Source organism: Dasypus novemcinctus, chromosome 24 (genome assembly GCF_030445035.2).
Source record: "Dasypus novemcinctus isolate mDasNov1 chromosome 24, mDasNov1.1.hap2, whole genome shotgun sequence".
Classification (NCBI taxonomy): domain Eukaryota; kingdom Metazoa; phylum Chordata; class Mammalia; order Cingulata; family Dasypodidae; genus Dasypus; species Dasypus novemcinctus.
The window spans coordinates 34,815,797-34,887,885 of record NC_080696.1 but is presented as its reverse complement, the minus strand read 5'-3'; the positions used below and the strand labels follow the sequence as shown (position 1 = coordinate 34,887,885).

The following is a 72,089-nucleotide window of genomic DNA, read 5'->3' as shown; positions in this document are numbered from 1 at the left end:
CCCTCCTATTTGACGCATGTCAGGTTATAGACTCTGGGACATCATGGAACACAGATTGTGGAGGGCTCGGCTGGGAGCGGACGATACTCATAGCAATAAGTACATGTGTGCTCCAGAGATGAGAAGTGCAGCCCAAGGGGGGAGCTTTTGGTGCAAATACATAGGTGCATACTACTGCCCTTACTGGTCTTGTGTCACCTGGGCCACCTGGAAAACAAACATAGCTAAACAGACAGCTATCCTCACCAAGGGTATGGCCCCGGCTAACTGTCCACGTGGTCAATGTAACCCTTTAAATCTCACCATCCTTAAACCTGAATCCTGGCAGACTCAGGGAGTCCGAATGGGCCTCCGCATTGAAGGTAAAGGAATAGACCCAGGAGCCTACATCTGGGTTGGGTATCAAGAATACCCACTCACAAGTAAAGCCCATTCTGTGTTCCACTCCTTTTATGAAGAAATGGAAAAGCCCTTTTCCATCCCACAAGCAGCAACAAACCTCTTTATAAGCCTAGCTGAAGTGGTGGGCGCAGCCTTAAATGTCTCCTCATGTTATGTATGTGGCGGTACTAATATGGGAGACCAATGGCCATGGGAGACCAGGGAATACAATTACAGCCAACCATATAATGCAACTGGCCTCCCGGCTGTCCCCCGAGATAGTATGTGGCCCTTAAAAACTTCTGTCATAGGAAAATATTGTGCTTCAAGGGCCTGCCTAAGCTCCTCTATAGCTGTTGGAAATCTAACATGTACAGGGGGAAAATTCCAAAATTATACCACAAATACAACAAAACCTTGGGGAACATGGAACGAATCAGACCTCGTTCTCATAAATCGTACTTTCCCCAATTTAATCACAGTGTGGAACTCCACTGCAAAGGGCCCCTTTACTGCCCCAAATGGTTTGTACTGGATTTGTGGGAAAGTTGCATTCTGAGAACTGCCACGAAACTGGTGTGAAACTTGTATGCTTGGTACAATAAAACCCTCCTTCTTCCTCATTCCCCTAACAGAAGGGAAAGAGCTAAGCCAGCCAGTGTATCAAAACATAAGAGAAAAAAGGGCTGTCATTACCTGGGGAGGTGAAGAATGGCCCCCTGAGCATATAATCCAATACTATGGGCCAGCAACTTGGGCAGAGGATGGCATGTGGGGTTACCGAACCCCTATCTATATGCTAAACTGAATCATCCGCCTACAAGCGGTGGTAGAAATAATAACTAATGAAACTGCCCATGCACTGAACTTACTAGCCCAAGAGCAAACTAAATTCAGGAATGCTATCTATCAAAACCGTCTTGCCCTAGACTATCTCTTGGCAGCTGAAGGGGGAGTTTGTGGAAAATTCAACCTTTCTAACTGCTGCCTTGAATTAGATAACACTGGAAAGGTTATTGATGAAATTACAAGCAATATAGTAAAAATTGCTCATGTCCCAGTGCAAACCTAGAATGGCTGGAATATAAATAACCCCTTTGGAAGCTGGCAGTCAATAGTAAACAATTTCAAGCTCCTATTGGGAATAGTTGCCCTCTTCATAGGAGCATGCACCATCCTTCCATGCCTCCTACCTTTCATCATAAGCAGAATGCGCACCCTAATAAATGGTGTAGTAAAAAGGCAAACAGCTGCCCATCTCATGGCTCTATATACATACCAGCCAGTCCAGAGGGACTCAGACTATAGTGATGCCGAAGCTTAATAACTTAAGCTCGGCCTCAAAGGGGGGAATATGATACAGCCTGTGCATTAAATCAAAATTATTTCCAAGAGTACCTAGTCTCCAAGATGGCCAGATAAGTAATATAGGCCCTACAGTGTTTGAATGTTCAGAAGGGATGTGAGACTGAGTGTGTATTCAGGGCTGCCTCCAGACGATGTGGAAGATATGCTAATCCAAACTGGCTTGGATGTGGAGAATATGTAACTCACCTGGAGGAAATAACCTATCTGATACTAAGATCAAACACTGAAGAACCTAACCAAAGGTCTGTTTACCATCACTGTTAGTCTTCCTAATTCTATATCCTCTGTATAAAAGGGTCTGGAAAAGGCTGTTCAGGGCTCGGTTTTTATTAGGACAAGAGTCCGCCGAGCCCGGCCGGTCGAAATAAACCAACTTCCTTCTCGGTATTCTCGTGTCCTGGCCTTCGAAACCGTGCATACCCGAATTTCTCCACTACAACACCATTTAAAACATAACAGCACTCTTCTCAAACCAAAAGTTAGAGGTAATTTGTTGCTGTGGAGAACACAGAGGTTGAAGTTCTGAAGATCTGAGTCCTATATCTGGACCCTTTTCTATGTGTTGAGAGTGGTCCTTCACTGAATCATACATGCTCCCTGAATCTTTGTTTTCTCACTGTAAAAGGGGAAAAATCACAGTCTTTACTTTTTCTTCCTTTCAGGATAAAGTGTAAGTTAGTGACAGAAGGAATGTGACAGTGCTGTTGCCAGATTTTCTCTAGGTTCTTGGCTATGTTACAAAAAAGAATTTAAATACATGCCAGTTTAGTTAGGCCAGCAGTGTTTTAAGAAAATGAGAGAAGAGAAATGGGAGAAAATAGCAGATGGTGGGTCCCAGGTATACTTGTGGATTGGTCCAGGCAGAGGGATGAAGAAGGGCAAAAGGAGGGAAAAGGACTGATTTACAGATTACAAATCCCCATTGCAGATTACAAATCCCCGGCTGTATTTGAGTACTGGTCCAGGCAGAGTGAGAAAATGCAAAAACAAAGGGAAAAAGGGACCATACAATTTCTATGCTTGCTTTTTAAACCATTAATTACCTCACCTCTTGTTAGTGTTAGGGGGAGGAGTCCCAGCTATTTGCTGTTTTAATTGGCTACCCCACTTGTCAATTCCCAGGGGGACCAATCGCAAGGCCTCTTGAGAAATTCCTGGGCTTTTCCTTGATCCTGGACAGAATCCTATTCTATATGGAGGATTCTCATGGGTTCTTCTGGAGGGGGAGGTCTTTCCTTCGGAGTATATTGGATGGGATTCCATTGCCACATTGTGTCCCAGCCATGGTTTTCTACCAGGTCCAGATTCATCTTTTCATCCCCTAAACTAGCCTGCTCCAGTGCCTTGTAAAAAGAAAATGCTATGTGTTATTACACACACTACCCCCGATTCCCAAAACCTCCCTCAACAAGTTTAGTGCCTCCAACTGAGCTTTCTTCCTTTGTTTTCTTTTTAAATTTGAATTCTTCCAAAGCTACTATAAACCCCAGCCTTTCTTTAAACTCATTAACAATTTCCAGCTTGATCAGTGAGATCCTTTAGCAAAACCTTCTCAGTTATTCTCTTTTCCATTAGAATTAGACAACACTCTCTCTTGCTAATACTATTATAATTTAAGCTAGAAAAAGAAATTCAAACAAAGGAAAGGAAGAAGAGGATATCAAGAGAACCCACTCACTGAGGAAGGAGCTGTTGGTCATTTCCTCATCTGTATTTAGCATAGGCTTATCAAATCCCAGACTGGAAGGAACACTTTAACTGACTCAATTTGAATAGAAAAGTGTCTTTTATCCAGGGATATAAACAGAGATCAGTGGGCTGTGACTATTACAAATTAAGCTAGTTCAGGAAGCACACTCATTCTGGGGGGTTCACATCAATAGAAATCATAGCCTAGACATGGTAATCTACTTTTCTTGGCTCTCAATTTTATCCAATTAGGTAGTCATCTTTATGAGAAGGTTGTAAAATATTTTCCAGGCTCTACATAAGCAAAATGACTTAAACCAGTGATTTTCAAAGTGTGGGGCCAGAATCAGCAGCAAAAGCGTCTTCTAAGAACTTGTAAGAAATGCATATTCTTAGGCCCCACCCCAGAACTACTGAATCAGTTTCTGGGGTGGGGCTCTGGCATCCAGGTTATATTCCCTCAGGGGATTCTGAAGCATGCTCTTATCTGAGAACCACTGGTAAAACAATAAGGGTATATATTATCTCACATTAAAGGAAGTCCAGAGGTAAGGTGGTCCCAGGTTTGTTCCCCTGTCTCTTTTTATCTGAGTCATCTCTTCCTCTTTTGTTGGCTCTGTCCACAGGCTAGTTCTTCCCCCACTCTCCCATACCCCTTCCTATCATAAGATGGATGCCAGCAGAAATTGAGACACAGAGCTCCCTTTTCCATGGCCAATGGGAGAGAGATTCTGTTTCCCAATCACGGAATAAAAGTCTCTCCTTCCATCTGGATTGGTCAATTTAGGACATGTGCCTACCTGGCCCAATAACATACCCCATGGATGCATTGACTGATTGAGGTCTACATTCATGAGCTAATCAGTGACTAGAGGAAGTGGGACCTCATGATTTGCCTTGATTCATCAGAAGCCAGGCTTGAACCTAGGGATGTGGTCAATATTCCATGGAAGATCTGGAAACAGAAGAATTATGGACCCAATGGGGATTCCAAGAGGAGGGAGGGAAGGCAGAGTTGATACTTGTCCTGGTTTGAGTTTTTTGTGGACCCCAGAAAATTATGTTCTTAAACTAACCCATGCTTGTACATGTACATGTAAGCTTATTTTATGTGGGACCTTTTGGCTAGATTCAGTTAAGGGAGCTTTTGATTTAATCACCTTTGATTAGTTCACTTCAGATAAAGTCTTTGATTATATTACTTTAGTTAAGGGTCTTTGATTAGATTGTGGGTCCCAGGGTGGGTCATAAACTTTATACTGGAGTTATATAAATGGAGGAGAACACAAAGAGCTGTTATTTCACCCTGAAAAGTGAGGGATCTATTATAGCTGCAGAAAGACAGAGAAACCCCTAGAAGCTGAGAGAGAGGCTAGAGGCTGGAATCAACAGAGCAGCCTAGGAGAGACGAGCCATTGTGCCAGATCGCCGTCAGCTGAGCTTGGGGAGAAAGTGAGCCTGGAGGAGAAAGCAGAGAGACGCTGGCAGACCGGCTATTTTTCCTTGTGGCAGAAGTCCAGGATCTCCCAGTAGCCGACTTTTCATGAGAAAACACTTCTGATGATGCCTTGATTTGGACACTTCTGTTAGCAGAGTGTTCTGGTCCTTGGTTTCTAGGTTCATGGCTCCATCACAAGAAAGAATTCACTGATGTGCCAGTTTTATGAGGACAGTAAAAGGGCTTATTGAGAAATGAGAAAAAGAACAAGTACACACCCGAGACGTGGGTATGGGCATGCTACAGGGTGAGATGTGCAATGCAGGACCCCAGGGTAAATCTTTTTAAGGCTTTTTCTCTCTCCCACCCCATATTAAGGAAGGATATCAGTTATTTATTTGCTCTCCTGGTTGGTTGCCTTTCTACCTTCACCTGTTAGCTTTTAGGGAAACAGTACAGAAGTCTTTCTGTTTTGAGCTATCTGAGATTTCTTTTGAGCCCAGCGAGAGATTGTGGTAAACCTGCTAGGTTTGGTATAAACTACCAACCTCAGTTCCCACAGTAGTGGTTATGGCCAGGACAACTAGGAGAGGTATGAGGAGAGGTACTTCCCTAGACATAAACTCACAAAGACAATACAGGCAAACACATGGCAAGCAAAAATAAAGGCAGTACTTAAGAGAGCCATTCTTATATCTTGTAGGCACATTCATTTCCTTAGAAGATGAATTAAGTGTGCTAAGACTTTTTAACATGTCCAATATCCCTCTGCATATGATCTAGAGTAGAAGAAGTATTATGTTCATCAAGTTTTTAGGTACAGTACTTAATACTAATCAATGCACAAGTTTCTATTTGAGCTGCAGTTAATAGATCTAAGCTCCAGGTTTGCCATATCATACATGTTGTTTCTCCATGGGAACAGACTGTAATGCCAATTATGTTTGTTTAAGTTCTACTCACATTACTCTGGTAATTATTGTTCTCCTTGGTATATCCTTCACATAGTCAGCATGCTGCAGCACCATTGGTCCTAGAGAGGACAGGAGGGTAAGTGCCAGTGTTTCGCTGGCCTGGTGCACAGCACCCTTTGACACTATGAAACAGAGCCAGTTTGGAGCAATATCCATTGTAAATCTAGCAATATTGAGCCATTGCAGGCTGGCAGGAGTCCTGCGTTGTACTTTCCATCTACTTCAGGAGCATGACCAGAGATGTGGTAGATACTTTTATTGTTTTAGGGGTCATAATGACTAATCTAGCCAATAACTCAAATGGAGAGCCACCATGTAGGGTATTGGGGGTCTGATTTGAATGTACAAGAGAGTTTGACAATACTGATATCTATCTCTTAATGTTTATGTACTTTCCAAATACTTTCAATGCAATTTATAACATATTAAATGAACTTAACTAATTTTAGTACTTTTTACTTCTATACCTTTACCATGATTGAGTTAATTAACAGGTATTTTACTTTAGCAATACACAAAAACTACTTTCTCCATTATTTTATGAAAACCTAAGATTCCCAATGGAATCAAGATTATCTTACCCCTACCGAACTTTAATATGTAGATTGAGGTGGCCTCTGACCGGTTTCTCTGTTAGGAAGTTACTTTCTGCTATTAATATCACTTTAGGTTTTTATTTAATAATGCCTTTCTGGAATTAGCCATTTAAATACTTCAGTTTAGACAACGCTTTTGCAAAATTCCTACAACCAACCATAACTACATAGATTACTTTCTTTTACCTTTAAATAAGCTTATTAAATTACATTTAGTAAGCAATGAAATTTACCTCCCTTGTTTTTGCCTTATATCCCTTATTCTTTTCTGTGAAGACTAGTCATTTCTCTTTAGGACAGATCTATATTTTCTTTTTTAACTTAATTTCATTAAACACAAACTAACAATTTTCATCATCTTAAATATTTAATACATGTAATATTAATTTTTAGTACCCTACAAACCTAGGGATATTACACCCAAGTAAATTAATTGGAACAATTAGTTTATGCAAGAAATGTTCTTTTTCCTTCCTCCACAGGAGGCTAAAATCAGTTTTAGAAAATATTCTACAATAGTGAATAACCTTAAAAGCATACTAACTGCCAGGTTCTGGAATATATTATAATAGTTTAATTTGTTTTAGTTATAATTTAGTAAAATCTTTCCATAGCTTTCAAGAACTTTTTCTTTACATATTGAAATTTGGTATTTAGATTACTCATTACCCTTATTTTAAGGCTATTAAAAAGGTTTAAATTGGGGAATTATAGGACAAACTATAATTAGTAATTTCCCAGCCTTTTAGACAGAGTTTTAAGCTAAACTTATGTTTCACTTTCCTGTCATACCTAGTCCTTCCCCCATAGCTCTTGCAAAGGGAAAGAGTCTCTTGAGGGGGTGGGGGAAGGTCAAGCATCTTAGGAAAAACTTTCATCTCTCAATAGTTTCTATATTCAGATTTCTATATGACCTTTCCATCCTGCTTAGCTTCTTTAATTTGGGCTCCAAGAATATTTATTTACATATATATAAGCACTTATTTAATTTTTAACAATTTGAATAGAGTTATTTTAAGAATTCTCATTTACTAATTTGATATTACCATCCCAATACATGAAAATATATGCTGAAAAAAGAGACACACACAAATAGATACAAAAACACACAACTCACTAGTGTTATTTATAATTTTCTTTCTCTTACAAAATAAGTTTAACTGTAAAATAACATTTAAAAGGTCTCTTTGAAGGGTATTTCTGATTATTTTAACCTGCACTATGACTTATGCAGTTTTGCACAGAAATTTTTTTCTTATTAGTCATTGGTTAAAAATTGTTCCCAGTGCTTTAAAATACAATCTCCAACATTTTTCTTCACTTCAGAGCTCTGCTTATTTCCCGTTTCGACTTCGATAGTTGTCAGATGAGCAATACCAATTCCATTATATACTCACTGAGGTCTTTGAAGTCTCAGGGAAAACTGGTTTCTCTCATGACCTGCTGCTTTCAGGATCCTTGATGCTTGGGTTGGAAGGTCTACCACTCCCCAGTCCTCAGAGAAAACAGGACTCCAGTGGCTGCTGGACTGGAAAGTGGACATCCAACCCTGAGTGTCGAGGATTCCACCAGGGAGTGATCTCGTCAAAAGTTGTGGGGTTCCTCTGGGCTCTTGCTCAGAGTAGGTAAATTGGAGTCCACACCTGGATAGTCATGAGTCAAAGCAGGGTTATTAACACCAGTGGAAGGACCAGTGACAGGGGTCTCTAAAATTTGCCTTCCCCCAGTCTTGGTGAGCAGAAGTTTCCATGGATTCAATGAGGGAAGAATAGAGTATACCATAACAATGATGAGGCCAGTCCTGAAACAACTATAAGCAAAGGCAAGCTCAATTTAGAATTATCACAATAGCAAGCATACATAAGTGTGAGGGCTAGTTTTGAAATAACCATAAACAAAGGTAAGTTCAGTTCAGAATTACCATTACTATAGCAAGCACACTCAAGGGTGAGGCTAGACTTAAAGCAACCATAAACAAAATTTAATTTAGAATTACCATCATAATATTAGGTCTAGGCTAAATACAGTCAATTTCCACAATTTCAGATATTATCCTTTTGCTTTTTTATAATATAAAGGCATCTATATAATGATCTTAATTACTTAGTTATAGTTTCTGGTAAGTTTTTACCTCAGAACAAATTGGGCACTTCAGTTTATTAACTAAGCAACTAAAACTATGCTGTTACATTTTTCTGCTTTTCCAGCAGTTCAATTAATTCCATTTGTGATTTCTTTTATACATCAAAATTCAGTTGCAAGATATTATTTGAATTTAAAGACTCATTTTTATGTTACCGTCCAGTGCACCATTATCTAATTTGTGACAGGTGAACTCCGAATCTGATTTATGAGCTCCTAGGTGTGAGCACACTGATGAAATTAAAGAAAGCACAGATTACAAGAATTTTATACACTTACTTAGCTTAGGGGAAAACATGACTTTAGAATCACCTTAACACAAAGTACCTAGCATCTGCCCATGGCAGAAAACTCGAATGGAACCTCCAGCTTTGCTTCTCCGGGGGAAACTCTGGGCATCTGCTAGACACAGAGCTAAGGGATCCGGACAAAACTGTGACTGAGACATGAACCTAGGCTGCTCTGGGACCCATCCCCATTAGCTACCTCCGCCAAGGGGCAAAGTCTCTGGGCTTTTTCAATGGAAGGATTGGAGTGTTGCAAGGGGATTGGCAGGGAACTAGGATGCCATTCTTCAGGAACATTTTAATCATAGACTGGAGGTCTTTGACAGCTTCCTCCTTGAGAGAATACTGCTTAATTAATGGCTTATGAGGAGGTTTCCTATTCTAGGGAAAAGGTTTAGTAAATGGCCTAGATCTTGATTCCCCATTCGCTATCCTTATTAGGCACAACCAAAGCTAGAATAGTCTGGAGTGGCAGGTCAGGACCAAGTAAGTAGCTCCCATGTTAATTAAGAAATTAATGATTGGCGGCAGACTTGGCCCAGTGGTTAGGGCGTCCGTCTACCACATGGGAGGTCCACAGTTCAAACCCTGGGCCTCCTTGACCCTTGTGGAGCTGGTCCATGAGGAGAGCTGATGCGCGCAAGGAGTGCTGTGCCATGCAGGGGTGACCCCATGCTGAGGAGCCCCACACGCAAGGAGTGTGCCCCATAAGGAGAGCCGCCCAGCGCAAAAGAAAGTGCAGCCTGCCCAGGAATAGTGCCGCACACACGGAGAGCTGACGCAACAAAAAGAAAGACAGATCCCTGTGCCGCTGACAACAACAGAAGCGGACAAAGAAGACACAGCAAATAGACACAGAGAACAGACGACCAGTGTGGGGGTTGGGGGGAGGGGAGAGAAATAAATAAAATAAATAAATCTTTAAAAAAAAAGAAAAAAAGAAATTAATGATCTTACTGCCATGTCAAGGGTTACCAGAGGCTCCTTGTGGTTGATGGTTCGCAGTGTCATCCAGAGAGCCACACCTGTTGTCCATCCTGCCCTGGCACAAGGCCCTGTTTGGTCCCAGTGGTGAAGCAGCTTGGAGCTGGGGCTGGCCCCTCTGCACTTGAAGCAAGTTCCTGCTGACATGGAGCCTGGATTCAGGTGGCCCCAAGTGACATGGTGCCTTTAATGGTAGCAGCTAAAAGTTAAGCCTCTTCCCGGGTCCTTTGCCTGCCCTTCCTCACCTGTTTCTCCTTGGCAGGTCAGTCTCAATTGCTGAAAATTGCCAAGGCAGTTTCTAAAAGGAAGTTCATGGAAGTCTGGGGACCCAGGGAAACTTTTTGAAGCTTCCTATGACTATCCAAGGCAGACTGGCTAATAAAGTGAGTTCCTAGGAGGATCTGCCCTTCTCTAGAGTCAGGATTTACCAAAGGGTAAATTTTATTGCCTCTACCATCTTTCCTTGAAATAAGGCTGGGTTTTTGTCTTGCCTCCGAATAATTTCCTTGAGCTTATTATAATTGACTTGTTTGATGGCACACTTCCCTCATCTCTTTAAGCATACGTATGGCTTTATGATCTCTGGCCCTCAGTCCTGCTCAGATCTGCTCTTACACAGGAGATTTAAGGAATTCAGGGTCCCATAAGGAGACCACTCTTGACTGTCCTCTAGTTTGTATTGTGGCCATGTGATGTTGCAGAAAAAGATTAGCCTCTTCCTTTTTACACCATCAGTAGGCAGGCTGTCCCAGTTCCTGAGGGGACTCCCCAGTGGGGAGTCTTCTGAATGCTGGAGAAACTGCCCATTATCCTAGAGGAGGATAAATGTATTCCTCAATCTTAGTGGTGTCCTGCTCCTAGACCTGAAGCTACTAAGACCTGAAACTACAGTCTGAATCTATTAAGCTGAACTTCCTCCCTAGGAAAGGTGCTGGCTAGGGACCCTTCTTTTGGCCCACTTTTGCAGAGGTCTTAGGAAGTGGCCATGAGAAAGAACTCATTTTATGGCTACTGCCAGCCAGGGACAGAGGTTTAGAGTTAAACCAGAGGTTAAGAGATCAGAGACTGATTGTTCAGTGGTTTGCAGGCAAACAGCCTTGGAGACCTTAGAGTTAATGATAATGTATTAACAGGAATCACAGGGCCTCCAGGGGACTGAGAAAAGAGCAAACCACCAGGCATGGTCAAGGGTGGGAGTCTTAGGGACCTTGCTAATAAAACAAAAGAGGGCACAGATAGGTTCTGATTAAAAGCCTAGATTCATCAGTCTTCATCCAGTGTTGTAGAGCATTATTTGCCTCTTTGTCTCCTGGCTGGCTCACTAAATATGTTAGCGGGTAATTCTGGGTTCTGGGTTTCTAGGTTCTTGGCTTCATCACAGGAAAGAATTCAGAGATGTACCAGTTTTATGAGGTCAGTATAAGGGCTTATTGAGAAATGTGAAAAAGAAAAAGTACACACCCAAGACATGGGAGCAGGTGTGCTACAGGATAAGGCACAACGCAGGGCCGTGGGGTAGGTCTTTTTAAGACCTTTCCTCCTTTCCCCTCCCCATATTAAGGAAGGTTCTCAGGTATTTGATGTCCTGACAGTTGCCTTTCTACTTTCACATGATAGCTTTCAGGGAAACAATACAGAGGTCTTTCTGTTTGGAGTTATCCGGGGCTTCATTTGAGCCCTGGAATTTCAAATGGGACCTTGTGACCAGGGTCTTGGTAGCCTTTTCAGCTGTAATGGTTATGACTTTGTTCTCAAGTCGCTGCTTTCCCTCAGGGAGTTTTCATGCGGGGTCTCGTGGTTATGTTCTGAACTAGCGGGTCCAAGCTGTTACAGCTTTATTCTGACCAGCCCCCTTCTCTCGTTTCCTAAACTAACCTGCCTCACTTTCATAGCCTCAGAATTGTAAACTTTTAACCTAATAAATCCCTATCATTAAAACCAACCCATTTCTGATATTTTTTTCTCAGCAACTTTAGCAACTAAAACAATACCGTGTGGCAACCACCAGATCTTAATTTTATACATTGATTACATATATTTTGGATTCATTGGGTTAAATAAAATATACAATTAAAATTTAAAACATGTGTAGTCACTGAAAATAATTTTTTTCTGGCTGCACAATCTCTCGTTGTACTTAAAAACTCAGTTGAAGCCCCCAAAAAGAATAGAGATTGGAAAGAAGTAAAGGTGAGAAGTGGATAATATGGGAAGGACTTTGTACCAGAAAGCCAAGGAGAGACCTTAGTTCTACTCATATAAGCTCCTGGAGCCCTCTCTTGCTCCCTCCAAGGTGCTGAATAAGAGTGAAAAGCTGGCTATAACCGAAATCATTTTACTTCCTGAGGTTCTCCTTTGGATCTGAATGCAGTTCTTAGGAATACGATGGTGCCTGGTATCTCCATCTTAAGAGAAAGCCCATAATGTGAGCCCCATCTCAGGCTCTCAAAGTTGGCATTGGAGGAGGTCAGAGGACACTAAACAGAAGGAAAAAAGAAGAAATTGATACAATGCACAGAAAACATTTTTTTTTTTTGCCTTGAAATATTCATTAGAGCATTGTGTGCACACTGATTGGCTTCTGTGAGGGTTCTCTAGTATGAAAGGAGATAGGAATATTGGGGTAAGTAGGTGGGAGGTTTTATGACCCTGTTAAATCACTTAACCATCTCACACTGGGGAGAAGAATAAACATGGGGGTAGGAAAAGCAAATAAAAGGATGTTCTGCAGGTCCTAGAATAAACAAATAATTTCATTAGGTAGTTTATTTGTAGCCATTAATATCTTGCTGTATAATCAAATAGCAAAGCATTTTTTTTTTAGCAAAGCATTTTTTATTTATCCTGACAACATGGACTCCAAACTGATATTGTTCTTTCAGTATAAATGTTGTCATCCCTAGTCTTCATGAGATTTCCTAGACCAATAAATAAATAAATATATAAAAAGGAAAGACAAAATGAGAAGGCAGCTCCTAGGGTGGGAGTGGCTTTGATCTCCAGTACTTTCTGTCAGATGCCAACCATGATCATTATCATTTCCTAGAAGCTTAACAGTCTTTGTCACCAAGCTCATCATTTCCTCACTGTGAAATTACAAGCACCAGGAATCAGTACCCAACTCTCAAAGGCCACATCATGGATGCTAAGATTCCCCAGGTAGCTCTTTGTTGGGCAAGGAGAGGAGAGAGCATGGTGGAATATGGGCTGTGAGCTCAGGGCTGGCTCTCTGTTTCAGAAGATGCAATTGGTTGATTCAGCAAATTGGGTCTCTGATAGCATAAAGTGGGCTCATTTGTGGAACTGTGTCAAGAAGCACTGAAAGCCTACCATCTGGAAATCCCTACAGAGGATAATATTAAAGAGCTCAAAAAGTCCACCCTAGCCATATAAACTCATAGCCATATAAACTCATTTCTCCTTTCTATTTCCCTGTCTGGAGGCTGTCAGAAGGATTTCCCTTATGCACAACTGAGCAGAGTCTAAGAGACAGATAAAGTAGATACAATCCCCAGGTATTGGTTCCTTTGAGGGCTAAAGGGACCCATGGGTTCTACGGTCATGGCAGATAGGGTTCACTGCCATGTCAGATGGCCCTTCTATGGAGCTGGTGTTTCTGCGTGATGAAACTGGACCCAGAGGGGATCTCTTTTCATAAGACTATCATGCTACTTTACTGGAATTGTAGTTGGTATTGGGGTTTAAGATATATTTAGGGGATTGAATCTTTTTATTGACAATATAATAGCCAGGCCCTGAGCCTCAACAGACTCCAGCTCCTACAATCTGAATTATTGGACTCACCTCACTCAGCTAAGATGGAGTTGAAGAAGGACAACCACCACACCATGGAGCCTAGAGTGCCTACAACTGAAAGCAGGAGGATTGCATCCAGTAACCATGTGGAATCTGAGCCTCCTCTTGACATAGAGGTGCAACGGACACAACCAATCCAAGGACCTCAGAGAAAAGGTGGCAATGGAGTGGGAAAAGTGGACATGGTGGCTGATGGGTGTGGGGAATGGCAGGAAGAGATGAGATGTGGAGGCGCCTTTGGGACTTGGAGTTGCCCTGGATGGTGCTTCAGTGGCAATCACCGGACATTGTAAATCCTCCCAGGGCTCACTGGACGGAATGGGGGAGAGTGTGGGCCATGATGTGGACCAATGACCATGAGGTGCAGAGATACCCAGAGATGTACTTACCAAATGCAATGGATGTGTCATGATGATGGGAGTGAGTGTTGCTGGGGGGGGGGGAGGGGTGCGGTGGGGGTGGTGGGGTCGAATGGGACCTCATATTTTTTTAATGTAATATTTTTACAAAATCAATAATAAAAAAAAAAGAAAAAAAAATGTCCACCCTAGGAAATGCATTTAACCCAAGACCCTGAAGGCCCCTGGGAAATTCCAGTGTGTCCTGGAGGGACAACCCACCCTCAGTGATCACACATTTGACACCTTATTCAAATCAGTTTATAACTCTGTCAACTGAAAAATAATCAACTGGGCTGCTAGACAACAAAGTTGTTTATTTGGGATCTTTGAATTGTAATTTGGGGAGTGCAGACTCAGGGAGCAACCCAAATTGTTTCTGTTTTGGCATTTCCAGGCAAGGGTTTTTAAAGAAAAAGAAGAAAATTAATTAAGTTGTTTGTAGTTGGTGGATATTTTGGCTATTCCAATTGTCCTTCAAGTTAGATAGTTTACTGAGTTCCTTACCTTGTGGTTTGTTTACAGTATCAGATGTACTTAGGATTTTGAAAAACATTGTTCCTTGAGACTGCATACTTAGATAGCTTGTGATATGTGGCTGAGAAGTGCTGAGTAAGAATGACATCCCTAATGAATCCCCCTTCCTGACTCCATTTTAAATCTCTTAGTAACTCTATTTTGTTTTGTTCTTTGTACAACTCTCAGCACAGTAATGGGTCTGAGGACTGTATGAGTGCTTTGGATCAGGCTTAGGGCCAGGGAGCTCTGCAGGCCAGGTGTCGGGGTAGGGCAAGGAGACTCTGTGCCTGCCCCAGGCTCCTGCCTAGAGTCTGCTTGTCTCTTCCCTGCCCTACACTTCCTGTGATGAAGACCTTCTATGCAAGCACTGCCTCTAGTGGACCAAGTCTACCTGGTGTCTGGGGACAGGAGGGGGAATGACAGAGAGGAAAGAGAGGAGTAGACTGGCCAAGAGAAGAAACCAGGTGGTTGCTTAGGAAACACATTGCTAAAGAGGATGCTCCTGAGCAGGGAGTGGGAGGATGGGGGTTTACTCATCATGGGGATCACCGAGGGGCATCTTCAGGCCAAGGAGACAAGATGACCAGTGCTGAGCCCAAGGTTGAAGGACTTTGGTGGGTACAGCATGAGTGGGCAGGAGAGGAGGCTGGAGAGGGAAGCTGGACTCAGGTCATGTGGGACCTTGGAAGTCATGGAGAAGAGTTTGGATTTTATCATAAATCCAATTGGATAGATGCATGGGAGAGTTTTAAGCAGTAGAATGGCATGATTTAATTTATGTTTGTGAAAGATCATTGTGGCTACTGGGGAAGGGGCAGGGAACCATAAGAGGGAAGATCTGGAGAGGGAAGAAAGAAGGACTATTTGGGGGTGATTAGAAGAGTCTGGGGGATGGGGAAGAGGACAGTGGCAGTCTCAAATGGAGAGGTGGGCTGGCATCCCTTATCCTGAACTGGATCTGTCTTTCTGGTTGACCAAGGACCTTCCCTGACACCAAGAACTTGCTCCTTCAAAGCTCTGAGGCTGCAACTCCTGCTTCTCACTTCCCTCTCCCAGCTCGCCAGCCTCCCCAAGTTCAACACATGAAAAATGGCTCAGCACGTCATCAAGACTCATGAGAACTTCCATTTATCAAATACCAACAATGCACTAGATACACTGCTGGAGACTTCACATTCATTTTGTCATGTAAACCTCACTACGACTCTACAAGTGATGAGCCATCATTGTCCTTTCACAGAGGGAAAACGGGCTAGTGCTGCTTGTTTCCCTGTCCTTTGTTAAATAAGCTAGAATATGGCAGGGTGGAGGATGGATTGGTCTAGTCCCAAAATCTTTTTTCTTCCTACAGGTTGGTTTGAGTCTGATAGGGCTGGCTTCTGGTTGAGGCTGGGGTGGTGTAACTCCTCTCCCACTCTAACTCTATTGGAGCATGCATATTCAGTAAAAATAACTATCTGGCACCAATTTGGAAAGTACTTTTTTCCCTGACATTTAAAAAAATTGCTTATCCAGATCTTAAGTAAAGATCAACAATCTCCTATAGTTAAGGAGGCCCTTATCCTTGAGGGGGTATGTTTTGGTCAACTTCCTCTTCATTTTTGTTCTTGGATGGTGGAGCCTCACAGGACAGAGTCATAGACACCAATGCCATAAAAATTTATATAAGCTGAGAATTTAATGTCTAGCACAAGTATGCACTCTGGTAGAAACATATCACCAAGGATGTCATTGAGAATGAGCAGGGGACCCCATGACACCTTGGTGGTTTTCCTGAGACTTCCCATTGAATTGAAAAGTCATTTTTCATTGAAAATCCCACCAGCATGATATGCTTTCGATGCCCCAAATGGCTAGAGGTGGCTCTCAGGGGAGTATTGGTAGTGGGATCATTATCCCAGTCCAGCGGGTGCCATTTTGAACAGGTGTGGACAGACCTCACATCCTCCTGAGATGTTAAATGAATGGCAGTTCTCTTGGCACAGGGCAAATGAGCATGACCCCAGGTCCACTGTGGGGTTAATGCACTGGGCCACATGTCGGTCAAGGGCTCTGTTTTCTCTGCTACCTCTACTGCCACTGTTCCACTGACAGCTCTTCGTTTTCTTTTTAGGCATCTGAATGCATTTTTCTTCAAATGACACTTTCAAATTCATGTCAATGAGACATAAGCTTAGTTTATAATTTATCTCCTCTATACTTGTCTCAGTTTGTCAGAACTGCTATGACAGATACCACACACTTCAACAGCAGGGATTTATTGTCCTGTGGTTTTAGAGGCTAGAAGCCCAAAACCAAAATGTCACAGGCCATGCTTTCTCCCAGAGTCTATAGCATTCTGTTGCTGGCTTGCTGCAATCCTTGGAATTTCTTGGCTTGTGACTTTGCCTCCATCATATGGTGATCTGTCTCCACAATCTTCTGTGGCTTTCTCTATGCCTGAATTTTCTCTGCTTTCTAAGGACTCCAGTCTTATGGATTAAGGCCCACCCTGATTCAATTTGGCCTCATCTAAATAGGCTCTTGGAAGGTCCTATTCACAAATGAGCCCACCCTTTAACTAATAATAACATCTTCAAAGGCCCTCTTTACTAATGGATTCATACCCAAAGGACTGGGGGTTAGAATGTGAGTGTGTCTTTATGGGGAACATGATTCCATCCCCAACAACTTTACTCTGAGAAAAATGCCACCCATGAAAATGCAGACTGACTAATAAAAATCACCCAAAATTAATGAGCACTGATTGTATACCAGGCAGTAGCATGTTGAACAGTTTTCATGCCTTTTCTCATTTAGTCCTTTCAAATACCATATGTGGTAGATATTATTGTTAGCCCTAATGATCTATCTGATGAATTGAGCATCTATGATGTACTCTTCTGGGATCCCCTGTTAAGTAGGACAGGTAGGACACCTACCCATAAACTGCCAACATCACCTAAAGTAAGGAATTTAATGCAGGGCTGCTGAGGGGCCACAGACTACCCCAGTTTCCACCTTGGCTTCCCTGCAGAATTCCCTGTGGAGCTTCACAAACTACACAGGCCTGGGGCCCATTCCTAGAAATTCTGCTCCAGTGGGGCTAGTGTATGGTTTGGATATTGTTTTTTTTTCTGAAGTAGGAAATACTTGTCCAAACTCTTAAGCAGGGAAAGGAACTTTTGTTTGTTTGTTTATTTTTGTTCATAATAAAAGTAAACTGGTAAACAAAGTTGTGTAACAATTTCCAACCAATGTCCTATAACTTCAGCTTGAGGCAGCCAGGGAGGAAAGAAAGAAATCCATTCACAGCCATTGAGTCCCTTTTTCACCCCACTCCCCACCTGTTCCTTCTTCATATTGGAAGATTCAGAATTCTTGGGCTGCTGAAGGGGCTTTTCCAAAGCCAGTAGATCCCAGAGGTATTCTTTACTCTGGAAAAGGATTCTCCATTGAGCATCTGAGGTCAATTCAGATTATAAAATGAGGAACTAAACAAGTGTCAGGTTCACATAGTGTGAGGAAGAGGGACTGGTTACAGACTTTTTTGGGGGTTGAAACTAACATCGAGTAGTCCCAGCAGAGAATGTGGTTTGGTTTCAGTGATAGGAAAACTGATGGTTCTCTAAGCTGGAGGTTCTTCAACGTGAGGTGCATCATCTCAGGACTTGCAAGAACACAGATTTCTTTGCCCTAGCATGGGTTTCTGATTCAGAGAGTTTGGGGTGGTGCTGAAAGCTTGAACTTCTCACAAGTTCCCAGGCAATGCTGGCACTTCAGGGTACACACTCTGTGAGAACCACTGCTCTGAGGCAGGAAATGAGGCCTTGGTCACTGGGTTTTCAGAAAGGGAAGCCTCCACACGACAGGAGCGAGCCAGTGATAATGGTTTCTTGCCTCATTTCTACTGTCAGTGCTGGCATGTGGGAGCTTTTCTTGTGTTCCAGAATCATGATGTCCTAGGCTGCCAATGATAAAGGGGGTCTTGGGAACATATATCCTAGTGGCTCTCCTCCTCACTGTGCATTAGAATTGCCTGGCAGAAATTTTGAAAAATGCTGACACCTGAGCAACTGCCCTGTTCAATTAAATTGGAATCTTTGGTGATGGGGCCCACAGGTGAGTAGGTTTTAGAAGTCCCACAGAAGGTTCTCATGAGTTGATTGGGTTGAGAACCTTGATTTTGTTCAGTAGTTCTCAAAGTGAGATCCTGGGACAGCATTGCCTGGAACTTGTTGGAAATGCAAATTCTCAGACTCCAGCCTAGACCTCCTGAATCAGGAAATCTGAGGGTGAGCTCCAGCCCTGTGGGTTTAACTGGCCTTCCATGGGACACTGAACCACTGCTCTATACATGCCTATATGATAATGGACTTTGATCACATCCTACTTTTGCCATGGTGGGTTGTATCATTGGACGGAGACCCATGTAATGAGAGTGAGGGCATGCCCACATCTGGGGGAGGACTGGTGTTCTCAAATAGAGGGAATTGTATCTCTCGAGAGAAATGGTGGCTCCTGATGTATTGGGGCAGTTGAGCATGTCAAACTCTTGGCATTGTTGCAAGTATCTCTGAACATGGCCCTTCAAGCAATGAAGACTGACTGTCACTGTGGGCCCTAGGGGAGGGGGAAAGAGGTATTGAATAGATAGAATCAGTGTAACTGGGTGGGCATTAGAAGTGGTCCACAAGATTACGCAAGGATGGATATAAGACATGTTAAATTACACCAAAAATGTATAGGGGCAGATAGGCTAAAATGTAAACCATTATGTAAAACATAAGATAACTAAAAATTTAGAAAACTATATAGTCTAAAATATAAACCACAATGTAAACCTAAATGTTACCTTGGTTGAAAGCTATTGTCTCAATATCTGTACATCAGTTTCAGTAAATATAGTATGAATATATAAAGAGATTATTGCTATGGAAGGGAAAAGGTTTCATGTTGGATATGTGGGAGTACTGTATATTGTATATATGAATTACTGTGATCTAAAACTTTTGTGAAGATAAGCTTAATAAATAGAAAAAAAGAAAAAGAAAAAGAAAGGACGTAGACACTGAGGAAAAGACAGAAGAAGTTGCCTTGCCAATTTGCACACAGGGCAACACATATTGCAGTGATGGAAGGCAAAACATCAAAAACAAAGCTTTTGCATTTTTAATTTTTGATACCCCAATTTATTTTTTCCTTAATTTTTCTAAATATGTATTCTATAACTAACCTTTCAACTCATCACTATATTCCATTTTACTATTAATGGAACCTGGCAATATATTGGGCTTAATTTTTGAAGAAGTTTTGGATCACAGAGAGGTTCAACAATGGCAGGGGAGGAAAACTGGTGTGGGATATTATTGACAGGAGACTCATGGTTGGCAGGGAGTTCTCCAGGGCATATATGCAGGGTACATAAAAATGTTTGGATATTTTCATAGTTTGTACAATTAAAAACAACAACTGAGGGAGTGCCGAGTTCCTAGCCCAGGGAGCTCTATCACAGTCCCTAAAGGAACCACAACAATCCCCCAAGTGCAATGACAAAAACAAAAAAGAATGAAGGTCCAACAATGAGCCCTTGATACTAATGACAATGCATGTAAACCTATGCACCTAAAATAAGAACAAGGCCTAGAGCTACAGGGTGCCTAAGAGTTACCTCCTGAGAGTCTCTGTGTTGCTCAAATGTGGCCAGTCTCGAAGCCAAACTCAACATATCAATGTGGTGCCTTCCCTCCAGCGTGGGACATGACTCTTGGGTATGAGGCTCCCTGGCGCCAAGGGATTACTACCAAGTACAAGCTGATGATGTAACTAGAAAATGACCTTGAATAAAAGAGTCAAGTCGGACCAGCAGAATATCTCAGTCTACATATAATAACAGGAGTTAAAAATGCTTTGTGACCTGAATCAAAAGGGGAAATGGAAAGGACAAATGAGTTTATATGGCTATGAGTCTCCAAAAAGAGCTGGGATGTTATCAGAGGGGTTGATTATCCACACCTCAGCAGAGTCCTGGAGACAGATAAAGTAGATGCAACCCCGGGTATTGGTTCTTCTGAGGGTTACAGAGACCCACAGGTTCTATGGTCATGGCAGATGGAGTTCAGTGCCATGTTACTTCGCCCTATTTGGAGTTTGTGTTTCTGTGTGATGGAGCTGGACTCAGATGTGATCTTTGTCCACAAACCTCTCCTGTTACTTTTACAGGATCTATAGTTGGCGCTGGGGTTTAGTGTATACCCAGGGGATCTGAATCTCTGGACTCACCATGTGATAGCCAGGCCCTGAGCCTCAACAGACTTGCAACTCCTACACTCTGGTTTATTGAACTTACCCCACATATCTAACATGGAGGTGAAGAAGGTCAACCACCACACCAGGGAGCCAAGAGTGGCTACAACTGAAAGCAGGAGAATTGAATCCAGCATCCATGTGGAATGTAATCCCCCTCTTGATATAGATATGGAGTGGACACAACCATTCTAAGGTCCACAGGATGGAGGAATAGAGTATGGATTAGAGTGGATTTACTGATATTCTACTCATGAACTATTGTGATTAGTAATCGAAGAAAATGTGGCATTGGTGTGGAGAAAGTGGCCATGGTGGCTGCTGGGGGTAGGGAGTGTGAGGAAGAGATATGATGTGGGGGCATTTTTAAGGGTTGGAGCTGTCCTGAGTGGTGCTGCAGGGACAGTGATCAGACACTGTGTGTTCTCCCATGGCCCACTGTGTGGACTTGGGAGAGTGTGGGCTATGTGTAGACCATTGACCATGAGGTGCAGCAGTGCTCAGAGATGTATTCACCAAGTGCAATGAATGTCTCATGATGATGGAGGAGGTTGTGTTATGGGGGGAGGAGTGGGTTGAGAAGGGTGGGGATATAAGGGGAATTCATATTTTTTTAATGTAACATTATAAAAATAAACAAAGACAATAAATAAATAAATAAATAATATCTTTTTTAAAAATTAAAAAACAAAAACATGAGAAAACTTCAGAGGACATGAAGACTTTGTAAAAAGAAATTCAAACAAATCTGCTAAATCAATCCAAGGAAATGAAGGAAAATATGACTAGAAATAACTAAATATGGACGCAGAGCTAAAGGACATTAAGAAGACAATATGGGGAAACAGACTTTGGCCCAGTGGTTAGGGCGTCCGTCTACCATATGGGAGGTCCGCGGTTCAAACCCCGGGCCTCCTTGACCCGTGTGGAGCTGGCCCATGCGCAGTGCTGATGCGCGCAAGGAGAGCCGTGCCACGCAAGGGTGTCCCCCGCGTGGGGGAGCCCCACGCGCAAGGAGTGCGCCCCGTAAGGAGAGCCGCCCAGCGTGTAAAGAAAGTGCAGCCTGCCCAGGAATGGCGCCACCCACACTTCCCGTGCCGCTGACAACAACAGAAGCGGACAAAGAAACAAGACGCAACAAATAGACACCAAGAACAGACAACCAGGGGAGGGGGGGAAATTAAATAAATAAATTTAAAAAAATCTTTAAAAAAAAAAAAAAAAGAAGAGAATATGGGGAAGTGGATGTGGCTCAAGCAATTAGGCTCCTGTCTACCATATAAGAATTCCAGGTTTGATGCCCAGGGTATCCTGGTGAAGGCAAGCTGGCCTATGTGGCAAGGTGGCCCATGCAGAGTGCTGGCCAGTATGGAGTGCTTCCTTGCCCAGGGGTACTGCACAGGAGTGCTGGCACACACGGAGAGCTGAGACAAGATGATGCAACAAAAAGAGACACAGAGGAGAGATAATAAGAGATGCTAGAGACCAGGGAGCCAAGTTGATACAAGAAAATGATTGCTTCACACTCACTCTGCAAGATCTCACAATCATTTCCTGGAGCCACCTAATAAGAATATAAGCAGACACAGAAGAACACACAGAGAATGGGCACAGAGAGCAGACAACAGAATGAGGGGGTGAAATAAATAAATATTTTTTTAAAAAAGAAGACATATGTGAGCAAACAGAAGAATCAGAAAGCTAAAAAAGAAACAACAGTATTTAAGCTAATGAAAAGAACAATAATAGAGATTAAAAATACACACATAAAAATATGTTAGTGATACACAACAGCAGATTCGAACAGTTAGAAGAATCAGCAAACTAGAAGATAGGACAATCAAAATAGTATAGACAGAAGAACAGAGAGAAAACAAAATAGAAAATATTGAGTAAGGTCTGGACTCATGTGGCAGCATGAAGCATATGAAAATACACATCATGGATATCCCAGAAGGAGAAAAAAGGGGCAGAAAGAATATGTGAGGAAATAATGGCCGAAAATTTCCAACTTCCAAAAGACATAACTATACATGTCCAAGAAGCACAATGTAGTTCAAATAGAATAAAACCTAAGAGATCTACTCCAAGACACTTAGTAATCAGAATGTCAAATGCCAAAGATAGAGAATTCTCAAAGCAGCAAAAGAAAAGGGATTCATCAAATGCAAGGGATCCTAAGTAAGAGAAAGTAACAATTTCTCATCTGAAACCATAGCAGCAATAAAGCAGTGATATGACATATTTGAGGCGTTGAATGAGAAACCTAATAGACAATAATTCTTTGTACAACAAAACCCTCCTTCAAAAAAGAGGGAGAGTTTAAGATAAGAGATAAATGAACCTGAGAGAGTTCATCACCCAAAGATCTGTCCTACCCTATAATAATTGTTAAAGGGAGTTCTTCAGGTTGAAAGGAAAAGACAGGAAACAGTGGCTTAGGGTAGCACGAAGTGAAGATCTTCAGTAAAGGTAACTAAATGGGCAAGTGCAAAACCCAATAGTACTGCATTCTCAATATATAACCTCACTCTTTAACTCCTCTAAGAGGATAAAACTGAGGAAGAAGTAATCATATTTCCTGAGAACAGACAAAATATAAAGTGGTAATGTGGGACATAAGCAACACTAAAAAAGGAAATAGAAGAATATGAGAGCAGATATGCCATTGAAACTAAAATGGTATCTTTTCAAACTAGTAGCTTACAGATGTAGGTTGTGTAATACAAATCCCGGGGTTGGTACAAAGAAAGAATTTTTTAAATATTCAGAAATTGAAATGAGAAAGGGCTCAAATAGATATACCACAAAAGATGAACAATACACAAAAGGAGGCTGTAAGAAATGAAAAGACATACAAAAGATTTAAAAAATATAAAAAATAAAGGACAAAATGGTTGGAGTAAGCCCTGCCTTTAAATTAATAACACTTAATGTTAATGAATTAAACTCCCAATCAAAGGCACAGGTTGGTTAACATCACTGGCTATTCAGGGAATGCAAATCAAAGCCACAATGAGATATCCTTTCACACCTACTAGAATGGCAACTATTAACAAAAGAGAAAACTACAATTATTGGAGAGGGTATGGAATGCTTATTCATTGTTGCTGGAATGGAGAATGGTATAGCCACTGTGGAAGTTGTTGGTGGTTCCTAAGGAAGTTAGATATAGATTTACCATGTGATCCAGCAATATTGCTAGTAGGTATTTACCTTGAAGAACTGAGAGCGGTGACACAGACATCTGCACATTGATGTTCATAGCGGCTGTATTAGTCAGGATCTCTAGGGAAACAGAATCATCAAGAGATATCTGTCAATTGTATGCAGTTCTATAAGAGGATCTCATGCAGCCATGGGGATGAGCAAGTCCAGGTTCCACAGGCAGTCTGCAACCAGGGACTGCAATGAAAGTCCAAAGAAGGTTCTTGATGAGTTCTGGAGGATGAGTTCTGAGACGAGTTCTGGCTGTCCAAAGACAAGCTGGGAAATTCTCTTCCAATGCTGGAATCTCTTCCCCCTTTAAGGCATTCAACTGATTGGGTTAAGCATCCCTCAGTGCTGATGGCGATCTCCCTGATTGATATAATTGTAACCAGCTATCTATTATTTACCACGCAAGCAAGTCAATGGTGACTAAAGTCCATAAATGCCTTTGCATTACAGTTAGCCCAGTGCTTCATTGACCAAATAACCAGGCACAATTATCTGGCCAAGTTGACACAATAGCCTGACCATCACGGGTGCCTCCCTCCCACATGGGAGGTCCTGGGTTGGGTTTCTGGTGTCTCCTAAAAAGAAGATGAGCCAATAATGAACAGACACAGAGAGCAGACATGGAGCACAAACAACGAGGGGTGGGAAGCAGGAATAAATAAAAAAATATTAAAAAAAAAAAGACAAACTTTTGAGGGAGGCTGAAGAATTTATCAGGGGAGAAGAAACTCATTTGCTTAGGGAAACATGCTCCTGGGCCTTGTGCTTTTAAAGGCAAATGGAGAGGGCTGTGGTGGTTTAAAAATAGGGCCACAATTTCTTTGATGTTCTTTTTGAAATGTAGAGCCCAATTCTCCTCCTTTTGGGAGTGAGGAGACTAATGACTCAGTTTTAAAGCACAGAAAATGACAAAAATTGATGGTGTGTGTCTTCTGAGACTAGGACATAGAAGCTACTGAAGCTGCCCTCTTTCTCTCTCTTGGATCTCCTTCACTGGGGGAGGTGAGCTACCGTACCATGAGGATGAGTGGCAAGGAGCTGAGGCCTCCAGCCATTTGGAAATGGATGCTCAAGCCCTGGCCAAGACTTTGACCAACATCTTGGCTACAGCCTCCTGAGAAACCCTTAGCCAGAACCACTCCGTTAAGTGTTCCCTGTATTCCTGAGTCACAGAAACAAGATTAAGTCACTACATTTTGGGCCAATTTGATATGTGGGGATAGATAGCTAATACAAGGAGGAAATTAAGAGAGCTACATTTAGCTTCACCATAAATGAAATGGTGCCCTTCCTGGGGAGAGAGTTTTCACCTGAACCAAGCTCTCGTTTGCTAAACACCATCCATTTCACAGCATGTGAGGTTGAGTCCCAACGAGGAAGATGTCCTGCAGTGAGTCTGCTCTGGTTTTTGTTTTTTTAAAAATTTTCAGTGACAATGTATTCAAATAATGTTCAACAGCATCAATTTTTACAGTGAAAAATCATAATGCTTGTAAATTCCTTACTTCTGGAAGAACATATCCAAATGCAAATATCTTTTTTTAAAAAGATTTATTATTTCTTTTATTTATTTCTCATCCCTCCCCCCTCCCCCCATTGTCTGCTCTCTGTGTCCATTCTCTGTGTGTTCTTCTGTGTCCTCTTGCATTCTTGTCAGCGGCACCGGGAATCTGTGTCTCTTTTTTTGTGTCATTTTGCTGAGTCAGCTCTCCGAATGTGCAGCACCACTCCTGAGTAGGCTGTGCTTTTTTTGCACAGGGCAGCTCTCCATATAGGATGTGTTCCTTGCCAGTGGGGCTCCCCTACATGTGGGACACTGCCATGTGGCATGACACTCCTTGAGTGCATCAGCACTGCGCATGGGCCAGCTCACCACATGGGTAAGGAGGCCCTAGGTTTGAACCTTGGACCAGTCGTATAGTAGGTAGATGCTCTATCACTTGAGCAAAATCGCTTCCTGCAAATACCTTTTAATCCTCGCTACACAAAAGATGGTTCAATTTTTTAAATTTGGATTTTCCTTTTGACCAAATATTGTATTACCAAGTGCCAGCTCAAAAAGCAATCCTCAAATATATTTCAAAACTATATCCATCTGGAGTTCAATGCCAACATTCCTCTGTCATTTTCTGATACCAAAAAAGAGAGTAGAGAGTTTTGTGTAAGAAATTATTTCTAAAGTTTTACAAAGGTAGCTAATTCAGAAGAATAGGGGTAAATATATTCCATATGGTAGTCTTTTCAGCTAGGTCACAGTCTTATACTAAGTATATCAGACCTACACTATAATCATAGTCGATTTTTTAAAATCAAATGTGGAGGACAGGGCATAACACTAAAAACAATTTCTGGCTTAACTAAGGTAAATCCAGTAACCGAGGAAGATTAAAAAACAAAATTACCACTAGCATAAACACTTTAAAAATTTTAAGTTGAGTAAAAAAATGGAGATGTGTAATTAGTTGACTTCAATTTAAATACTGCCTCAGTATAAAATATATCCACTTTCTAAAGCAAGTAAAAATGTAAAAGTGTCAATGTTTTTGGTAATAATGATTTTCTGAATCTAGACATAAAAATGAGTCATTTGTTCCTTTCTGTATGAAATTTAGGTTTTTATATGTGATCCTATCATACTATCTTGGACTCTATTTCATAGACATTAGATATAATTAGAACATCCAAATTTATGCTAATTTCACTTGGAATTATTTTTCCATGACATAAAACAAACTATATCGTTGTTACTCATAATAAATATTATGAACATATGCAAAATTAGATGAGTCAGTTTATTCTACAATTTCTCTATAACAAGTATTCAATTTTGGAGAAAAATACAACCATCACCTTTATTGTTAATATTTATATTTGGTTCTGTAAGCAAAGTTGGCAAAAATTCTAAGAATTTTAATATAGTATAAAAATTTCAAGAATGTGATTCTTATCACTTCTGAAAAGTATACATTTTTGAAAGTCTAAAAGCCAGTAAATGTAGAAGTGGAAGGGAAAGAGAAAAACAGTGACAGCAGATTATTTCAATCTTCTCCTTCCCAGATATCTATAACATCACATGTGCCACTGTTTTTGGTATAGCTTATGAAACTCAAAAATTCTGATTTTTCTTCACTGGTTTGAAATAAGTCCAGTAGATTGTATGAGTGAACTGCAAATTTCTGTTTTCTTCTTGTGGAGTGAGAAACTCAGTTCTCTTCTTGTCTGATTCCACATTTGGTTCTAGATTTTCTGTTTCATTTCTTTCTAATAATATTTTCGCTTTCCAATGGATTTTACCAGAAGGTAAACTCTCCATAACCTTGATGTCACATTCATTTGGTTCCACAGGAGGACTATGGGATGGGGTGTTTGCCAGAACATGTTAGGTGCTCTTGTGAACTGTTTATTGCTTTCAGACCAGAATTATGGCCAAATGTTGAATTCAGGTCCTTGTCCCTCAGACCCATGGCTGGAAAAAGCATAGCACCTGAATTCTGTTTCAGTTGAGATGCACTATTAATCTTACTGAAATTGGAAAATTATACAGATGCCTATAGCCCACATGGATAGTGATCCACCCTTAGTTCTCCTATGTCACTGTCATTTATAGTGAAATTACGTTCAGAAACATAAAGACTGCATCCTTGTTTCTTTTTCTATAAAGGTAGATGAGTAAGATTCTGTTTTATGTTGTTTTCAGCTGGATTTAACACAGAATATTTGTTGATTTTTTCCTCATTAAGTCCTCTCTTGAAGGGTGGGAGATGGGTTCTGAAATATATGTAAGTTTTTGTCCAGGTTCCTGGGTCTATTTATACAGGAAATTCTGCTTGATCTTCTGCACAACTTTATTTTCCCTTAAGGCCTTCTGAGAGATATGTTGCAGTTCCAGGTGTTCTCTTGTAGTAACAGGAGAAAGGGATCCAACGCCGTATTTCATTCTTTTCTTTTTAGGCATATCCCTTTCACATTCCACAAAATCAAAAACTTAGATAGAATATCATCAACAACTCCATACTGGTGACTCTGCGCAAAGTTTTAGTGTTGCTCACTTAGAAGGTGAGTTTTAAATCTTCCTATTTCTACAAACAACATTCACAAGATCCTTTTCTTTCCTTTTCTTTCAAATGGAGCTGAACTGGGGTTCCATCATTTTTATCACCATCTGCTTAGACTCTTAGTTTAACCTGAGTTTGCTTTTGGGTAATAGATGGTTTATACACATAAACGAACTGAAGGGCTTTGGTTCGTATCTTCTACCTTTACTAAAAGCTTTTTCAATCCTCCCTGTTCTTGTTTTCTGTGTAATAGATCTTCTCCCCACATCTCTTACAGAAGTGCTTGATTTCCTGAAGACACCGCTCCTTTCTCTTTTGTTCAGTGTTGTATCTAATGTCATCAATATGAAGAAATTTTACTCCCCAGTTTAAGACATTTGATAATATACTATTTGAAAGTATAAAATCATGGTCCTTGATAGCTTTTTCAATTATGAATTTTCCTCTGCTTAAAGACAGTGAGTCTGGAGACTTAAATGAACATCCATCATGGCTGGGATGAAGTGAAGTGATTTCTGCAGCACACACACATTCTGGCTTTGGTATAGGAGAAATTCTACCCAAGGTTTGTGCAAATTTAGCTTCCTTTTTATTTAAAATAAGTTAATTCATATCTTTGCTTAGAAATTCTTCAACTTGCCCTCCAAGATCCTTCCTGTCCTTTTGCAGTTTTTCAGATAACTAAAGTAATTTTCCCCGAAGTGGCTTATATTTGGATTTTTCTGGTTTGTTGTCACCAGTTTTTAGAGATTTCAAAGACGATCTGTTTTTTTTGTTTGTTTGTCTGTTTTGTTTGTTTTTTTTTTTTTGACTTGGATTCAACCTGGAAATGTCCTTTGCTATGAATCCTCATAGCCCCAGAGTTCATGGTAGCCGCCCAGCACCTAAGTATTGAGTTTGGATAGAGCGTTGCCCTGGGCAGTGGCAAAAGTACAGCTCTCAGGGAACTGCTGACAGGCCAGCTGCCTCGCCCATTTCTCATGTCCCCGCAGCCTGCTGTGGTTTTATTTTGACAAAAGTCTCTGGGGAAAAGGCTGTTCATCCTTTTTGAATTGATCTAATCAGGTCAAATAAAGACAGCCTTGAGAGTGGGGTGTTCGGGAGAACTACCAGGAAGGTCAAATAATGATGCTTCTCTATGTTTGAGCCTTCGATGTCACTTCAGCCTTGTTCTGCCCCTCTGGTAGATTCCAGGCATCTGGTTTCCACTGTGATTGTGGGCTGCTCATTTTCAAGGGTACCATGGAGCTGGAGAGAGGGGAATGGGATTAGGGTAAATTAAGATGCCATGAGGCTGGCTGGCTCTTCGTACTGAGATTCAGTTATTTTTCTTGAATAAACACTCCTAGAATGGTGCGAGCCTTTGGTTAATTTCCAGGGTTCTGAAAAGGTAGCTTCTGACATTTTTTGTTTTTGTTTTTGTTTCGTTTTGTTTTGTTTTGGTGTGTGAGTTCCTGTTTCCTTGTTGCTTTTAGGGAAAAGAGAATTTGCAGAGGTCTTTACTCTGCTACTTTCACTGAGAGCTTCTCACAGTGGTTTTTGAAATGTGAAACAGCTGTCACTCTTAAAAGTCCTACATAAGTTTTGATTAATCTGGCCACCTGAAAGAATGTTTTGTATCCAGGGGAATCTTATATTAGTTAAGTAGGGGAGGGGGAAGACACGCCTATGAGAAGTACAGGCAAACGGTGGGAATATGGTGCCCAGAGCTGGGCTGTGGATGGGTGCCCTGCAGGAAGAGAGTCAGGCAGCGTGGACAGCAGGCAGCACGTCCTGTGATGCTGGTCCGGGTGTGTGCGTGCCTCTGCTTCTCCACCTGGATCCTGGGGGCCTTAGCTGAGGGGGGCTTTTAGTCCTGACCTAATTCCTGTCCAGAAAGGTCATGACCCGAGCAAAATCAGGTTCTGATTGCTGGTTTCTTGCCTGGAAGGTCCTTCTGCACTTGAGGCCACTGTTTAGGGAGATGTTCACATAATCATTGAGCTGCTTCCTGGAATTCAATGACTCATCTTAGGCTCAATGGTCTTTTCCTTCTGCCAGGGTGGAGGATGCTTCCTCCATTAAATTGTTCACAAGAAGATGCATGGTAGTTTCCCACAATAAACCTTATTGCTGTTCTGAACCGGGGGACTGTCCTCCTTCCACAATGCCTTGTTAGTTGGGACAATACTAGGTGGAGATAGTGGAAGTTCTGGAAGCGGTGACAGATGTTCAGCAGGGTAGGGAATGGGTGCACCATCCCTGTTTTGTTCCACTTTGGGATTAGACATCTTATCTACATTTATAATCTCAACTTCCTCCCTTCCTTTCTTTTTTCTCCTTAAAATTAGGCTTCTTCCTCCAAAAAAGTGACTCTTACCGAGTGCATTAACAATCTCTTTATTTAAAACTCCATTTCTCTAGGCCTATCTTTCTCAAGCCTTTCAGAACTGACCACTTGGAACCAGTCTGTCCTTCCTCTGATACTTTTTCCATGGCATAGTTATCATCCCCTTGCTTAGGGAACAAGTCAGCAAAGGCTGGATTCAAGGAAGCTAAAGAGCAGTGGTAGGTAACATGTATTCATTATCTTACTGGATGTCTCCCTTGGAGTCTCTCGGGCACTTCCACACAAAGTGGCCACAGCTAAAGCTATCATCTTCCTGTTAGAATCCATTCTTCCTTCCACATTCCCAATTACCCTGGGGCTCCCCAATCTAGGATGTGGATGGGAGCCACCCTCACCTACATGTCCTGGTTCTGCCTCCTGACCACCCCTCAAATCTGCTCTTTCTCTCCTTGTATGGTAACTGGCATCTTCATCTTTGCCTAGATCATGGCATCTACCCCCAATGCCCATGTCTACCCTTCTAAGGGCAAAACAGCAATCGTTCTGTAATCCACATACATAGGAAGAGTTTGTCCTGCTTAAGACCTTTAAGATCTTCAATGTAATCTTATGGCCACAACCTCCCAGGCCAAGGCTCTTCTCAGTCTATTAGGCCCAAAGTAATGATGACACATGGCAAGGCTCCCAGTACAGAGAAAAGCGAGTTTATTTGATGAGGAACATGGAATGGAGCACATGCTTGGTTGGCAAGGAGGGGGAGCAAGTCTCACGAAGAAAAGGCCTCATTGGTCTCAGGACACATGTCACCTTCTGTGGGCAGTGGGAAGTGGGGCAGGAAGTCGGAGGAGCAGCTGAAAATGGTCCTGTTAGGAGAGGACCTCAGTCAGAACGGACAATCAAGGTAACTGACACATTTTGATTTTGGCCTCCAGACAGAGGGAAGAAGACTGTGACCCTGGTGCTAGGGGTCTTGTCTCAGCCACAGGGTAGGCCATGTGTGTGTCTATGTATCCATGTGAAATGGAGTGTAGTGAGTCTGCATGTGTGTGAACACGTGTGAGTGTGCAGGTGTGACAGTGTGTGCATCCGCTTGTCTGTCTGAGTGACCAAGTGTTGGTCTGGGCATTTAAGTATGTGCCTCGGTTTGTATCCATGGCCACGTGTGTTTGCATTGTGGCTGTGTTGCTGTGCCACCTATCTCTCTCTACATGGCTGTCACTGTGCCATGTCCCCTACTGCCTTCTCCCCACAACTCCTGGGGACCTTGGGGCAGGGCAGAATCATCGGGTCCATTCAGCAGAACTCACCAGCTTGGTTGAGGTTGGGACCCTTGATGGAAGGCTTAGACCTTGATGACAATTTGCGTTCCACTGAGCAGCATGTCTGGGGGAAAAAACCAAACAGATCAGAGTGGTTGTTTTAGTGCAAAGCAAAGCTAGAGTACTCCACATTCCTGCTAGGCCAGGGGCCATGGAGTATACATTCTGTAGATCCAAGTGAGCACAGCCACCTCCTACCAAGCAGCTCAGCTGTTCTCAGTGCTGGGGCCATTTTGGGGGAGAGGTTCTATACCTCAAAATGATCTGGATAGTTCAGGGTGAAAAACTAAAATAGGGCAGAGTTGAGGCCAGAGGGATGTGGCTGTCCTTTGGTTTGCAGGGACAAAGTTCCCTGGCAGAAGTGATTGTTCCTGCAGAAGGGTAGGTAGGGAGGGTTTGGGAGCTGGTACTTACTGACAATATCATGCACAAGGGTGACATCCAGGTTGCTGAGAATGCCATTTACCAGAGGGCACACCTGACCCAGAGACAAAGTAGAGAGCCTTGTTAAGCACAGGCACCTGTCGGGAGACCTGAGGGCAACAGCATCCAAAAGAGGATTCTTTGGGGGAGATATTCTGACTTTTCTGTGACTAGAAGTGTTTCATTCTAAGTATTTCCACAGATCACATCTCCAGATTAGGCACAGAAGAAACTAAAGCTTCGAGGGAGTTGCAAAGTGCCCCAAATCACACAACATACCCAGTGGTCACTCTGTGTTACAACATGTGTTTCTAATTAGGGTGAACTTCTCTGGGAGGGGTGAATTATTTTTCACGGTTATAGGGGCCACCTAAGCATAAGCTTGATGACTGCTTGTCTGTGGCCATATAGGCTGGACAAGGAGCTTCTTGGGGCAGGTGTCAATTTCAGCTGCCGTGTGAACAAGTGCAGGACTTGGTCCAGAGCAGGAACCAATGAATGAATTTTGAAGGATGGAAAGAAGAAACATGGACCAATTGGTCAATGAACAGATTGATGGATGGAATTTACTGATCAAACTACAGGGCTCAGATTAGCTCTCCTCAGGGTCCCTTTCAACCTGAGAAGCCCTTAGATTCAAGGATTGGGAGACTTCTATTTGTTTCCACTTACCTTGCCCTGTATCAGTACAGGAAGGGCTTCAGTCAAGATCCCAGTGAGTGTGTCAATAAAATTTTGTACGACGGGAACAAGTCTGAAAGAGAAAAGCCATAGTATGATGTGGCACCTGCAGAGGCCCAAGGTTGAGATGGAGAAGTCCTCAGAGGGGCCAATCTGTCCACTTCAATCTCAGCCCTAAGTAACAGGAACTGGACCTTTTCCATCACACCCACATGCAGGTGAACACGAAGAGGACCCTTGAAGGGGCAGTTATGCCCTACGCAGCTATTCACTCAGTAGATACGTGTTGACCAAATGCATAGTTCCATAGCACAAGTAAGTGTTCAATATAAGGCTTTGTAGAATCCATACATGAATGAAAATTGCTTAGTACATGGTTATCATGAAGATTCAGCAAGATAACACATGTGAAGTATATGCTTTGTGTGATCAGTAAATGTTAGCCATGATGGGAATGACTCTTGCATATTCTGCATGATTCAGTCTCCCTGTGTGACAGGCACTATCATAACATGAAGCTGACAGGCAACTGTCATAACATGAAGCAAGCTAGTTAGTTTTCCATACTCATTTTAGCCCTTACTGAGACAAATCACATTTACATCTATGACCTTGGTAGATTCTATCGATAATTTACTACCATACTATAGAAAATTAAGTCGAGACCCAGAGTTGGGGTCAGCATTAAAGATCACTCAGGAAGTCCTCTATATTTCCCCACTCCCCTCTGAGAATCGAGGTTGGCATCCAGATCTCTTATTGACCAATGCAGTATAAATTTGGTTGGCTTGACCAAGAAGGAATAAATGACTATTACCCATCGATCTGCCCACCCATTCACACCTTTATCTATATGCCCACCCTGCCTTCCATCCATATAAACATCTAATCATTCAGCCAGCCAACCAGTCAGCCAGCCAGCCCTTCCTCCATCCCCCCACCCATCCATCTTAACCATTCTTCCACCATCTCATTCACCCATCCTCCCATTATTCATCTTTCCATCCATCCATCCATCATTCCACCCTGTTAACTCTGGTCAGGAGAAGCCATTCATTCCAGCCTCACCCATCAAGCAAGGAGATTTTCAGACTGCCAGGGAAGTGAGTGCAGCCACCAAGGACCAAGTGGCTCCCCTGCTCATCTTGCACAACTAAGAGTTCTGCAGTGGCATTCAGCTTTGCAGGCACCTCCAATAGACTTCCCAACAGGGACCTGCAAAGGAGATGGTTCTATTGGTATCTGGCCCCACCACACTCCAAGGAAGAAGGATATTTTCTCCTCAACAGAAATGCCAGCCTCAGCTCACTCCATTTTGCCCACAGCTGTCATTATCTTATTTCCCAGTAGGGGACACCAATGGGCAAAGAGGTCAAGTGAATCTCCCAAGTAATTCAACATAACAGAAAATTAGGAAGCTCAGGTCTGTAGGTTCCAACTCCCTCTTTTTGGCTACCCATGGCAGTAAGGTTCTCCCATGGTAAGTCATCCTCCCATTCCCCTTGGGGGACCACTCATGGGTACACAGTGAGGATAATGCTCAGAGGAATGTTGACATAGAGACGGTGACCATCAGGACTCTGAACAAGGCCAAGTTCAGGCAGCTGGGCATCAGTGACCTTCAAACTGTCCAGGGAGAAACATGAGGTTTTTTAGCCCTCAACCCCACTAGGGACAGAAACCACCTTTAACCCAGCATCTCCAAGGAGGAAAGTCTGAAGCAAAAGGTTCTGAATCACATGTCAGTCTTTCGCAACCTCAGTACTTGGGCAGATCTTGATTCAGACATGGCCCTCTCCTCCTTATAAATCCATGAAGTATTTCAGGGACCTTATCTGGCTTATATTTGTGTTTTGCACACCTAACTTATGAAGAAATCTTAAAAGGAAAGGGGCTCCTCCATGTTTGTTGAATTTGTAGATTGATGGGAGGGTGTGTAGTAAGTGGTGAGATGGAAGGAAATATGGGTAAGTGGATGAGTGGACATGTATGGGCAACAGGAGTAAAAACTTTAGTAGGTGTCACTCATCCTGCCATGACCTTCAGTGGTAGTTAACAATGTTTATTATGGGATTCAGGGGAGGGATGTTAGGGAGAATAAAGAAAAGATGGAATTGCATCTCTTCTCTGAGCCAGTCACTGTTTAGGTGATTTTCATTTCCCAGTCCTCCCAACAGTATGTATCAAGCATTCTCATTATGGATTCTTGCTTAGAGAGCTCTGGGCATCTGACATTAACCATCACATGCCCATTCCATGGACATCACGTTGTTCTTAGTCATATGCCAAGATAATCGTGAAGGGCAACTTACACGTCATTGCTGACATTAAGGTGACCTCTATTTGAAGAGATTCCACCGGTGGGGAGAACAACATTACTGTGGCAGAGTGGAAAGAACCTTAGCTTTGGACTTAGGTAGATTAGAACTCGGTTTCTGGTCTGTATCACTCTAGTTGTGTGAGCACTGGCACCTTTCTGGACCTCGGTTTTTCCATCCGTGAACTGGGGATTAAACTCTAAGGTTGTCATGAGGGTTAGTACATCCTGGGGACCCAGGATGTACTTCAGAACTGGGGACAATTACAAGAGGGTTGGTGGGCCCCACCAGATCGTGAGAAGCACTTCAAGACCAAGTCCAGGCCCTGTGTTCAGGCTGCTCCCTTTTCTCTCCAGGGTCCCCGTCTCCAACTGGTATTCCCTGTTGGGTTCCAAGGCCCTATTTCAGGGCAACTCACTCAATGAGGCCATTCGGAATGGAGGTCACGTCCCTAAGCAGGCCCCCAAGCAGGCCAGTCGAAGTGCCTCCTTGAGCTTTCAGGATGTCCAGGAGTGGAAGGCTTTTGAGAATGCCCAACAGATTCCCAGAGAGTAAGCCATTGCTGAGAGCTGGAAATGGAAATAAGGGTCCCCGGGGACAGAGCTGATGATTCCAGATCCTCCATCTCTAGCCCTCAGTCATCTCTGTCCTCCCACCACTTGACTGTTACCTGTGCCCTCCTGCCTGCCCCTGTGACACTGGAAAGAGATCAGACTCTGACTTACTGCTTGTCAAGCCTCCAGCAAGATCTGAGGGGACGTTGGGCAAAGCCAGGGTTGCATCCATGGATGGAGCCTGGCCCTGGGGCATATTTTCTTGGGACAGATCCCCCATGGTTGGATCCTGGACCGGGAACGGAAGCCCCGGGAGCAAAGCCAAGCCTGCCATGCCATCAAGCATGGCTGTGGTCTGGGCCAGCAGCCCACAGAAGACAACCAGGCCTCCAACTTTAAACATCTTCTCATTCAATATCTGTGGTGAGAACGATGGGTCTCATATGGTACAGTTATGAGAAAGGAATCTATAGACCCCCTGCCCCTGCCCACCTGGGATGGGGTGGTCTCTCATTTGTCTGCTCCCTAGAACACCAGGCAATGAATAGTAACAGCCGCTGAGATCAAGCATTTCTCTGCCAGGCTAAGTGCTTTCCTCTCGGTAATTGACTTAATCTTTGTCACAACTCTCACAGCTGTAACCACCATCTCATCCAGGCCTGCTTCAGGGAAAACCTGGGGCCATCGAAAGCCTTCATTGCATACGGGAACCAGGGGATCAGAGAGGGGTAGTGATTTTCCCAAGGTCATACAGCAAATCAGTGGCAGGTCTCCTAACACTCCCCTCTCCCTACATGCAAATGGCCACTCATACACATTGTCTCTTTAGGCCTTTCTCCTCTCTCTCCAGCTGACCTGGATGAACTTCTTGGGCAGCCTTTCAGATTGGGCTATCTTTGCTCCAGCCCTTTCCCAGATATGGTTAATCTTCTCACAGGCCGATTTGCTAGCCAGGAAAGATGTTAGAAACCAGAGCTGATACCTATACTTTGGAGATGACTGACTAATTTGGGCAAAATTCCACCAATTGGCCAATTCAGCCAGAGCTCCATCATTGTTGTGGTCATTTGGGATCAAGAGGTCTTTTTGGTCCAAAGAACCAGTTGGGACCCTCTGGGGAGGGTAGTTTTCTTCGGAGGCTTTGCATCTCTTTTGGGCAGCAGGCTTTAAGAATCCAATGGAAGCTAAGGGCCCTAATCCTGGAAAAATGCATCCTAATATACAAAGTTGGGTGGATAATTTAGAAGCTTCTTGAATGCTCTGAAACCTCATTGGCAACCTCAGTTTAAGACTCTTGCCTTTGAGATTTTGATTTAGGATATGAATAACACTCTGTGAGAGAGTTTTATCCTTGAAAATTTAGATGTTTACCCTTGCAGCCACGTGCTTCCTATTGCCATGAAATTGCCTGCTGTAGAACATTTCTACATCAATGTGACCAGTCTCCTGGGAAAGCAGAGTGAATGGCTACCCCCAACTGCAAATGGCCAAAAGGAAGTCCTGCTTCCTGGAAAGGCCCCCAGTGAGGGACCCTCTGTGCAGTCTACCAGGACCCGTCTGGCAGCCAGGAGCCCTGGCATCCCTGCCACCCAGGGTAGAGAGGGGAGAGGAGCAGGCAGGGCTCACCTGGACTTCAGAGAGGTCTCGCAGCTGTCTTGGTCGCCTCTTCCCTCTCCTGCTGTGTTGGCCCAAGAGGCAGCCTCTTTTATAGGGTGGGGATCAGGAAATGTTTGATCAGATGATGGGTTTCTAGATCATTCAAAAGTCTACAGTCTGGTGGTGCTTTTTAGGGCTCTCCAAAGTAAATAATTGCCAATTGCATTAGCAGGTTGCCCAGCTAAGCTACTTGACTGACAAATTAAACAGAAAAACTTGAGATGGGGATGTTACTCAAGACCTTGTGGCTTTATGAACAGGGACCCATGCTCTGAGGTGGCCTGGAAGACGGTGTTTGGAACAGTAGGGAGACAGGGTGCAGCCCAGGCAGGACCCTCTGTCTCTAATCTGGGCCCTTTCCCATTTCTGGCCCAGTTCTTTTCTTTGACCCGAGGGCTCTTGCTCACAAAGTGTCAAAAAGAGTAAAACTGAATCTGACTTCTTTACCTCTGGCATGTCTCTCAATTCCAGGGCAGGGGTCTTGTTTTTTCTAAGCCCCCGTTGTAGGACAGTCACATGCCAGGGGCCATATGTCCTCCCTACAACCCTGGGAGGCTTCCCTGCTCCTCATTTACAGGAGAGGAAGCTGAGACTTGTCTAAAGACGCAGAGATTTGGCCGAGCCAGAACTCAAGTCATTAGCTAGTAATGACAGCGAAATCAAGGCCGACAGCGAGAGTTTGCTGAGCTCTCTCAATGTTGTCCACACAGCATCTCACGGATGCTCAGGACCCCCTGGGAGGAGGGGATGAGCACTCCCTCTTGCAAGCGGGAAACTGAGGCTCAAAGGGTGAGAGGAGCTGGAGTGGAGCCTAAGCATTCCTGCTCCAGGCTTTCTCTTTGTCACTGTGCTGAGAGAAGAAGACGCTTCCTCACACACCCACCATTTGCTTTCCCTTGTTGGTGAATTTCGTGCTCTCAAGCTTCCCGTGTGCCTATCCTGGAGAATTCTTCTAAGGGTCCCAGGCCTGAGGGCCCTTCCTTCTTGGTCTCTATCTTTAAACTGTCTTCTCAGTGAAGGAGAAGGCATCTGTCCCACCAGTTGGGTGTTTGGAGTCTATTGCACAGATGAAAAAGCTCAAGCACAGAGGCCAAGGTCTTGGGCCAGTGAGAGCAGACCTCACTCTGTAAAACTTCATACTTTATAAGTAAAACAGAGGGGAGGAGAAAATGCACATTTATTGAGTACCTACTTTGTGCCAGGTGCTTTCCATATTTGAACCTCAACTTTGTCAGGAGTGGTTGGTATTTTTGCCCCTTTATGTGGAGACCAAGGTTCAGAGAAGGCTGACTACTTCCTAAGGACACACAGCAAGTAAGTGATGGAGTCAGAATTGACCCCGTGTCTGTCTGACTTTCCTGTATTCAGAGAGCCCTGCTGGAGCCATGCTGCCTTCCCCTCATGTGGGAACTTGGCTGTGCCTGTGAGAGCCCAGGAGATGCTTCCAAGGCCCTGGGCAGTGGCTCATTTGAACTCAATTACCCATTCAAGGTGTTCTGGACTCTTCCCACATCCTGTATGTGGTCAGTCATCTGAAAATTAGGGGCCCTGCTCTTTGTTAGCTTGGTAACAACTCTTGTGGGTTGGGTCAAGTTACCACTTCCCTTGTGGTGATCGAAGAGGTAAGTCAAGGCACTGACTCAAGTCTATGTAGCCAGCTAATACATAGCTTACATTCCCTGGCTTTAAGTCAGTAGGCTGTGTACGTGACATGGCAAAAAGAAAATGCATTTGGGAGCAGAGAGCCCTGACTCAAATCCTGTAGCCCTGGGCTAATCACTCTGATCCTTTATTGGGGGATAATGTTTGGGTGGCAAATAAGAATCTCAGTTCCTCAACATAGATGTTCTTAAAGTATTCTTTATTTGTCTACGGTTTATTTTAATTGCATTTCAGATGTGATTTTTTCCTTGCTGTTCCAGAGGTTTCATATGTGCCAGGGCATTCAAAGGGGGCTGCCTTTTGCCTGTTGTTGATTGGAAATATCAAAACATCTACTTGTCCCAGATCGCCAAGACCTGAACCATCCCTCCTGCATGAAAGACCCCTTCATATTTAGCATTTCCTTCTACTCCCTCATTAGAGAACATTGTTCTATCGAGGATTCCCTGGGCCTCCTGCAGGACCGTGGGAGGCTTCACCAGCCCACTCCCCTAGTCCTCCAGTTAACTGTCTCTCCCTGAAGTCTTGTCAACTCTCCTAGTTCTGGAAAGGAACATGGGCACAGACGGCCTCTCTTCTTGAATTGTGCATGTCTGCTTGGGTTTCTGGAGCCTTCCTTCCCTGCCAGGGTTTGCCTAGGAGGTGGCAGGGCCATGGGCACCCATTGCAGCTACGGCCTCTTCAATTGCTCTTGGAATCTCACAAACCACCAGTCTTGCATGGGAAATTTTTCTAGTCTTGGGGTCAGGAAGCCTTGCTTTGACTCACTCCAGAATTGTTAGTTCAAGGACTCCTATGCTCTGTGTTTTGAACAGAACAAAATCCAGGCTTTAAAAGATTACTTGAAAAATTAATATATTGCAAAATAGAATTTTGCCTTTTGGGGTACAGTTCTATGATTTTTAACACATTTAGTTTAGTAACCATAATATGCCAAAATCAGAATAGTTACCATTACCCCAAAAACTCCTCCATGCTATCCTTTTTAGTCATAGCCCTCCCCCCACCCATAACCCTTGGAAACCACTGACTTGTTCTCTGTCACTCTAGTTTTCCAAAACTTTCTCTCTGCCTCTCCTGGAATTGCTCTTACTTAAAACCACAGGTGCTGTGTGTTCTACCAGCTTGAGTAGGGGAAGGGTCAATGGGTATAAGGAAACATGGAAAAGACAAGCTGTCATGCCAAGACATTGTTTTTCCACATTGGTGACATCTGTAGCTTCCCCATGCCTTTCTCAGAAACTGTGGATGGTGCCCCTTTCTTTGTACGTAATAGATTGTGATTGCATTTGGGAGCCCATACAGGCGTTCTTTTGTGAATGAAGAGGTCCATTTTTAAAGGCAGATATTTTATCAAGGGCTCTGGCCTATCCTAGCTCTACTCTCCAGATCTTGGGGTGCTGGCCCTGTTCCCTGGGAGCAAATTTAAGGAGGAGCCTGAGTTTGGGACGTGTGGTCTTTTGATGGGCTTGGAAACTCCAATGGCTTTGTTAGGGGGAAAAGGACAAAAGGTTCTCAGAGAGTAGGGCCTCTCCACTTTTATGAGAAAATTTATTTTCTTAAACAGAGGTTGCTTAAGGCTAGTTTTATTTGCATTGGAGACAAATCTTCCCACCTGCACTAAGCGTCCCCAATAGTAGTAACAATAATTTTTAATTGAGCATTAGAGCTTTACCGGTAACAATCCTGTGGGGAAACTGAGGCACAGGGAGGACAGTGACATGCCTGCGGTTACCTCAGCTAGCAAGAAGTGAAGCCAGGCAGTCATTGGGGCCTGTCCGGCTTTAGTGTCTTAACTCCATGAGCAAATTTCAATCACAGAGTTTGAATCAGTGGGTACCATAGGAAGCAGATGTGGCTCAGTCAACTGGCTTCCCGCCTACCACATGGGAGGCTGCTGGTTCAGATCCCGGTGCCAATGCCAGGAGCGTTCACACTGAAACTCCTTCCAAACAAGATTTAATTATCAGCTTCTTGTTGCTTTTCCTTCACTAGACTGTGAGCCACGTGAGGGTATGGACTGATTCTGTTTATCTGCATCTGGAATAGTGTGATACCACGTTGGTCCCTGCTGAAGGTTTGGGTGGCTTGGTGGGCACATCCCACTTGGTGCTGGTCCCTCTGCTGCTGCAACTCTCCTAGGGGGCAATAATGGCATCATGACAGGGGCACCTCTAATGTGTTCTCAGAGGATGTGCGGCCACCCTTTGGCAAGCCTCAGGGGGCTCCAGTGGGGGTCTCACCTCTTCTGGCCATCACTGGCCACTCCTGAGGGTTCCCACCTTGCTAGATGCAGACACTCATCCATGAGGCTTTTCAACAGTTTCACATGCAGCTGCCTGAGGATGTTGTCGATCAGAGGACACACCTGGGCCATCAGCACAGAGAGAAGGGTTGGGTCAGGGCTAGAAAGAGGAATCTGGAGTGTCTGTGGCTGGAAGTTACAGTGCTGGGCTTCCAGCAGGGATCAGGCCAAGAGGGGCTCCTTTGTATTGAGCACTGATTGTGTGCAAGGCACTTCCAGAGGATTGTCTCCCTCAGACATTGTGAAAACCCCATGAGATAGGGACTATGATGGTTCCCAAGCTGCAGGTGGGGAAACTGAGGCTCAGAGAGGCTAAGTCACTTGCTCAAGCATACACAGCTGGTAGATGGCACAAGTGGAATTTGAATTGAGATTTTTTTCAGCTGAAGGTGTGACACCCTTTTGCTAAATTGCCAATATATATGCTCTGACTCCCAGACACAAGAATGTCAAGGGAAAATATGTCTACCAGGTGAGGGATAATTCCTTCTAGGATCTCTCTGATTTGCAGAAAAATATTTTGTGTTTGGCAGGATATCCCTAGAAGGACAGGTGGGTAGACAGAACAAACAAATACAGGACTTCCCAAAGCCAGGTGCTATGTGTCAGGTATAACTTACACAGTTATTTACCCCTCAGCCAGCTGCTTGCAAGAGGAACCATTGTCAGCAACAAAGGCTAACCCAGAGAAGGGGGGTGATTAGCCTGAGGTCATTCAGCCAGTAAGTGCTGGTTAGATTAGAAGAACCAGGGCCAGGAGAGCACCTACACCGGTGCCTGTGAGCATCTCATGTAGCCTGGGCACTCAGTGATTGTCTGATAAATATGCGAGTGGACATTCACTGAGCCTTAGTTGTATTCAGAATTCTGGGCTTTTGGAGGTGAATTGGACCAATCCTCCTCTTGAGGGACTCAGAGTCTGTTGTGGGTGACAGATGTGGCCAGTCAGCCTACAGATCTTCATTAAGCTCTAGTTTTTCTGTCTGGGTCACCACTGTATCCCTTGCCTCAAGCCCAGGGCCTGGAACATAGTAGATACTTAGCAAATATTTGTTAAATGGAGGAGAGATGAGTTTTAGAAAAGAGCAGGGCATTCTGGTGAGGGATCAGCATGTGTGAAGGCTTGGTGGTGTGAAAATGCAGGACGTGTGGACGGGTGGGTCCTTCCAAGAGACTGGAGGGCAAATGGTTGCAGAGTCAGGCCAGGAGTGACTTTGGGAGCGTGCATTTCATCGAGAGGGCATTGGAGAACCACTGGAGGGCATGGAGCAGGGGCTGGGAGGTGGCTAGTTCTCCTAGAAAATCAATTCTGCTGCCAAGTGGAGAATGGAGATAAGGTGAGCTGCGAGTCAGGGAATCCTGGGAGGAGGCTAGGAGCTGGGCAGTAACTAAGGGGATGGACAGGAAAGAGGAACCGAGGACCACCAAATCACTGAGGGGCTGTGGGGAGCAAGGAGGCAGAACCTGGTTCCTGGCAGGGTGAAAGAGCCATACTGGGATGGGGGCACAGAAGGGGGAGCAGACCCAGGGAAAGATGAGATCTGCTCTAGCCTCATCCAGGAGGTGATGGAGAGGCGAGGCTGCAGCCCGGGCAGTAGGGAAGGGGGCCCAGCCCTGGGGAGGGGTTACCAGTGCCCCACTCAGTTAGGACTGTCACGCGGATGCTGCTGGGTTCCGCGCAACAATTGCCCATCACCAGATCTCTCAGGTCGAATTCATCTTTTTCCAGCCAGGATTCAGCCATGAGATTCATGTGTGAGCGCATCAGTACAATCTTCTTGTTGTGGGGCCTGGGGATGAAAGCGAGGAAGAAGAGTCCAGAGGAGATAAGAGCAGAGGAAGCAGAAGCAGCAGCAGGACCCGGGCTCTTCCCTTCTGTGGGGCAAAGGCAGCCACCGCCCAGGGGCCCCGCTTCTCTTCCCCAGATGTTAAAACCTCAAGTCGGCCATTAAGGAGAAAACCACGAGTATCCAGAGTGGCTTTGGAAAATCCTTTCAATAGATCAGATTAGGGGCCTTTGGAAATTCAGAAGTTGCTAACTCATGTTTCTTGAAAATCTTCATCATTTAGCTGTGGCCTCTCTTTCTCTGGGTCAAGTGGACTTGACAGGAGAGTTTGGCTAGGAGGGAAGAGGGACAAGGTAACTAAAATTGTCCTCTTTCTTTTCTGTAACCGAGCCCCGTGGAGGGGCTTAAATGAGCAAACGGTGGCCTGCCCTGACCAGTGATCTCCAAGGCTCAGAGGCATGAAGTGACACACAGCAGGCGAGGACAGAGGCCAGGCATGTGGCCCAGGTTGGGGTTGGAAAGATCTGGGCTCCCCAGGTGGCCAAACCCCCTCCCCCTCCACTCCACACTAACACTCAGGCTCCCAGGGAGCAGGGAGGGCCTTACAGACCCCTTCAGTGGGACTCACAGTCTAAATTCCATGTCAAATTCAAGAGAAATTTCTGACGAAAACCACTCCTTGTGGAAAGACAGCCAGACCCTGACGTAGTCCAGCTGGATGTTGGTGACATTGATGCTGCGCCGGGAAGAGCGGAGGTCCTCATGGACCCTGGGCCTCGGATGGGCAAGGCCGTGTGCCGAAGAGCTTCAGGGGGTCCTGGTAGTGGCTTTGGAGTCAGAGCCTTTAACAGACGCCCTGGGCCAGAGCCTCCGACAGGCACCGGGTGGCGAGCTGGCCAGTGCGTGCCCTGGCTCCACGTGACTGAGCTGTGCAGCCCACGGGCAGCTGCTGCTGAGCTGCCGGCCCAGACGGAGCCTCCTCCTCTCAGGACACAGCTCCACCCTCCACCCCATGCCCCATCAAAGGCCCAGGAGCTGCACTGACTTCTTTCCATCCCTCACTGCCCTTCCCCACCTTCCCCGACTCAACCCATCAGCAGATCACACTGGCTCCACTGTAAAACCTGGTCTGACTTTGGCCACTTCCCTTATCGCTGACACTTTCACCTGGCCCAGGTCACCATCGCCTCTAGCCTGGAGGTGTTCCCACCTTCTGCCTGGGCTCCCTGCCACGATCTTGGCCTCCCTACAACCATTCTCCACGGGGCACCAGAGGGGTCCTAACACTTTCCTGCTCTGTGACATCCTCCACTCGTTTCCCATTGCCCTTGGAATAAAATCTGAATCCCCATCCCAGCTGCTGAGGCCCTACAGGGTCCGGCCCATATTTGCCTCAGCAGTACCATCTCCTACTGCTCTCTCTCTTGCTCACCAGCCATGAAGGGCTTTTTCTTCCTTCAATACACCACACTCTTACCTACCCCAGGGCCTTTGCACTGACTGCCCCCTCCACCCAACATGCTCTCCCCCTGTCCTTTGTGTGCCCACTCCCTTCTCTTCACTCAAGGTTCTACTCAAGGGTCTCCTCTTCACAATGGACCTCTTGATCAGCCCCCTCCCTGTAACCCCTTGCCTTCCTAAATTTGTATTTACATTTCCTTCCACCTGAAATCAATTGTTTCCTTTCTTGGCCTATCTCACTAACTAGAATGTAAGATCTCAAAAGGCAGGGACCATGTCTTGTTCGTTGCCCAGACCCTGGTACACACTAGGTGCTCAATGAATAATTTTAACAATTGTTAAGGGCATGAATGAAGGGAAGTGGTTGTGGCTGCACATCTCATCCAGCAGCCCTGCTGGAGAGAAGGAGGGATTCGAACTAGAGAGAAAGGAGCTCGAGGGCAGGGCGGGCTGTTACAGTGGTGTTGCCGTGGCCCATCTTTGGGACCCAGGAGGCTGAGGACCTTCTTGGGACTGAGCGGAGGAGCTGAAATGGAAGGGAGCAGGACAGGCCCAGTTCTGTGAGGTCAAGCAGAGCAACAAATTTTTTTTTTTTTTTTTTTAAAGATTTATTTATTTATTTAATTTCCCCCTCTCCCCTGGTTGTCTGTTCTTGGTGTCTATTTGCTGCGTCTTGTTTCTTTGTCTGCTTCTGTTGTCGTCAGCGGCACAGGAAGTGTGGGCGGCGCCATTCCTGGGCAGGCTGCTCTTTCTTTTCACGCTGGGCGGCTCTCCTCACGGGCGCACTCCTTGCGCGTGGGGCTCCCCCACGCGGGGGACACCCTTGCGTGGCAAGGCACTCCTTGCGTGCCTCAGCAGTGCACATGGCCACAGAGCAACAAATTTTGATCCATCCCCTCTGTTCACCAGAGAAGTGGCTGTCTGAGACTTAATCCTCACAACTACTTCTGGAGGGAGGACGTACAATTATTATGCCCATTGCCCTGATGAAAACTCAAGGCTGACACTCAGAGAGCTCAGATGCCTGACCACACCCACATGGTTATCATAGAGGAGGGATGTCATGCCTGATAGAAGCCTGAGCTTTATGGTAACTACATGTTTACCGAGCATGTGCTCTGGGTACCATTTTGTAGGTGAGGCTTTGTGGGGGTGAAGCAATTTAATCAAGGTTGGTGGCAGAGGTAGGATTTAAACTCAGACACTTTTATGCCTGAGCCTTCTCTTCACTTCGCCTTGCCTTAATTCTCCCCAAAGCCCCATGCAGTGGCCCACCCCAAACCCCCATCCTTGCATTGGGTCCTCCAGCCCCTCTTCTGACACTCTGCCTTCCTTTCCCTCTCACAGGCCTTGTACGTCCACAGACCTGCACCCCGTTTGAGCCTATCCTCTGACCCAGAGGCCTCTGGAGGCCCAAGGCTATGGGTGGGCCTTGGGTCTCACCTGCCTTTTTGGCCCTGCTGGATGTTCATGCTGCCGATCAGCCAGCCCACCACACCCAGGGCCCTTGCCCCGAGTCCTTCAAGCTGTCCAGGAGGTGGATATTCTGGATTCGGCCCTCTGCATTGTGGTTCATGAGGCCCTGGGCAATAATTGGAAATAGAGAGTGTCATGGTAAAGGGAGGATAGAGTCAAGGGGCCAGTGGCATTTGGTGCACCACCTCTTGGCTGAATGGTTGGGGTGTGACACCCCTTCTCTGTGAACAGCCTTCCTAAATTACGGGATTATGCTCTGCAGTACTGATGTGGAGAAGAACACACACTGTCCCAGCAGAGGGTCTGTGTGATGGTTAGTCTAATGTATCAATGTGGCCGGTAATGGTGCCCAGTTGTTTGGTCAAGCAAACACTGGGCTAATTGTAATACAAGGACATTTCATGGACTTTAGTCATCAGTAAATTGATTGCATAGATGATTGATTACATTTCCAATCAACCAAGGATTTGCCATCAGCAATGAGTCACATCTTATCCAAACAGTTGAAGGGCTTAAAGGAGAAAGTGATTTCAACATTCAGAGAAAGAATTCTCTGCAAAGCTCCACTTTGCACAGCCAACATCTCCTGGGGACTCATCAAGGGCTTTCATCAGAAGGCCTGGTTTGCAGTCTGCCCTGTGGAGTTTGGACTTGTGCATCCCCAGGGTCAAGTGAGAGAATTTTATAAAATTTTGTACTATTTACGAATATCTCTTGTCACTTCTATTTCCCTAGAAACCCTGACTAATACAATCTGGCAGGCAAGAGCTATGTAAAGGAGATGTTTCCAGTGAAAGTTCATCCAGCCTGGAGCTCAGAGCTGAACATGCAAATCACAATACGTGTAGTTGAGAGAGAAAAATAGGTGAGTTAATAGGGAGAGAAAAATTTAAATCCCCCCACATCATACCTAGAATCAATTACAAGACTGAGTGGAGCTTCCTGCGGAAAGAATGAATCACAAAAAGAAAGGAGATTTTAAAAGCTATGGACAGGCTTAAGTCCTGCCTCTCCCTGCTCTAGACCCCTTTACACAGGATGGGCTCCCAGATCTGACCGAGCACAGAGCTCAACACAGAACACATTTATTTCACTGACTTGACCCTCCCTGTAGTCAGACCCCACATTGAGACTATGGGTTAGTTAGTTAATTAGTTATTTGGGAGCAGCAGAAACCATTGTTACAATCCCCCTCCTCCAAGACCAGCCCCCACACCACCTTTGAGCACATCATGTCTTTGCCCCCTACAAGAGGCAAGTGTGTCTGGAGTCACAGATTTAGTTTTAAATCTTGGCTGTGTCATCACTCTGGTCTTGATTTCCGCATCTGTATAATGAGGGCAACAATCGTACCCCTCAAAGACATTTTGTGAATAGTGAAACCATTCACCCATTCATTCATCTAACAGATATCCTTTGATTATCTGATGCATGTCAGATCCTGTACTGGGCATTAAAACAAATAAGTTTTTTGTCTAGCAGGAGAGACATACATGAACCAAATAGTTCTAAGGAAAATGTGAAACTCCTTTGCTTAAAAAACTTTTTTCTTTTATACCAGTAAAAAGAATTTATTGGGAAATAGGGGAAAAGAACAGAGCTTGCTGAGAAATGGGAGAAGACAGAAATATGCATTGAGATTCAGTGTGGGTTCCTCTAGGCAGAGAGACTGAACTTTGGTTTGTGAGGTCACCTTTTCAGCTATGACTTATTCATCCCCTTGCCAATGCTAAGGGGAGGGGCCCCAGCTGTTATTGGTTACCCCACCAATGGTGGGGGCCAATGGTAAGACCTGTTTGGAATATCTGGGGCCTCCCCTTGCCCCTGGAAAGAGTCCCAACTGGTTCCTCAAGGTTGAGGTCAAGGTCTTGGCAGCATCTCACAGCTATGTTGTCTGTCAGTCATGTTGTCTGTCATAAATTGTTTTTAAAATTTCCATTTCTGTTTGCTTTTAACCACTTTTAGTGGTCTTGGTTAATGGGGATAGTAGCCTGGGAATTTTTAAGCAGCAGATGCCAGTAGCTGCCTATGTGATACCCATCCACCCTCCCATCCAGCCTTCCATCCTGCTCTTCCCAACTGAACCCTGATGTGATCCAGCCACTCTCCACTTCCTGGTCTACATGAGGCTCTGATGATAGGAGCCTTCATTGCATGACTCACCCTTGGGGACTCGCCCAGGTCCAAAGTGGGCGTGTGCACAGAGCCTAGAATGCCTACAACTGAAAGCGAGAGGGTTGCATCCAGTATCCATGTGGAATCTGAGCCTCCTCTTGACATAGAGGTGCAATGGACACAACCAATCCAATGTCCACAGAGAAAAGGTGGCATTGGAGTGGGAAAAGTGGACATGGAGGCTAATGGGTATGGGGAATGGCAGGAAGAGACGAGATGTGGAGGCGTCTTAGGGACTTGGAGCTGCCCTGGATGGTGCTTCAGGGGCAATCACCAGACATTATAAATCCTCACAGGGCCCACTGGATGGAATGGGGGAGAGTTTGGGCCATGATGTGAACCATTGACCATGAGGTGCAGAGGTGCCCAGAGACGTACTTACCAAATGCAATGGATGTGTCATGATGATGGGAATGAGTGTTGCTGGGGGGGGAGTGGTAGGGTGGGGGTGGTGGGGTTGAAGGGGTCCTCATATATATTTTTTTTAATGTAATATTTTTACAAAATCAATTTTAAAAAAAGAAAAAAAAACCCTATTTCCTAATTATAAAAAAAAATAAAAAACAACAACAAAGTGGGCGTGTGACTCAACTTGGCCCAATCAGACTGAATAGAAGATACTATGTTCTAAGTTTGCAGAGAAGGTTGCTTTCTCTTTCTCCTACTGGAAAGGAATGAGGGATCCTGGGCCTTCACTGGCCACCATTTTCCTGCCACACTGGGAAACCAGCTTGAGGATGAAACCATGACGACCACATGCCGAGGGAAGGACAAAACCTGGACCTGCATGGCAGCTTTGAGCTGCGATCACACCAAACCTGTAGCTCATCCTAGCTATGATTTTCAGTCATATGATGTAGTAATTTTTTGTCATTTAAGCCAGGTTGAGTTGGTTTTACCATATCTTGCAGCTAAGTACACTAAATCACACCTGAGGTGTGGGTGGTTGCACTGATTAATATATTCACAGTTGAGGAACACTTTATACCCCTCCCCCCCACCTTGTTGTTTTACTGTCTGTGTCCATTCATTGTGTGATCTTCTGTGTCTGTTTCTTTTTGTCTTCTCTACTTGTTTTCTCCTCTAGACTTCATTGGGATTTGATCCCAGGGACTGCTGATGTGGGAGAGAGGTTCCCTGTCACTTGCGCCACCTCAGCTCCTGGTTTCTGCTGCATTTCACTTGACTCTCCCCTTTGTCTCTTTTTTGTTGTGTCTTCTTGTTGCATCGCAGACCGCATTGACCTGGCTCGCTGTGTGAGCACTCCTTTACCAGGAAGCCCGAGGATGGAGGCCAGGTCCTCCCCTATGGTAGACAGAAGCCCAATCACTTGAGCCACATCCACTTCTCTGAACTTCTTTACCTTCATTTAATTCTCAAAAGCAACTCCATGAAATAGTATTTTAATTGCATTTATTGTACAAACAAGGAGCCCCTGAACTATAACTGCACAAAATACATTTGATAATCTAAGGAAATGGAAATATTTATGGCAAACTGTGAAGTGCCAAAGTTGTGATGAGGGAAAATGGAAAACATCAATAATCTAAAACCATTAGGAAAGTGAAATAGTAATTGAAGATCTCATTGAAAATCTTCTGACCTAGAAGGTTTTACCAAATTATTATGAAGAAGTAATTGTAAAAGGAAACAGGAAAAGATAAGGATGCTAAATATTTTTTGAAGATAGAATAACTTTAAAAAAAAAAAAACAGGTAAGAACAGTAAAGAAAAAGCCGTATATCCATTTTATGTATGAAATATTTGATGAAATCCCAAATCAATCATTAGTCAGCAAAATCCAAAGTGTATTATGTAATGTTTATCCCAGAAATGCTAGCATGTTCAACACCAGGAATCCTGCTACTACCATTTATCACATTAATGGATTAAAGGAAAACTTAATCCATTATTTAGATTTGCTTATACTTTATAGATGCAGAACAAACATTTGTTAAAGGCTGATGATAACAATTTACGATTAAGAAAAATCCAGAAACCTGGGAATAAAAGGCAACTTCCTTAATGTGATTAAAATGATATTCCAAAAATCTACAGAAAACATCACACTTAGTGGGTAAATTCTAGATACATCCCCATTCCTATCTAGTAAGGGGCACTATCAGTGCTACTTTTTAACATAGTAGTTGATGCTCTGACTACACTACCAGGGAAGAAAAAGACCCAAATAGTACAAGAGTTAGAAGAAAAGAAAAATTTCACCATTTGCAAATGATACAGTCCTCTACATAGAAACCCAATGGAATAAATAATATAAACTATTAAAACTAATAAGAGTTCAAGAGTTTTGCATATCAGATTAATTTTCAAAAATCAGTTGCTTTCCTCTAGTTCATACTAACAAAAACTGTCTAGAAAATATAACAGATAATTAGATAGCACTGGCAAAAACAGCAATGAATTCTCTAGAAGTCAGTTGAACAAAGCCTGTTCAAGATGTTTATAAGATTTAAAGCTCTATCAATGGACATAAAATAAAAATTTGAATACATTTTTGACCTAACATTGCAAAGATGTCAATTCTCCCAAAATTAATAGACAAATTCAATGTAATCACAGTTCAATTTACAGATAACATTTTTTATAGAACTCAACACTCTAAAATACGTTTGGAAGAATAAAGATCAACAATATAGCAATTTATAAATATGAAATATTTAAAATGTTATGTTATTGGGCAGAAATAGACACACAGACACAAAATAGAGACCATGTGTGTTTGGTGAGTTGATCATTTAGTAGATCGGTTGAGAAAACTGACTCAATATATGGAGAGAAGTGAGCTGGATCTCTACCTTATATATAAAACTGGCCTCCAACTGGGTTAAAATCCTAAATGGGAAAGGCAAGTATATAAAGTTATGGGCGGGAGGAGTAGATTTTGTCTAGCGTAGGGAACAAGAAATTAAAACTGTTCAAAGCCACACCTTAACATGAAATATTGAAGAGTTTGAATAATTTCCTGTTCAAAGAGATCTACAAACAAAATTAATAGGGGACAGCTTGGGAAATATATAGGTAAATGACAAAGGAGTGATGTCAAATGTTAAGAATAAATATTTCCTCAAATTCAAAGACAAATCTTTAAAAAAGGGGAAGTGATAGCAAAATGAACAAAAGATAAAGACAGAAATTTCGAAGAAGTCACCAAATGGCTAATGAAATTTTGACAAGGTGTTTGAATTCCCCAGTGATCAGATAAAGAGAAGCAAAAGCAATTAGATGTCACTTGACTGCTCATTAGACCAGCAAAAATTAGAAAGATGGATACTCTCCAGTGCTGGGGAACCTGGAGAGGCAGGGAGGCTGGGTTATTGATGGAGTGGAGACTGGCACAAACATTCTAGAGGAGAACCTGACAATCTTTAGTGAAATTAAATTTGCATCTGCCTCAGGGCCCTGCCATTTCCCTTCTGGATATTTTGCAAGAGAAATTCTCCCACAGGTCCTTATAAGAATACAGTAGTGGGTGGCTAAAGACAACCCAAGTGTCCTTCCCTAATGGAATGGCCATGTAAACTGAGGTGGATGAACCTTATGAACTTCTCTACAACAGCCCAGAGCACATGGATCCCCACGGCACAGCACTGAGTGAAAAATGGCAAAATAGTATCATCAATCATCTCTCTCTCTAAATTTATATAAACAAAGACATCACATGTTTTCAAGGTTGGGCCATATTTAAATATGCATATTAAACACATTATAGTGGCTGCCAATGCAATACGGTAATTAGAGTGGGATAAGGGATATAGGAACAAAATAACATGAAAGAAAAGAAAGCAAAAGAGGGGTCTTGCAGTGATTGATGATGCCTGATGTCTAAGAGAAAACAGAAAAGTAGAGGTTGAGTGACTGCCTCAAGGTCACTCAGCAAGTGCGTAGTGGGTCCCAGACGATGCCCTCCCCTAACCCCTGAGGGCAGCAGGTGGAGCAAGAGGCTTCGCTTACTCCTTGCCAGGGTGGATCCATGCCCCGTGTGGGCCTTGGCCAGGCCAGGCCAGGGCTGCCTGGGTAGCGCTAGGACATGGCCAGCAGGCGAGGAGGACGAGGAGCCTCCACAGTGGATGCATCTCGGTTTCTGGTACGTGGTGCCAGGAAGAGTCAGGTAGGAATCAGGCAGATGGCTGCAGGGTGGCCGCCCAGGTGGATGGGCTCATGGTTTTCTGCAGGAGGATGGCACCAAAGTTAGTCCCCAGCAAGTATCAGGGGATGTTATGATTGGCTCTGGCACCTGCCACTGGGGCCTGCTCACATGGTGGGAGCAGCAGCTGGCACCCTGGGAGGAGGCCAGGACCCCAGAGGGAGGCTTTGTTGCTTGGAGATGCCCAGCAGAGCCCTCTGTTGGGTCATCCAGCAGGGGTGCTCTCCCAGACCCTGGCACAGGCCGGCTACTGGTGACGTGAAAAAATGGGTGAATGAATGAGTGAGGATGGCAAACCCTAGCATCTCCAATTGGATTGGGGCTTTCTTAAGGGCAAGATCATCCTCAACGCTTACCACGCTGCTTACATGCCAGAAAGTGGTGCTAAAGAAAGTTTGTTGGGTAACTAAACAACGGAATAAATGCAAGAATGAGATGGCTGATCTCTGAATCCTCCCCCACCCCAAACTGTGAATTTCTTAGGGCAGATGTGAGTTTAATGAATCCTTACATCCTTGATGCCTCTTCTGATACTTGCTACATGGAAGTTACAATGAGTGTGTGTTAAAAAATACACATGAGTGAATGAATGAGTAGATGGATGGGTGAATTGGTGAATGGATTCTGGAGAGGTTAAAGGAGGGGGACAGAGAGCCATGTGGCCTAAGCATGGGATTTATCTTGGAGAAAATTCAGCTCAAATGCTCCTGTCCTCCCCATCTCAAGAAATGGCACCACAATCCATCCAAGGTCTCTGTCCCCAGCCCTGGGAATCATCATCAACTCCTCTTTCATCCCCCATAGCCCCTCTGTCAGGAAATCCTATTGCATCTGGAATCTGACCACTTCTAACAGTTTCTTTAGCCACCAGCTTTTGACCCTGAATTATTGCAGGTATGTGCTGATTCATTTCCTAACTCTACCCTTTGCCCACCTACAATCTCTTTTTCACACAGAAGCCTGAGAACTCGTTTGATCATGTAAAACCATGTCACTCCTCTGCCCCAAACCATTCCAAGGATCCCGTGGCATGGAGCAAAAGCCAAACTCAGGTACCTCCCAGGCCCTGCAGGGGCCCCTGCTTTCTTGACCTCACCTCCTATCACTATCTCCCTAACCTACTCCACTCCAGCCACACGGACCTCAGGCACAGGGGCCCCCAAAATTCCACTGCTGTGAGCTCTGAGACAAAGGCACTTTTCATTGTCCTTATCCCAGGCTGTGGGTGATGTGCAGGGTCCTGCTCAGATAAGGCATGGGAATGTCCTTTGAAAATTTCACAAAAAACCCTGGGGCCATTCTTGGTCACTTCACTTCTGGTTTTATAAGAGATTATATCCAAAACATTAGTTCAGGGTGATGACTTTCTCCCATTTGAGGTCCTCTCCCATCCTTTGGGAATGTTTGTAGAGTATCAGTTACTGTGAAATGTACATTTCCTTCCCAGTCTTTTGTAACCAGCTGGGTTTTGTTTCTTGTTGTCAAGAGAAACAGAAGAGTGGTCAGTGTTCCGAAGCACAAACCGCTTGCCCTTTGGCTCTTCGGGCGTCTTACCAACTGGTATGTGTGTGGGGTGTCAGACCCATCACAGGTTGTGTTTCTCAGGGCCATGGAGTTTAAAGAAATGGTGAAGAGGAGGGTATGGACTTTGAGGGCTTGATGCAGGACGAGGAAGACAGCTGCAGCACGGAGAGGGGCCTCCCAGGACCCATAGTCAGCTCGATGCAGAATCAGGTGGCACTAAGGCAATGGGTTCAAATGCTGGCTCTGCCTGTAGGTAGATTCAGTTACCAAATTGGTAGAAGGAAGGTGACAATTGTGCAGTCCTCAAGGCTGCAAAGAGGATTAAGGGGGATTATGCTTGGATCAGTGCTGAAAAATGGTGGTTTTATCATCACTGTCAACCTCCTCTTCATCTCTCTGAGCTTCAGTTCCCTCATCTGGTAGAAGTCGGTGGAGTAAATGACACAAAGCACCGAAAGTCCAGGGGCAGTGCCTGGGACCCAGTAAGTGCATGATGCACCACCTCTAGAGAACACTTCATAGGTGAGAGTGGGCCTCCTTCAGCAGCTCTAGTGGCAGGAACTATCCACTGAACTGAAACGGCACTGGAGGACCTGATGGTCCCAAGCCTGGAAGGAGTTTGTGTATGACATTAGGTGATGGAAGTTGCTATCTTTCACTGAACAGAGAAACCAGCTAAAATGGTTGTGCTCCCATGAGTGCTGGCACTGTGGGCTCTGGGGTCGAGTGGAGAATGGCCAGGTAGGGCCTCGCCCTCGCAGAGCACACGTGTCCTTGGGGAAGCTGAAAGCCTTGACCATCCCTGCCACTGGGCATCTGATGAGGAGGCATGACGGGGCTGTGAAGGGGGTGGGAGGTGCCATGTGAGGGTACGTGAGGGGAGACCTGGCCAAAGGTGGAGGTGGGGAGGACAGACCACCTTGAGGAGGCGGGGCTTGGGTGACCTTTCTGTGTTGGGCGACAGTGGCCGTGCTATGGCTGCTCCGTGCAGTGTCTGCCCCATCCTCACCCACACCGGTGAGCAGATTGGGACCCAGAGAGCCCCTGTGACCTGTCCGAGGTCCCAGCCAGGATGAGGCCATGCTGGCGTCCCACCTGCTCTCTCACCCTCCCCACATGTGCCCAAGAGGCTAATTCCAGGGGAGGTGGACCCAACTGACACCCTGAAAACTCACCTAGTAGCAAACTCCTTACTTTTTCAAACAGGCTTCTTCAGAACATGATTCTTTACTTTTGGGGGGTCATTTTGAAAGTTTGATAAAATCTTTCATTTCTCTCTCCAGAAAAAAAAAAAAAAATCTAGTGCTAAAATGATGCTCACAGAGCCAGGCTGTCCATGGTCCTCCAAAGCCTGCCCATTGACACAAAGTTAACACTGGCTTTCAAGAAGTTTGGCTTTGTAAACATTTATGTTTCCATCCATTCATTCAATCATTATTTTGTTGTGTGCCAGGCACTGTGCTTGGCTCCAAGCAGAAACAGACACCCTGCTCTCCAGGGCAAGATTTTCATCTTCTGGGACTCAGGACTCTCCTCTCCAGGAAAAGAGCTAGAAGACAGGCTGAAACAGCCTAGAAAAAAATCTTCTAAGGTTTAGGACACCAGGAGAAGTCTGGACACTGCCCAGAGGAGAGACGACAAAAGAGGGTTATCGTGACCTCAGTACTCAGAGGTGAAATCAGTGGTTGCTGCTACTGGCACCCACGTCCACACTAAAACATTTTAGAACACTCAGGCCTCTGGGCCTGCGGCTACCAACCAGGGGGCTCCAGGGATCCACCACCCCAGGAAAGAGGAGATAGAGGGACACAGCTAAAGTTGACTCAGCTTCTGACACAAATTTGGTCCACTGTGTCCCGTGAGCCCTTCCAGGCCAGGTGCGGCTGCCCCATTGTTTGTTTTGTGAGCCAGCAAGGGACTGGAGGGGAGTGGAAATATTTCCTAACCAGGTCTGCCAGAGAAGGCTGGAGAACTGTTTCTGAGAAAGTCTGAATGACAAGGCTCTTAGCCTCCAGGCAGGAACCTCTATCATATTGATTTGGTCTGTGTTGCCACAAACACACTCCAACCAGGCATTGAACTGAGAGCTGCTAAAAGGTGCCATCTTCTGGCAGGCCAAGGAAGTATACGTGAGAAAATTAAAATTAAATAAGAGAGGCTTTTCCTGGCCTTTATGGCCTCCTCCAATGCCCTGGGAAGTCAGACTGCAACCAATTACTAGGTCCAGAGCCCAGTTTTGAGCACTAACCAAGACAATCCTAATGATGGAGATTGAACCAAGAATCAAAGAGCAGCAGTAACACACAGGTTCCTGTCACTAAAACCCTATGACAAAGAAAGAAATGGGGCATCTGAATAAACTGCATCCTAATCAGATGCCTAGAGGTCAAGATGAAATAAACAAAATAATTGCCAACACTATTAAGGGGGAAAAGCAGGCTGTGAGGGCAGGAACAGGAAGGAGGCCACGGGAGGTTGGCGGCCAGGAAAGGTGTCTCAGAGGAGGAGGCATTTGAGCAGAATCAAGAAGGAGCACATGTTGGGGGAGGGCACACCCCACACTGGGAACCACAGGGGCCAAGGTCCTCAGTTGAGAAAGGGCTTGGCAGGTTGGAGGAACAAAGGACGATGGCTGTGGCTGTTTACTGGATGAGCAGGCCCATGGGGTGAGGTGAGAAGTGTCTATGTGCCCAGGGAGAGCCCTCGGCTGACATCCAGAGCTGCAGGGAGGGGCAGTGCAGAAAGACAAAGAGCGGAGCTTCCCAGGCAGAACCAAGGTCAGAGAGCAGGCCTGGGTGCACGCGCACCCTTCCATGGCCAACAGAGCTCTCAAGCCGAAGGTCCCTAGCCCAGGGTGGAGGTTGTGGAACTCTAGGGGACAACACAACAGGCAGAGCATAAATTGCAAATTCCTGCATCAGCTTCAGTAGGATCTTGGGTGGGCCCAGGAACCTGCACTTGGACCTGTCACCTCAGGATGATTCATGGGGTTCACCCATACGTTGATCATCAACTTCGTGACAAGTGGAATTTCTTTATTCATTTCATTATTCATTTATTCCATTCAGGACTTTTCTTTGTAGAAAAAAAAATGTACTTTTTAGCAATTTTAGAGTCAATAACTAGGGACTAGAGACTGGAACTTTAACCCAAAGACAAATTTCCTTAAAACAAGGCATGGGACTCCTTACTTGTTGGAATATCATGTTTGACAAAAGAGGATGATGAAACCTCTTCTGGATTCTGGTGTGGCCTAGAAAGGGAAAGGGGAAAAGTGGAGTTTTTGAGGATGCGGCAGTGCTTTTTTGGAGGGAGGTGCTTGTTAAAAATGCCCATTCCTTGGCCATCTCTGAAGTCATTGAGTCAGAGACTCTTGGAGGAGGGACCTGGGAAGAGGTTTGTGAGGAATTCTGATGCACATGATGCATGAATACTACTGAGCTAAAATAATATGAATGAAGCCAGTGAATATTTATCGAGTTACAGGAGCCTTAATTGTAATCACCTTATTTAATCCTCATCACCACCTTTTGAGGCAGGTAATGTTATAATCAGCTCCCCTTTGCAGAGGCACAGAAAGGTGAGTTAAATCCCCAAAGCCACCCAGCTGGAGAGGGCTTTGGCTGGGACAGGAGCCAGCAGCCTGCAGGAGGGAGCTCGGAGGCATGGTCACTCAGTCCCCACCAACCTCGCATCCCACACTCCACTCTGCTCCCCCACATCATCCCACATCGCACCAGGCAGGCATTTCAAGAAGAGGCATTGCAAGTCACAGCAGGAGGCCAACTCTGCCAGGCTCTGCTCTAAGCACTTTTTGTGGACTGAGCAAATTAATTCTAATAACCTTGTGAGGGTTGTGTGATTACTGCCCATTTCACAGATGCAAAAGCTGCAAGCAAAGGGAGATGGTGTCATTTGCCCAAGGACACACAGCTGGTGAGTGTGGGGCCAGGATTCCAAGCTCGACTGATTCTACTGCACCTTTCCCATCTCTGGATAAATTCACTCACAGCCCTTGCCCTGCATCCCGGGATCTGCAAGCCTGTCTTTCCAGAGGTGTTTCCCCTCACAGTCTACACAGGCCACTAGAGACTATGGGACATTCTCGGCAAATACTGGCGATTTTCAGTACCTGGAATTGCTCCATCGGGTGGCGCGAAGACTGCAAGTCTCCCCATAGCCGTGAACTCCGTGGACCACAGCGGGCAGGAACGGACTGGTCAAGGCCAGGGCCTTCCTTAGGGGGATGTTCTCAGAGGAAAGGAAGAAGAGTGGGCTATGAACAGTGACCAGCCATTCAGAGCCACACCTGCCTTAAATGTCAGCCAGCAGGGAGGAGGAAATACACTTGTGTCCTTGCCCTTATCATGCCCATCAGACCTCTGTTTATCAACAAATTAATTATTCAAACAACTTGGCTTTCTTTCTCCCCCCTGCGTAGCACTGCCATTTTCATCAGGCACCAGGCTTTCCTTTCCTTTTTCTTCTCTTTTCTACTCTCAATTCCCATTCCCCCTTGTATTATCAACAAACAGATGTCACTCAGAAGTTGCTCTTTTTGCTTTAACTGATCCTAAATTCTCATGATTGCTGAGAATAGCTGCAGAATTAAAGTCTTGCCTCAGGGAACTGGGGGCCTGTGGGACAGGGATAGGGGTCTCTGGTTGGGAGGAAACTTCCCCACCCTATCATGTGTGCATGGCAGCTCCCGAAAGGGTGACTTTACAGTGAGTCTGTAGGTTTTACTGAGCATCTCCCTGTACCAATAATCTAACAAAATAGATAAAACCTCCATCCTTATTGAACCTATGTTCCAGCAGGAGAAACAGGCAACAAAGAAGTTAACTAAGAATGAAATAAGATAACTTCATGGGGAGACAAGTGTTCTGAAGAAAATAGAATAATGGGATGGCACCTGGGAGGGGTGGAGTGTGGGGGCCCTCTAGATGGGCATGGGGTCCCTCTCAAAACAGTGACCCAGATATTTACAAAAGCTATGTGCAGATTAAGAGGGACAGCATTCCAGGCCAAGGGAACGGCAAACAGGAAAGCCCCGAGGTAGGAATGACCTTGGCATGTTGTGGGAAGAAAGCAAACAGGTAGAACTGGAATGCTTGAGAAAGGAGAAGAGTAGTGGGAGATGGGGCCACAGATGGCTATCGGGACAGATCAAGTGTGTCCTCACAGGTCATGGTGAGGACCCTACATTTTATTCTAAGATAGACAGAGAATTGAATTCTAATGGCTGATTCCTAGCAGTGTGACTGGGGCATATCACTGCACCTTCTGAGCCTGTTTCCTCAATCTAACAAAGGAGGTTTAGAATGTGCATTAAATAAGAATAGGCGGCGGACTTGGCCCAGTGGTTAGGGCATCCGTCTACCACATTGGAGGTCCGGGGTTCAAACCCCGGACCTCCTTGACCAGTGTGGAGCTGGCCCATGCGCAATGCTGATGTGTGCAAGGAGTGCCGTGCCACACAAGGGTGTCCCCCGCATAGGGGGGACCCACGCACAAGGAGTGTGCCCCGTAAGGAGAGCTGCCCAGCACGAAAGAAAGTGCAGCCTGCCCAGGAATGGCGCCGCACACATGGAGAGCTGACACAACAAGATGACGCAACAAAAGGAAACACAGATTCCTGTGCCGCTGACAACAACCAAAGCAGACAAAGAAGATGACGCAGCAAATAGACACAGAGAACAGACAACCAGGGTTGGGGAGGGGGGAGGGGGAGAGAAATAAATCAATAAATAAATCTTTAAAAAAAGAAAGAAAGAAAAATAGCCCTTAAGTGCTGAAAAGGATTAAACAAAACAACCAGTTAGTTCCTGGAAATTGTCCTAAGGGCATACAGTAAATGGAGAAACATTTACTCAAGAAAATAGAATAAATCTCCATAACAACAGTAAGAATCTGTACACTTGAGTCACAACCTGCTCCCAACACTGCACCCCAGATCAGTGTCATGGAAGCTGCATCCCAGGTTTGTATAGTCAAGACAATGGGCTCCCTCTCTCCCCTGCTCCCAGTCTAGGGCTGCAGTTTTAATCCAGAAAGAGCATGGCACTGGCATCTCTCATGACCCTGAGATCACTGTTGCATTAGCTCTATTCCAGTCAGGTGTAGCTGAGAGGAATAATGCTCCCTTTCCCCACACGTACCCGACTTGTAAAACTCAGATGTGAATCTTTCTATACATGCCTCTACAGTCACTTTTACTGAACCTGTGGTGTATGCTCAGGAGACTTGAATCTCTGAGCTGGTCATGTGCCAGCTGGGCTCTGAGCCTCAGCAGAGTTGCAACTCCTACTCTCTGGTTCACTGGACTTACCCAGGTCAACTAACAGGAAGGTGAAGATTGCCAACCACCACACCAGGGAACCGAGAGTGCCTACAACTCCAAGCAGGAGAATCGCATCCATCAGCCATGTGGGATCTAGGCCCCCGCTCAATATAGAGGTGGAGCGGATATCACCATCCCAGGGTCCACAGGATGGAGGAATAAAAAATGGATTAGAGTTGACTTACTGATATTCCAGTATAGAACTATTGTGACTAGTCATGGAAGAAACTGTAGCATTGATGCAGAGAAAGTGGCCATGGTAGTTGCTGAGGGCAGGGAGAGGGAAGAGATGTGATGTGGGGGCATTTTCAGGACTTAGAGTTGTCCTGAACGATATTGCAAGGACAAATGCTGAACATTATATATCCTGCCATAACCCACTGAAAGTACTGGGGAAGAGTGTAAACTACAATATAAACTGTAATCCAGGAAGTGCAGCAGTGATCCAAAATGTATTCCCCAAATGCAATGAATGTACCACAATGATGAAAGAAGTTGTTGATGTGGGAGGAGTGTGGGGGATGGGGGGTGGGTATATGGGAACCTCTTATATTTTTACTGTAACATTCTTTGTGATCTATGTGATCTATGTGACTCCAGGAGAGGAGGATGAGTTTACAGTTAGGAGCCCAGGCCTTGGAATGGGTGATCGGGGAGACCTACCTGACTGGGGTACATTGTGGGAGTGTGTTGAATGTCAGGGACATTCAGGAAGCACCCCCCTCCTTTGAGCTGAACTCTGCACTTTCAGCATCCGCTACTCCTGGGCATGCTCTGAGAGAGCCCATTCCAGGGTTTCCTCACAGAGTGGGGCTGCCTTCTGACCTGCTTCCACTTGTTCCCCGCTTTGTGAGTCTCCCCATAAATGGTATCTCTGGCCATTCATCCTTTCCACACCCACTGCCCATTCCTCACCTCTGGCCTCATCACCTCTTCTGGGACAACTGCAGTAGCCTCCTCACTGGCCTCCTTGCCTCCGGCTTGACCCCTCAAACTTATCCTCTGCAATGTAAGAGCCATCTTTCCTCTCCCCAATATTTCATTGTGGAAAATTTTTTTTTTAAATATTTATTTATTATTATTTTTAAATTACATTAAAAAAATATATGAGGTCCCATTCAACCCCACCGCCCCCGCCCCCCACTCCCTCCACAGCAACACTCTCTCCCATCATCATGATACATCCATTGCACCTGGTAAGTTCATCTCTGAGCATCACTGCACCCCATAGTCAATGGTCCACATCATAGCCCAGACTCTCTCACGTTCCATCCAGTGGGCCCTGGGGGGATCTACAGTGTCCCGTAATTGTCCGTGAAGCACTATCCAGGACAACTCCACGTCCCGAAAACGCCTCCACCTCTCATCTCTTCCTCCCGTTCCCCACACCCAGCAGCCCCCATGGCTACCGTTCCCACACCCATTTCACATTTTCTCTGTGGACGTTGGATTGGTTGTGTCCATTGCACACCTATGTCAAGTGAGGGCTTAGATTCTACATGGGTACTGGATGCACTCTTCCCGCTTCTAGTTGTAGACACTCTAGGCTCCATGTTGTGGTGGTTGACCTTCTTCAACTCCATGTTAGCTGAGTGGAGTAAGTCCAATAAGTCAAAGTGTAGGAGCTGAAGTCTGTTGAGGCTCTGGGCCTGGGTGTCATATTATCAGTCCAGAGATTCAAATCCCCTACATATATCTTAAACTCAGCACCAACTACAATTCCAATAAAGTAGCATGCAAGTCTTGTGAAAAGAGATCCCCTCTGAGTCCATTTCCATCACGCAGAAACACCAGCTCCAAAGAAGGGCCATCTGTCATGGCAGTGAACCCCTTCTGCCATGACCATAGAACCCGTGGGTCTCTTTATCCCTCAAAAGAACCAATACCTGGGGTTGTATCTACCTTATCTGTCTCTTAGACTCTGTTCAGTTGTACATAGGGGTATTCCTTCTGACAACCTCCAGACTCTTTTTTAGAGACTCACAGCCTTATAATCTCATTTCTCCTTTCCATTTCCCCCTTACATTAGGTCAAACCGCTTCCCGAAGTCATGTTATTATATGTAGATGGGTATATTCTGCTGTTCCGCATTGAATCTTTAATTCAAGGTCATTTTCTAGTTGCTTCTTCAGCTGGTATGTGGTAGTGATCCCTCGGTGCCAGGGAGGCTCATCCCTGGGTGTCGTGTCCCACACTGGGGGGAATGCATCACATCTACACGCTGAATTTGGCTGTGAGAGTGGCCACATTTGAGTAACATGAAGGCTGTCAGGAGGAAACCCCCAGGCACAATGCTACTCTAGGCCTTGTTCTTATTGCAGGTGCATAGGCTTAAAAGTGTAGCCATTAGTATCAAGAGCCCACTGTTGGGCCCTCCTTCCTTCCTGGTTCTTGCCGTTGCACCTGAAGGATTGCCGCTTCTCTCCCAGGGCCCTCATTGTGGAAAATTTGAAACATGGAATGAAGCTAAAGGAATTTTACAGTGAACACCATATATCTATCCCCTAAATCCACCATTAACTTTTCACTGAACTTGTTTTATTATATATCCATCCATCCATCCACCCATTCATCTTATTATTATTTTTTTGGTTAAGTTTTTTTCATAATCATAAACTTTGGAGTCCAGCTATACCCAGGAGAGGAAGTAAAGGTGGAACCCAAAGAACTGTAGTGAGAGCGCAGCGATTATGAATACTGAGGGCAGACAAGGGGTTGTGGGAACTCTCCTGATCTACTGGAGGAATGGTTTGATGGTTAAGAAAAAGCACAAAGGAAATTTCTTGGACTTGTCCACAGGTGGCAAAGGTGTCCGTAGTCTTGCTGGTCATGCTGTTCCTGGACCCAAAGTGCCCCTTGGCTTCTACAGTACTCATGCCCTCTGTCACCTTGCCAAAGACCACGTGCTTGCCATCCAACCACTCAGATCAAAAACTGTAAAACTTTGTGTTGGGTCCAACACTGGCTATGGACAGGATGTCAGGACCAGTGTGCTTCCAGATAAAGTTCTCACCATCACACTTCTCACCGTAGATGGACTTTTCCCCAGGGACATTATGGCATGAATTTACCACCCTGGCTCACCAACCCAGGAATAATTATGTGAAAGCAAGGGCCCTTATAACAAAATCCTTTCTCCCAAGAGGTCAGAGCATGAAAATTTTCTGCTGTCTTTAGAACTCTGTCAGCACACAGCTTGAAGGAGACACAGCCCAAGAGGTCTTGCTGTCGACAGCAGTGTGCCAACGTGGCGGGGTTTACATGGACTGCAGTGGCAGGTGGTGGCATCTGCATGGCCTCAACTTATTTATTTTTTAACTTTTATGTTTTAGGAGGTGCTGGGGATTGAACCCAGGACCTTGTACATGGGAAGCAGGTGCTCAACCACTGAGCTACACCCACTTCCCCGAACTTATTTTTTTATGCGACTCACAAAGTAAAGTGCAGGAAAGCGGATCTGGCTCAAGCAGTTGGGCTCCCGTCTACTATAGAGGAGGTCCAGGTCCAGGGTTCAATACCCAGGGCCTCCTGGTGAAGGCAAGTTGGCCTGTGTGGCAAGCTGGCCCACACAAGAGTGTCGGCCCACGTGGAGTACTGCCCTGAGCAGGAGTGTTAGCCCACATGGAGAGCTGATGTAGCAAGGTGACACAACTAAAAGAGACACAGAGGAGAGACAACAAGATATGTAGCAGACCAGGGAGCTGAGGTGGAGCAAGAAAATGATCACCTCCCTCCTACTCTGGAAGGTGCCAGGGTCAGTTCCTGGAGCCGTCTAATGAGAATAAAAGGAGACACAGAAGAACACACAGCGAATGGAAACAGCGAGCAGACCGTGGAGAGAGGGGGGAGATAAATAAATAAATCTTTAAAACAACAACAACAACAAAAAGAAACAAAGTGCAGACATGAGTACACTTTTCCCTAAGGACGGTAGCATGCATTTGTTACCTAGAGAGCAATATTTGTTTTTCCTTCATTTTTATTTTGTGGTATGATTTATATTCAATGAAAAGCATCGATCTTAATGTCCATTTGTTGAGTTTTTAAAAATGCATAGATCAGTGTACCTCAAACCCCTATCAAGATACAGAAAGTTCCTTTATGCCCCTTCACAGTCAATCCTATGGTCCCACAAAGGCAGAGAGTCTGATTTTTCTTCCACCATAGATTTTGTTTTGTTAGTTCGAGGACAATCTAAACTGTTTTGCGTCTGGCCCTTTCATTCAGGGTACACACATGGGATATTTATAGGTTTTGGCTATTTTAGATGCAGGTAGTATGAACATTTTTAACTTCCCCTCTCCCCTCTCACTCTACATCCCCTCCCTGTTCCCTCCCCCTCCCCCCTGTGCTGTTTTTACTGTCTCTGTCCTTTCGCTGTGTGATCCTCTCTATCTATTTCTCTTTTTTGTCTTCTCATCTTTCTCCACCAGGACTCACAGGGATTCTATCCTGGGGATTTCTGATATGGAGAGAGGTTTCCTGTCAATTGCACCCCCTCAGTTCCTGGTCTCTACTGCACTTCATTTTGACTCTCCCCTTAGTCTCTTTCATTGCATCATCATCTTCCATGGATCACTTGCACAGGCACTGGCTCACCGCACATGCACTGGTTCACCACGTAGGCAGCCACATGGGCACTCGGCTTGCCATGCAGGCACTGGAGCGGGCACTCAGCTCACCTCCCTGGCACTCGGCTCGCTGTGTGGGCACTTGGCTTGACACATACTTGGCTCAATAAGCAGGCACCCACATGGGCACTTGGCTTGCTGTGTGTGCAGTTGGCTCACTGTATGGGCACTCAGCTCACCTCGTGGGCACTGGCAGAGGCACACTTTCTCTTCTTCTTTTTCACCAGGAGGACCCAGGGATTGAACCCAGGTCTTCCCATATGGTAGACGGGGACTTTATTACCTGACCCACATCCCTGTCCCCTATGAACATTTTTGTACATATGTTTCATTTCTCTAATCCTGGACCCTCTGGTATATGTATGTTTAATTTTATAAGAAACTGCCAGAACTTCTTCCAAAGTGATTGTACCATTTTCCACTTCTACCCAGTATATGAAAGTTCTGGTTGCTCAGCAGCCTCAGGAACATTTGGTTTTGTAAGTCTCTCTGATGTTAGGCTTTCTACAAGGTATGCCAGTGTCATCTTTTTATATATGTCCCTGGCTCTCTATGGTTCTCAGGAGAAAGCTCCTAAGCTGGCATTCAAGCCCTCCAAGGTCCAGCCCTTCTTTGACCAACCTCACCATCTCCATCTCCCATTTAATTTTCCTACTATGCTAGCCCAATCAGATTTTTTCAGCATGTGCCATGCCAGTTCAATTTTCCTTTGCTGCTACACAGACTATTCTTTCAGTCTGAAATGTGTTCCTGCTCTTGCTCATCTGGTAACATCCCAAGTTTCTTTTTAGACTCAGTTTAGGTGACCTCCTCCAGGAAGGCCTTCTGCACATCTCATGCAGAGGAAGTCACACCTTCCTAAATGTCATGATGGCAACTTCAAGATGTTCTACTACAGCTCTGATCTCCCTGTTCTTTAATTGCCTCATCTTTGACTATGAACTCCACAATGGTACATACCCATCTGATTTACCCTTCTTTCCTTTGCACTTAGTGCAGGGCCTGGCAGATGGTTGGAACTCAGGATGCATTAAGTGGTCTTGACAATGTCAGAAATGGTAAGTGTAAAGAGATATTCTCATCCTTGCTCACAGGTAAGGAATCTGAGGCTCAGAGAGGTGAAGAGGCTTCTTAAGGAAATAGCCAGGATGTGTCAAAGCTGGGATGTGTCTGTGCTCTTCAGGCCTTTGCTCAAATTTCCCTCTTTAGAGGGATTGTCTTACATTTTCTTCCAGCATCCCTGTCCCCCAACCCCCCAGCTCTCCCAATGACAACTCCCCACTTTATGGCTTTTGTAGCCCTTATTGCTGCCTACAATATTTGTTTGGGTGTTTATGAGCTGACACATTTTAGTGTTAGATGCTGACAAAATGCCATCTTTGGTAACTATTGTTTTGTTTTTCAAGATTTATTTCATTTTATTTTATTTGTTATGCTCACCCCTCATTGTTTTCCTTGTTGTCTGCCCTCAGTGTCCATTCATTGTGTGCTCTCTATGTCTGCTTCTTTTCTCTTAGGGAGGTACAGGGAACCAAACCTGAGACTTTCCATGTGGCAGAGAGGCACTCAATCACTTGAGTCACATCAGCTTCCTGCTTTGTTGTGTTTGTCTCCTTGTTGCATCATCTTAATTGGGTTGACTCAAAACACTGCCCATTGAGCCAGCTTGCTGTCTTGCTTGTTTTCTCCAGGAGGCACTGGAAGTTGATCCTGGGATCTCCCATGTGGTAGGTGGGAGCTCAATCACTTAAGCCACATTCACTTTCCTGGTTTCTATTGTTGCTGACAAACCACAAGTGTGCCTGTACCCCTTGCCAAAGGGTGACATTGATAGTCATATTCATTGACCTGACTCACTTTGTAATTCTTGGATTACACATATATCTGGGCATTTTTTCCCATGTTGGATGGCCGTTTGGGTTTTCCTGTCAATTGCCTGCTCATATCTGCCTTAAATCAGTTTCCATAGAAGCGGTGCCTGAATTGGAGACTCTTGGGCATGTGATTTATTGAACGGATGATCTTTGGAAAAAAAGTTGCAAGAGAGAGAAAAGCAGAATAGAGCAGCAGAAAAAAACAGCACCATGTAGTCGCAGATAAAGTCTACTCTTGGAGGCTCTGGAGCACAAAGTGAAACAGAGTTGTTCAGCCTTGAGGCCATGTACCCATTTTTTAACCCTCATATCATATTATGCCCCAAACCTCAAGGGGTTTGGGGCATAATATCTCAGGTGAAATCACTCCTGTAAGTTGAGGACAATTCCTCAGAGAAGGGGGAGGCTGTGAGCTGTCAGCAGCCTACACTCGCAGCCACTGAGGGATGGTGCCAGGAGGAGGATTCTGGGCAAATCAACCCAAGTGTCTACAGTCCACCCTTTGAACTGCTCAGATCAACTTGTTTTTCACATTAAGCTCTGGGCACAGCTTCTCCAGGATTCTGATTTTTCATAATACTTGGGAAATTTACATGATTGATTATAGTACCTGATGCTGCAGTTGATCAAGGAGCCACAATCTCCTTATTCTACTACCTCTACTACCTTATTCTAAATGGCCCTAATCCTCAGCATGAATGCTAGTGCAGATATCTCTTCTTGGTCAGGTGACCAAGACTTCAAGCCTGAGGAATATGACCCTCTGGTTACCATGGCCATATCAAGCCATGGTAATTGTACTTGCCCCTTTAGAGTTAAAACTCGGCATGGGGGAGTGGGTGTAGCTCAGTGGTTGAGTGCCTGCTTCCCATTTATGAAGTTGGGTTCAATCCCTGGTACATTCTAAAAAACAAAAACAAACAAACAAGCAGAAAACACAAAAAACTGGGCATGGGATTACAAGAGTTGCCCAGTAGATCACCTGAGTTTTGAACAAGTTCTTCCCTTTTCCCGGCTGCCTACCTCTCATGATGATCAGGTTAATTATCCCGCCATCACAAGGACTCCTTTCTCTGTCTGCTGGTCCATTGACACAGACATCCCAAAGCAACTCAGTGACAATTGCAGCTTTAAGTTTAGTGAGATCCAGACTATGTTCCCTAGAGAAAGCATTTCCGCTATGGAAACCAAAACCCCTAGAACGACAGAGCCTACAGGGGATGGAAAGTACAAATTCCCCACGTATGTCACTGGGAGTGATGGAGAATGGGGCCACTCCTACTTTAGAATAAGGTAGTAGGGGGAGTCGAATAAGGAGATTCTGGCCTATTGGCCAGAAATCCCTTGATTTCTGAGTCAACGCATTTTACCTCTTAGGTATCTTAGGTGTCTAGCACCTAGTTTAAGATATATGCCACATTCTGAAGGATAAAGCCAATACTAGCCAATTGTGAAGTTAGCCCCAGTGATCCCTACCTCCTGCTAGTCATACCCTTGTCTAGCTTCCTTCCCCATTGTATCTGACTTGATCTATGTGACCAGTAAAATGCAGAGGAGGTGATGGTGTGCTGTTTTTGATGTTATTTTGTAGAAGCCTGTGACTTCCGTCGTGGGCTCTCTTTCTCATGGATAACCGTCTCTGCGATAAGCCAGCTGTCATAACGTGAGGACAACTCAGCATTCTGCGGAGATGCCACGTGGTGAGGAACTGAGGCTTCTGGCCAACAGGCAGCGAGGAAATGAAACTACTGACAACCAAGTGCATGAGCTTGGGAGCGGATCCTCCAGGTTGAGGCTTCAAATGCCTGCAGCTTCAGACAACGCCTTCATGCCAACCTCAGGAGGGACTCTGAGCCAGAACCATCCAGCCCAGCCACTCCTGAATTCCTGACCCAAGGCAAGCATAAGGTAAGAAATAGTTGTAATTGTAAAGTGCTAAGTCAAGGGGTTTGTGTTATGTAGATAGTGCCCCATTCTTGCAGGGCATCTAACATCTCCAAGTGGGGGCCTCTGCCACTTTATCACGCTGGCAGCTTCTGAATGATGTGGTTGCTGAAAAGCAGATTCATTGGTGGGGGTGATGATATATGGGTGGGCATGGCAGTGGATTAGGCCCTTTCTGGGCTCCCTTACTGTGGTGTTTGCTGAGGTTTCGTAGACAGAAAGGCAAACTCATCCCCATGGTATATGTCAATCCTGGTTGGATGGATTTCTGCCCTTTCTAGTACAGAAGAGGTCTCATGTAGTCAACTTGCTGTCACGTGGCTTGTTGGTCTCCTGAAGCGTGGCACCATCTCAAGGGCTTTGTGCTGGTTCTGTTCTTGACAGGTTGACATTCAATCAGCCTTGATCATAAATCTTGTTTCTTCTGAGTACCTTATAGACAACTAAGCTATTTGCTTCTGCTCAGGAGTCTATAAATAATTTTACTTCTGACCTTTTCACTTTCTCAAACTGGAATGACCAAGTGCACAGCCTGAAGCTTTTCCCACTGGGGTTTCTGCTCCTTGCTGCCTTTTGTGGTCCCTCCTGAGTGGAGTTACAATAAAATAACATACATTTTTTGGTTTCTACCTACATTTTGAACTGACTTAGTCCACGAACCAAGCTCAAGTTTTTCCACTCCTCCATCATGCCTCATGTGGCCATCGGTATAAGCTGAGAGTGAGTTCTCACCACAATACTAGTAGGTGACATGGGGATGAGGGCCACCATCTGTGTAGCTCATCAATATTCCCTGGACCTTCTTGGAACCAAATCAGAAGTACCACTTCTTTCAGGTGATGATGGATTGCTGCTGGTCCTGCCCAACCTTATGGCTTGGTGGGTGTGACAGTTCTTAGTTCATGATGGGCCGTTCTGGCTGCTGGTCACTTGCTGCCCATTGGCCAGGTGTTCCTTCTCTTTGAGGGCCTGGTAGCATGCCAGGAGCTGTTTCTTTTTTTTTTTTTTTTCTAAAGGTACATAATTCTCTGCTGCAGAGAGCATAGCCTTGCTCCAGAACTCTAGCAGTCTTCTCTGTGACTCTCTTACTGGCTTACCAGACACTCCACATAGCATCTTTGCTACAGATAACACTATACTGGGGGATTGCCTGACTATGTGGCTCAAGGAACAACACTGCTTAAACTGCAGCCTGGAGCTGCTGCAGAGCCTTTTATTGCTCTGAATTCCACCCAAACTAGCTGTCTTTTCTATTACTTAAGGAATGGGTCGTAGCACTATTTCTCAGAATGGAATATAATGCCCCAAACCTGAAAGTGTTGTGCTTATTTCTGAATGTTGGGAAGTGTGAGGTACAAGAACTTGTTTCTTATGTTGGAGGAGATATCCCAGAATGACCTACATCATTGGACCTCTAAAACTTTCACAAATGTGTCAGGCTTATGAATCCTTTTAACGTTTATCTCTTGATAGCTGGAGTACTAGCAAGGCATGCAAAGCACTTGCTACTTTCTGCTTATCAAGTTAGATTAATAATGCCATTTTTTTGTGTAATGTCCAGATAGTCCAGGTTCCTTGGTAGTACAGGTACTATACAGAGAGCAGGAGGATAATCTCCCTTGGGGGTAAGAATATGATTGTATACTGTTCTCTCTCATGTGGACTTAGATCCTCCTTCCTACTGGGTATGAAAAAAAAATTGCAAGATCAGTGGCTGCATATCATTATTCAAGAATGTTAAACTGCTTTAGTAAAGTTACCACATCTGGCACTGCAGCTTGTATAGGGGCTACTATTTGGTTGAGTTTGTGGTAAACCATTGTTATCTACCATGACTCATTCAGTTTTTTCCCAGGGGTAAGGCAGGTGACTAACTGGGGATTTAGTGGGGAACACCATCCCTGCACTTTTAGGCCTTTAAGATTAGCACTAAGGGAAGCAGATGAAGCTCAAGCAGTTGGCCTTCCATCTACCATATTGGAGTTCCAGAGTTCAATACCCAGGGCCTCCTGGTGAAGGCAAGCTCGCCTGCACAGTGAGCTGGCCCATGCAGAGTGCCACCTGTGCAGTTGTGCCAACCAGCACAGGAGTGCCAGCCAATGCAGAAAGCTGACATAGCAAGATGATGCCACCACCACAACAAAAGATTAGCACTAATACCTACTTTCCACCTCACCCCCTGGGATGTCATATTATTTTTAAAATTTTACCTTTTCTGGGGAGTTTGTCATTTCAGGGACAGTCATTTGGTCCTTTCTACTACAAGATCTTTTATTTCATAGGTCAAGGGACCAACTGCTAAGTATGTCCATTCTGACTAGGTATTCAGGAGTCAGGGAATAAGCACCAGAATATCCAGGGTGACGTGGTTCAGCTTTGAGACAAATCTATGCCAGGACTGCATTTATTATTCTTTAATTTTGAGATTTGAAGCAATCTCAAAATTACAGAAAAGTTCAGGTATATGTCAGGCTGACATATGCCTGAATCGCTCCTGAATACTTCAGTGTGTGACTTCTATAAACAAGGACTTCTCGTACATAACCCAAACACAGTCATCAAAATTAGGATTTTATCATTGATGCATTGCTACCATTTTATCTTCAAAACCTATTTAAGTTATACTAATTGTTCCAATAATGTGCTTTATGTAAAAAGGGGTGAAGTTTCTTTCATCTGGAACAGTTCTTCAGTTTTTATTTGACTTTTATGAGCTTGATCTTCTTGAAGATTACAGGTCAATTATTTTGTATAATGTCCCTCAATTTGACTTTGTCTTTTGTTTCCTCATAATTAGGTTCAGGTTATGCATCTTCCTCAGGAATATCACACATGTAATACTTTGACAGGGCATCATACCATGTGGCACTTGATTTTTGTTTATCGTGTTATTGGTGGTATTAAGTATGATTACTCAATTAAGGTGAGTTCCCCATATAGCCCCCACCCACCTCAACCCAATTCTCCCACATCAACAACCTTTTTCATCATCATGGCACATTCATTGCATTTGGTGAATACATTTTGGAGCACTGCTGCAACACATGGATAGTGGTTTACATTGTAGTTTACACTTTCCCCAGTCCACACTCTCCTCTAGTCCACCCAGTGGGCCATGGCAGGACATTCAATGTCCAGCCATGTCCCTGCAGTACCACCCAGGACAACTCCAGGTCCTGAAAATGCCCCCACATCATATCTCTTCTTCCCTCTCCCTACCCTCAGCAGTTACCATGGCAACTTTCTCCACATCAATGCTACAATATCTTCCATTACTAATCACAATAGTCCCCCAGCAGAACACCAGTAAG

General features: G+C 44.7%; 1 protein-coding gene and 1 pseudogene across 1 annotated transcript; both read right to left on the bottom strand.

Annotated features, from left to right (window-relative positions):
- Positions 1–28,308: 28,308 nt before the first annotated feature.
- Positions 28,309–29,019, bottom strand: LOC101423897 (protein DBF4 homolog A pseudogene; annotated as a pseudogene).
- Positions 29,020–31,822: 2,803 nt separating this feature from the next.
- On the bottom strand, positions 31,823–36,178 carry LOC101423461 (BPI fold-containing family A member 1-like). Its single transcript, XM_004479134.3, has 8 exons — positions 36,091–36,178; positions 35,947–35,997; positions 35,640–35,790; positions 34,428–34,529; positions 33,972–34,118; positions 32,895–32,976; positions 32,214–32,277; positions 31,823–31,863 (listed from the first exon to the last, which is right to left on the bottom strand). Exons 1-8 carry the CDS (start codon positions 36,176–36,178, stop codon positions 31,823–31,825), a joined length of 726 nt encoding a protein of 241 aa, XP_004479191.1.
- Between the last annotated feature and the right edge of the window lie 35,911 nt (positions 36,179–72,089).

What these genes read in the sequence shown, in the direction of transcription:
- LOC101423461 (XM_004479134.3), bottom strand. Translation starts at nt 36,178, where the DNA reads ATGTTTAAAGTTGGAGGCCTGGTTGTCTTCTGTGGGCTGCTGGCCCAG. An exon ending in AAAATCTCCTTGCTTGATGG is followed by an intron (nt 32,977 to 33,971) that starts GTGAGGCTGGAA and finishes TTTCTCTTTCAG; the next exon opens with ACTTGTTCCCGTCGTACAAA. An exon ending in CCTTGTGCATGATATTGTCA is followed by an intron (nt 31,864 to 32,213) that starts GTAAGTACCAGC and finishes TTTTTCCCCCAG; the next exon opens with ACATGCTGCTCAGTGGAACG.